Source organism: Zonotrichia leucophrys, unplaced genomic scaffold, assembly GCF_028769735.1.
Source record: "Zonotrichia leucophrys gambelii isolate GWCS_2022_RI unplaced genomic scaffold, RI_Zleu_2.0 Scaffold_215_85110, whole genome shotgun sequence".
In the NCBI taxonomy this organism is placed as follows: domain Eukaryota; kingdom Metazoa; phylum Chordata; class Aves; order Passeriformes; family Passerellidae; genus Zonotrichia; species Zonotrichia leucophrys.
The window spans coordinates 12,327-82,513 of NW_026992420.1; the positions used below are offsets into that span (position 1 = coordinate 12,327).

Consider the following 70,187-nt stretch of genomic DNA (forward strand, 5'->3'; position numbering starts at 1 on the left):
GCAGGCTGGGGGCAAACAGCATGGCTGGGGCTCTGCAAGGGCCCTGGGGCAGATGGGAAGGAGCAGCAGAGCAGGGGCTGATCCATCCCCAGTGCGCTGCACAGCCCAGGGCAGTGTCCCAGAGCGTCCTCATGGAGCTGCCAACAACATCCCCCCTCTGCAGCCCTGGCCTCTCCCCCAGCTCACACAGGTGTCTCATCCTTGCAGGCACAGGCATGGCAGCACTGGCTCAGCAGCCCCTGTTTGCATTGCACAGAGCAGGGGGAGCACCCCCATGCTGTTGGTGTGGGGACATGAACCTGAGGGAGCACAAATGCCATCAGCCCCTGGGGCCAGCAAGGGCTGGGGGACACCAGGGAAACCACTCAGCTTTGTCCTGGCCTCTGCAGTCGGCCAGAAAGTTTGTTCCCATGGGCTGGGAGTTTCCTGTCCCACTGCAGACGCTGTTGCTCAGAGCCAGGGCTGCCTGGCAGCCACCCCCAAACTGCCCTCAGCATTTCCTGGGCTTCACCTTTGCTTTCTTTATTCTTCCTTTGTAAAAATTTCTTCCTATTGCCCACCCCTGTTCTCTCCCCTGCAAACAGCCCATCCCTGTTTGCCCTTTCCTCTCTGGCCCCACTCCCCATTGCAGTTCTTGATTTGGCCCCATGGGAAAGTCCCTTGGGCAGCAGGATCATCCTACAAGTGCTGCAGGAATTGTCTGCAGGCTCCTGCAGTGCCTGGTGCTTCTCCCTTGCCAGAGGCACCCCAGGCCAGGGGGGCACATCTGGGCTGCTGTGTCTGGCTCTGGGGCTCCCTGTTCTGGGCAGTGAGGAGGAGCTGCAGAGGCTCTGCAGGACTGACAGGATGGGCTTTGGGGCTGGCAGGGGAAGCTGGGGGACCTGGGCTGCTGGAGCTCCTGAAGAGGAGGCCCAGGGCACATCCTGTGACTGCTCCAAGGGTGGTTTCAGAGAATCCCAGAATCAGCAAGGTTGGAGAAGACCTTGGAGATCATCAAGCCCAACCTGTGGCCTGACACTGCCTTTTCTCCCCAGAGCCTTCTCTTCTCCAGGATGATCAGCCTCAGCTTCCTCAGCCACTCCTCACAGCACTTGTGCTCCAGACCCATCCCCAGCCTTGTTGCCCTTCTCTGGACATGCTCCAGCCCCTCCATATCCTGCCTAAATTGCGGGGCCCAGAACTGGACACAGCACTTGAGGTGCTGCCCAAGCAGTGCCGAGCACAGGGGAAGAAGCAGTGCCCTGTTCCTGCTGGCCACACCACTCCTGATCCAGGCCAGGGGCCATTCGTCTGGCCTGGGGGGTCTCTCTGGTGGTGCCTAGTGGTCGTGGACCCCAATGTTCCAGTGGGCCTAGCTGAGCTGGCAGGACTCTGAGGCTGCAGAACTTCCAGTTCCCATTCTCAAACAATGGGCATTGGGTGGTTTCCATAGGCCTGGGGTTTTGGAGAAAAAGCTCCATGTGTGAGCTTACCTGGTGTACACAATTTCTCATCTGGTAGCATGAGGTCACAGAGTGGGCTGTGACATCACAGAGTGGGTTATGTGCGGTCATTGAGAGCTATGACATAATAGACTGCCTCTGTGACATCACAGAGCCAACTGTGACATCACAGTGCAGATGTCAGATATCACACAGCAAACTATGACATCACAGATTTGGCTGTGACATCCGAGACCGGCTTTGTGACATTAGAGAATGGGCTGTGACCTCATAGAGCAGGCTATGACATCCCAGCAGGGCTGCGTCAGGTCACTGGGTTGGTCACTCTGCCCCAGTTCCCCCTCACAGTTTCTCCCAACAAGGCCAATGCTGTTCATGCCCAGCAGGGTCCCTGTCGCCCAGGATCCCCCCAGCCCACCTGGAGCCACAGCCTCCACCAAAGGATGTTCCACAGGATCCACCCCAGATCCTGACAGGGGACAAGGGACCAGGGCTGTGTGACCAGGACATCAAGGACGGGGAGTATCCAGATCACTGTGGCCTGGTTTGGGTTCCCCAGGGCAGGAAAGATGTCTGGCAGCTGGAGCAGGGTCTGGGAAGGGCCTCCAAGGTGGGGCTGGAGCCCTTGGGCTGTGAGCAGAGGCTGAGGGAGCTGGGCTGGTCCAGCCTGGAGCAGGGAAGGCTGAGGGGCTCCTCATCCCAGCCTGGCAGTGCCAGCGAGGAGGGGATAGAGAACACAGAGTCAGGCTCTTCACCGGGGGGGCCTGGGGGGAGACAAAAGTCAATGGCAGAAGGGGAAAGAGGGGAGATCAGCCAGGACAGGGGGAGATTAAATGAGTCAGGCTGCTTTCAGCATTTCCTCAACACCAAGAGCAGCCTGAACTCCCTTCTCCATCCACCACTGACAGCTTTGCAAATCAGGAATTGTTTGAGCTGTTTTACCCACACTCCAGGATGAGCATCCTGATACAAGGACTTAATTGTGTTTATATCTATCAAAGAATCACATTTGTCTGAAATTAATTTTAGTATGGAAATCACCTGTGGATGGTGGATTCATCAGACCCTGATGGGACATTGCACATGGCTCAGGGAAGAGCGTGATTGTTATTAAATTGTGTCCTGTTCAACTATGGCCTGTTGGCCATGAAGAGAAACTTTCTGTGCCTCTGAGTCTCACAAGTTCATGAACCCAAAAGACACAAACCTAATGACTTGTGGCTCCCACTCCACTTGCACCTCCCTCCATACCAAGAGCAGAGCTCTCTTGTCCCAGAAAGTCCCTGGAATAGCAGGGATGAAGGAAACAGGAAAGGCTGTGGGGATCAGGGGCAGGGCACGACCAGGGATTTGGGGTGGTTGTGAGCCCAGGTCAGGACCTGACCCTTGGCCTTGGTGAACCTCATCCCATTGTCCTGGGCGCATGGCTCCAGCCTGACCAGATCCCTCTGCAGATCTTCCTCTCCTCCAGCACAGCCACACTTGGACTCACCTGGGAACTGACTAAAGGTGCCCTCGATGGCCTCATCCAGATCAGCAATAAAGAGATTTCACTGACCTGGCCCCAATCATGAGCCCTGGGGACACCCCTGGATGTGACTCCATTCCTCAACTGCTCTGAGTGCCAGGGGTTGGACGAAGGAAATGGTGGGGAGGGGATAGGAACAAAGTGTGATTGATTGTCAGCCATGGAGGGTCTTGATTTTCATATCTGTTCAAAATGCATTAGGAGATACTGAGGGTCAATATAAATCGGACATTGCTGATATCAATATATAAACAGGAAAAAAAAACTAAACAGAACAAAACAGTTCTCTCTGCATTTTTTCCAATACACTATATTCACTATGAATACACTTCTGAAATCTGTATAATTAACCACAGAAGAATTGGAAACTTCAATTATTCCCATGAGTTTGCCTTGTTCAGGCATTTTGAGCATATGTTTATGAGCTTTTCTAACAATTCCTGAAGTGAAGAGCTCAAGAACGAAGACGCCTCTGAAGTAATAAAATTCATCAGCAACCACTAAGTGGCTGAGGATCCATCCCCATCAGAGCAGCAATGAACAGAAATGGGCACAGCTTGGTGGCTGCCCCAGCTCTGGGATGGGCCCTGGGCCTGGAGCAGGAGCAGCTCTTGAGGGCCACAAGGCTGCGGCTCTTGTGCTGCCCTGGGCAGATGGGATGGCAGCAGGGGCTGCAGAGCTCTCAGCACTTCAGCCAGAAGGGAGCAGGGCAGCCAGGGAGCCTCCTTTGGCCTTGGCCAAGCCCCTGCCCCCATGGCTGGGGCTGAGTCCTGTGGCAGCTGCAGATGCTGCTGTGCCCTTGCCAGGGGCTGAGGCCGTGGGGCAGTGCCCAGAGCAGCCTGGCCTGAGCAGAGCTGTGGGGCCAGAGCCAGCTGGACTGGGCTGGGGAGAGGCCCTTGGTGCTGCCCAGAGCTCAGGGCAGCTGGCAGAGCTTGCAGGGAGCTGGGCTGGGCTCAGAGAGCCTGGCCCAGAAACCATCAGTGTCCATCTCAGCCTGGCTGAGCGTGCAGGGGCAGGACTCAGGCCAGGCCTCGGGGGCAGGGCCAGCGCCTATGCAAGGCATTGCAAACAGGCAAGTGGCCCAGAGAGGAGGCTGCTCTGTGCCCTTGGTGGCATGGACAGAGCAGGGAGGGGGCCCAGGACATTTGTCAGCGCCAGCCTCTGTGCCCAGCCCTTGGCAGCCCTGGCTGCTGAGCCCAGCTTTGGCCTGGGCTGAGCTTGGCTGTGGCCCAGCTCCATCCTCCTGCAGCGCTCAGGGCCTGTTCCCGGCCATGGCCAGCCCTGACTGCCTCTCTGCTGGCCCAGAGGCTGACAGAGCCCGGGGCAGGGCTGTCTGTGCAGCCCCACAGGTGCCACAGGCTCTGCAGGAGCTGGCAGAGGCTGCCCAGCAGGGAGGCCATGGGGCACAGAGCCCCAAGGCTGCTGTGGGCACCACGGCACAGGGGCCGTTCCCAGCCACAATGCTCCTGGCCTGGGCTGGGCCTGCACAGGGGGTGGGCCACCATGGCTGGTTCAGCACAGGGCCACAAAGGGGCCACGTAGCTGCTGCCAAGGCTGACAGCAAGGCCAGGCACACAGAAGCAATTGCTGAGCATGGCCTGCGCTGGCCAGGCCTGACTGTGCCAAAGGCAGAGCTCAGCTGCCCTTGGGGGCTGCAGGAACAGTCCAGAGCCCAAAGAGCCTCCATGGCTGTGCTGGAGACCAAGGCTGCAGGAGGGAAATGCAGGGTTGCTGCAGGATGGGGAGGGCATTGAATTCCAGCACACACCTCAGCTCTCTGATGATCCCGGCACCATGCTGGGGCCTGTTTCAAACTGAAGCAGAGCAGATGTTGATGAGACAGGAGCCCTGCAGGACTGGCAGGGACCTGCAGCTCTAAAGGTGCTCTGCTCTCCCTCAGGTGCTCTCGAAGAGATCCAATCCCAGCTGGGCACCTCAGGGCACAAGTGGCACTGCCTGTTCACGGGCACACAACTGATGTCTGTCTGGAAAGTGGCACAGGTGTTAATACCTGTTAGTTTCACAGAATCACAGAATTTCCAGGTTGGAAGAGACCTTTAAGATCATCGACTCCAACCCATGTTCTAACACCTCAACTAGATCATGGCACCAAGTGCCACATCCAATCTTCCCTTAAACACATCGAGGGATGGTGACTCCATCACCTCCCTGAGTAGATGATTCCAGTATTTGACCACTCTTTCTGTGAAAAACTTCCTCCCTAATTCTAGCCTATATCTCCCTTGGCGCAGCTTGAGACTGTGTCCTCTTGTTCTGTCTGTTCTTGCCTAGAGAAAGAGACCGACCCCCAGCTCACCACAGCCATCCTTCAGGAAGTTGAAGAGAGTGATAAGGTCACCCCTGAGTCTCCTTTTCTCCAGGCTGAACAACCCCAGCTCCCTCAGTCGTTCTTCATACGGCTTGTGCTCCAAGCCCCTCACCAGCCTCGTTGCTCTCCTTTGGACACGCTCAAGCATCTCAACGTCCCTCCTAAACTGAGGGGCCCAGAACTGGACGCAATACTCAAGATGTGGCCTCACCAGTGCCATGTACAGGGGAAGGATGACCTCCCTGCTCCTGCTGGCCACACTGTTCCTGATACTGGCCAGGATGCCTTTGGCCTTCCTGGCCACCTGGGCACTCTGCTGGCTCATGTTCAGCCGACTGTCAACCAGCAACCCCAGGTCCCTTCCCACCTGAGCACTGTCCAGCCACACGGTCCCCAGCCTATAATGTTGCAGGGCATTATTGTGGCCAAAGTGCAGGACTTGGCACTTGGACTTATTGAACCTCATCCCATTAGATTCTGCCCATCCATCCAACCATTCCAAGTCCCTCTACAAAGCCCTCCGTCCCTCTAACAGATCGACACACGCTTCCAGCTTAGTATCATCTGCAAATTTGCTAATGAAAGACTCTAATTTCATGACATACAAACAAATCTTTATTATCTGGGTCATTTGAGTACTTTTAAGAATTGGCAGAGTTTTCCCACGAGGAACAGGAATTTCCTCGAGGTGTACTGATGGCAGGAGGAAAAATACTGATCTTCCCTTCTCCGGGTGTCACCAATATTCTGTTTATTACTTCGTCTCCCTTTTCCTTCAGGTGTTTTCAGCTCTTCTGTTGAAATGGCCATGTCTAAGGACATCTCTTCTTTTACAGCAGGTGGATCTATGTACTTCTACTGCTCTCTGATTTCATCCTCTAGATGCTCTCTTGTCAGTCAAGTGTCTCTCAACAGACTGGCTTCATGCTTTGAGCTGGAAGAAATTGCCCAGTATTTCTGAAGTTCAAACAAATATATAAGAAATATCATCTTAATTGTGTTTTTATCTATCACAGAATTACCTTATGCCTTGTTTAAAACTGTTGCTGTACAGAAATCCCTTGGGGATGGGGGACATGTCAGAGGCTGCAGGGACATCACAGAGAGCTGTGATGGTTATTAAACTGTTCAAATGTCCAACTTGTGTTTGTTGGCAAGAAACCTTTCTGTGCCTCTGAGTGTCACCAGTCCCTGAGCCCAAAGGACGCAAACCTGATGAGTTGTGGTTCCCACTGCAGGGGCTGCACTTGGACCTTGGCTCTGCGCAGGAGAGCTCTTCATCCCCTTTTTCTCTTTTCCTCCCACTGGGCATGGAGGGATCTCCTGACTTCAGCCTGTGACTCGTGTGTGCAAAGAGCAAATCTGGGCAGAATCGGGGCAGGAAGGGTTTGGGGGACCTTGGGATCTGTGCTGGGCTCAGAAGGTGTTTTCCATTGCTCTGAGACTGTCTGCTGTGGAAAGTGGATTTAATATCCAGCAGAAGAATGACTTTTGCCTTTGATGGTGCTGAGCCTTCCCTTGGCTTTGTTGGCTGACAAGAAATGAACATCCCTCTGTGTCTCGGGCAGCTCCTTCTCCAAGGAAAGCAGGTGGGACTTGGAGCCAAGGAGCTGAAAGCTGCAGGTGCAGCCTGGGCTGGAGGGAGCTCAGATTTGCACAAGGCTGCTCTGAGTGCCAGGGCTTGGATGGGGAAAATGGTGGGGTGGGGGTAGGGACAGAGTCTGACTGATTGTCAGCTATGAAGGGTCTTGATTTTCATGTCTATTCCAACTGCATGAGGAGGTACATGGATTCAGTGTCAATTGGAGATTGCTGTTTACAGAGAAAACAAGAAAAACCTAAACAGGACCTAAAAAATCTTTTCTCACTGTCTTTTAAATAGATCATATTCAGTTGAATGCACTTCTGAAATCTCTCTTATTAATAACACAAGATTTAGAAACTGAAGTCAAATTATCCCCAGAGGCTTCGCTTGTTAAGCTGTTCTGAATGTTAATGAGCCCTGGGGACACTGAATTCCTGCACTGAAGAGCTGAAGGCTGAACAAGCCTCTGGAGCCGTACTTAGATTCAGTGTCAATTGGAGATTGCACACATCAATGAATTAACAGGAAAAAAAATAAGGAGGACCTAAAAAAATGTTTTGTGACTGTCTTTTTAAATATATTGCATTCACTTTAGATGTACTACTGAGATCTGTCCAATTAACCACAAGAGATTTGAAAATTAAAATCAAATTATTCCCAGAGGCTTGGCTTGTTAAGGTGTTCTGAATGTTAATGAGCCCTGGGGACACTGAATTCCTGCACTGAAGAGCTGAAGGCTGAACAAGCCTCTGGAGCAGGAAAATTCAGCAGCAGCCTCCAAGGTGCTGAGGATGTCAGCAGCCACCACTGAGGCCATCCCTGCCCAGAGACCGTGGGGGAATGGGCAGACAAGGAGAGCATCCCTGGGGCTGGGGCAGCACAAATCAGAGGCACCAGCGGCTCCAGCTGGGAAATGGAGTGTGGAATGTGGCTGGGAAAGCCCTGCCTGGGCTGGGCCAAGCAGGCCAGACAAGCCCTGATTCCCATCCCCAAAACAATTCTCTCAAACAAGGTGCCCTTATGCCTCAGGCTCTCCCTGGCACAGCTCCCAGCACGGTGCTCTGCCCTTGTGCCCGAGCCCATCCCTGTGCTGGGGCTGGCCTGGGGCTTCTCCTGCAGCGGGACCTGCCCTGCTGATGGCACAGGAAAGGCAGTTCCTGCTGGAGCAAGAGGCTCTGCCTGCAATGGGCTCCAACAACTCCAACAAGGCCCTGTTTGCAAAGTCCCCAGTGGGAAATGAAGGAGGGGATCACGCTGCTTTTGGGGTGAATCATGCTGAAACCAGCCTGACTCCTCCATCCCAAATTTCAGTTTCCTCAGAGGGAATTGAAGGGGTGGCAGAGGTGGAAAAATCCCCAGAGAAAGGAACAACCAAGTGACACCACTGAGAGGTTCTGCAGAGCTGCTGAGCTGGCCCAGCCTGGGCACATCTGACTGACAGGGCAGCACCTCAGACTGGAAAAGCCCCATCCCAAATATTAATGGCAGCATCTCCTGACATTTCCCTTCTTGGGGGAGGTGGGGATTCCTCCCTGCAGTGGGGACACCCCTCAAGGTCACTGCTCCTGGCTGAGCCAAAGGGACTTGCCCATAGTCAATGGGGCAAGAGGAGTGACATCAATTTCTGATTAATTACAGGTTTTGCTTTAATGCAGTTCCTTTGAAATAATTTCTTAGTGCTCTATATCATATATTATACATCTCTTAAATAATGGTTAAATATTTCTGATTTAGACAATTTTCTCTAATAATGACCATAATAGATAATACATATTTACATAAATATATCTGGTTTGCCATCCCTAATCCTGTGGGACAAATTCTACAAAGGTTTATTTCCCACTTTATAATTCTTTACACACAAAGTCTTGAAAAGTCTGCAGCTGGGATTGGAAACAGATGCTCCAATGTGGCTCTCCCAGAAGGAGTTTAGAAAGCCTGGACATCCTTGGGGGTATTTGGGAATCTGTGGGGGCTATTGGGGCTCCTTTCTGCACCTCGTGACCCAACAGGAACTTCTGTAATAAACTTTGACTGAAGCTTCCATTGTGCCCATGACAGGAACCCCTGTGAGTGTCTGGGACATCCCGGCTCTTTGGCAGCCTGGGGACTCCTGGGATGTCACGAAGGAGCCCCCGTGAGTGCCTGTGACAGATCGGTGCCTTTGCAGCCCAAGGTCCCCTGGGATGTCACCGCGGAATGGCTGTGACTGCCTCTGACCACAGGGCTCTTTACCATCCCCAGAGAGCCCTGGGAGGTCTCCATGGGGCCCCTGTCTCTGCCTGTGACATTCCAGCTCTGGAACAGGCTAGAGACTCTTGGAAAGTTCCCATGGAACCCCTCTGAGGGCCTGTGACAAATCTGATCCTTAGCAGGCAACCCTCACCAGCCTCCTGTTGTTCTGTTCAGTCTCCACAGCAACCATTACCAGGACCCTGTTGCTATGGTCAGTTTCCATGGCAGCCATCAGCAGCCCACTGTTGCTATGGTTGGTTCCCATAGCAACCATCACCAGGCCCCTGTTGCTATGCTCAGTCCCTTGGCAGCTCCCTGGAGACCCCATGCCAGGGGTGGTTGCCATGGACACCAGCTCAGGCCTGCAGCCAGACCCAGTTGCCATGGCAACCATTGGCAGTCCCATCCCCAGGCTCATGGGATCCCAGAACCACAGAATTGGCTGAGCTGGGAGGGACCCATCAGGATCCTCCAGTCCAACTGCTGGCCCTGCACAGGACACCCCAACAATGCCAGCCTGGGCCTGGCAGCGCTGTCCAAACTCTGCAGGAGCTCAGAGAGCCCTGGAGCTGGGACCCTTCCCTGGGGAGCCTGGGCAGGGCCCCAGCAGCCTCAGGGCAAAAACCTTTTCCTGACATCCAACCTGAGCCTGCCCTGACTCAGCTGCAGCCGTTCCCTCCACTCCTGTCCCTGGGCACCAGAGGGAAGAGGTTCCCACAGCCCCAGCCAGGGACCCGCTCCCAAGGCTGTTGCCATGGCCACCAGGGCTGGGACCAGCTGGGATGCTCGGTTTCCATGGGCCAGGGTTCAGGAATGGGATTCCCCAATTTTCTGCTCCCACTAAAACCGCGCTGCCCTCACTGCCCTCCTGCCTCCCATGGAAAGCACAAAAGGCAAAGATCCTGGGCTGGGATATCAACAATTTATTGGGAACAGCAATGAGATAAGGAACAAACAGAAACAAAAATAATATTGATAACAGAAGGGATAAGAAAAACTGTTTACAGGGAAAACTAATACATCAACAACAGGCTCTTCCTGGCCATGCATTTCCCCTGCCTGGAAAGGACACCCTTCTCCTCAGAGGGAGAGAGTGAGAGTCCGTTTCCTGCCCCTGGCAATGACCTGAGGTGAGGGTAAATGTAATGACACGGCCATGGCCAGACCCTCATGTTCTTCCAACCCACATCATGTCTTTGGCAGGGGCAGGAAAAGGGACAGGTATCTTCCCAGATGGATCACAGGGAAAATGGATCACCAGGGCTGTTCCCAATGTGGGCCTTCCAATGGGGGATGAAGCTGGAGTGGTGCATGAAGCTGTTCCTGCGTTTGTGGCATTTGCAGGGCTTCCCTTACTGGTGCCTCCGTTGGGGTCTGGTCAAGGCAGAGCTCTGGGTGAAGCTCTTCCCACACTGGGGACACTCGAAGGGCCTCTCCCCAGTGTGGATGCGCTGGTGGGTGATGAGGTGGGACTTTTGCTTGAAGCCCTTCCCACAGTCAGGGCAGCGGAAGAGCCTCTCCTCTGTGTGAATCCGCTCATGCAGACGGAGATTGGAGCTGGTCTGAAACCTCTTCCCACATGTGGGACACTGGTAGGGCCTCTCCCCAGTGTGGATGCGTTGGTGGGTGATGAGGGCGGAGCTGCAGCTGAAGCCCTTCCCACAATCCCCACACTCGTAGGGCCTCTCCCCAGTGTGGATGCGTTGGTGCCTGATGAGTTCTGACCTGTAGCTGAAGCCCTTCCCACATTCCCCACATTCGTAAGGCCATTCCCCAGTGTGGATCATGTGGTGGCAGATCAGGGTGCTGCTCTGTCTGAAGCTCTTCCCCCACTCCAAGCCCTTGTGGGGTTTCTCCCCATCATGAAGCTGCTCATGGGCCACCAGCTCGGAACTCTGGCTGAAGCTCTGTCCACCTTCCTGGCTCAGGGTGGGTCTTTCTTCTTCAGAGCACCCTGGGCTGGGTTTGCAGCCCCTCCTCATGTGGGATGTCTGAGGTTTTTCTTCCCTGTTGGATTCCTGTGCACTAGAATCACTCAAAACGGCCTCTTTCACAAGGTTCTGCCATGCAGATTTTTCCTCCCTGGTCTCCATCCTCAGTTCCTTCCCTGGGGAAGCAAGGACAAGGAAAGGATGGGATTTGCCTCCGTGCCAGAGGGAAGGGGAAGGAGATCCCCCCAGTGCATCCCCGGTAGGACGGGGTTGGCAGCAGGGTTGTCCTGCAGCCAGGGGCCGTGCTGGGCTGGGAGATGGAGCAGGAGAGCCGAGGAAATAGGAATTGACTTCCTCCTCACCTGTCTGGTTGTCCCAGGGATCCTTCCTCTTCCTCGCAGCATCCTCCTCCATCCAGTCAAGATCTGGGAATGGGAAATCCTGTTCTGGGAAGAAAACAAAGGGTGCGCACATTGTCTTTTGTACTGGTTTGAAGGCAAACATGGGGGAGATTCTACGTCAGAATACAATTTAATAAGAAAGTGAAGACCAAGGCAACGATATAGAAACCCTGCCTTAAACTGACAGAGTCAGGATATAACCTGACACCCTGTTGGTCAGGGTGGTGGGTGCAGTCCTGTTGGAGTGATCAACGTGATTCTGTTAGAGCAGTGATCCTGCAGAAGGGTCTGGTCTTCCTCTGAAGGTCCAGTGGTGGTTATGGAGCTCTTGTCCTCTGGCAATCCAGTAGGCAAGCTGCTCCTGGTTGCAGCAAGGCTCAGCTTATATCCAGGCAGGAATGTTTGGATCCTCCCCCTGGGCGGAGCATCCCACAATGGGATGATGGAATTTTATCAGTCCTGCAGTGACACTCAATGGCCCATTCACAGAAGATATCTCCCCTGGAGGGCATTATCAGGGCTGAGTCATGGAAGACATAAAGAACCCTGCCCCACCTGTTTATAGCAGTTGATGAAGATGGGGATTGAAAACATGCATTTGGTTACACCTTGCATGGCAACCTGAAACAGTGGGGTAATCCCTGCTCAGAGGGTGAACACCACCCCCCTTACCCAAACTGGCTCAGGTGTAAAACCCCTACCCTGGGAAGGCCACACACACAGGGGACAATGTCACACTTGCCCTGCTCCAGGCTAGGTCTCTGGCCCTTGTCACTCATCTTTTCTCTTTCTTTCCATCTCTCTACCTCACATTTACTGGTCAATTAAATCCATTTTGGATTTGGTATCGTTAGCACCTTAATTGGGGCAGAGGAATCTCTCTAACAATTTACATAACCAGACTGTGACATTATTTTTGCACAGTGTGTTTAGGCGCTGTTCTCTGACCCCAATGCCTTTGACAACAGCATGGCTCCCTCCACTGACAAAGTTGTGGTTCTTTCTGGAAGAAATCTTAGAAACTTGGACACAGTCCCTCCTTCCTACTGGGGAGCTTATGGAGGGTATAAAAGTTTTATTTCTTTATGGGAAAAATGATGAGGAAAATGGCTTTTATGGGTGGCCAGCGTAAAGAAAATAATTTGCTGTCTTTCCTTATAAAGTTGTTAAAATCACAGGAGGAAATGGAGCAAATGTTACCAGTAAGACTGACAAGGTTCATTCACCCCATGGTGAGGAACGCAAGGCGGCTAGAATTCCCACAAGAAGCCCTCCTCAAGTAGATAAATTTCCGAATATGTCCTGAATTCCAGAGCCTGGGGGCTTTACCAAATGTGACAATCATTTTTCTCTTTATCCCTGTCACCTTTGAGACTGCTACACAGAGCTTTCCATTCCTTTTAATAATCTGTATTGGGCCAGATTTCCACTTTCCTTTGATCGGAAGCTGCCAGCAGCTGAGCTGGAGCTGTGCAGGAAGCAATGAATATTGGAATTGCCACATCACTGCTTGGATTGTCAGTTTATTAATGTTTGGGATTTGTTTGCGCTTTCATCACAAGTTACTTGTGGGAAGACCATATATTCTTCAAAGTGATTTTGCAGAGTCAAGTTTGATTTCTGCCGAGTTTATTTTGTCCAGTGCCCAGATGATGCTCAAGGGGTCTCTGTGCCTCTCGCACTGGGGGATGCTTGGGAGGGGTTTGGGGGTGTTTTTCCTGTCCCTGTCACCCCAGGCCGTTCTGCAGGGGTTGTCCCTGTCCCTGTCACCCCAGGCTGTTCCCCAGTGGTTCTCCATCATTCTCACCCCAGGGAATGCCTGGGGGGTCTCCCTGTTGCAGACATTTCTTCATAGAAATCCTTTCTTTGGGATTTCTCCTTCTTCTGGGAAGCAAAGGGCCCCAGAAGAAGAATGTAAACAATTGTTATCAGCTGTTGTGAAATGTAGCAGGTGTCCCTGTGATTGGCTCATCTTCCTTGTGTACCATTAAAGGCCAATCACAGGAGCAGCTCAGGGACAGATTCCCTGGGCAAAGAACTTTGTTATTCATTCTTTCTATTCTATTCTGAGCATAGCTGCTCTCTGCAACCTCTCTTCTTATTCTTTTTAGTATAGTTATAATGTATTATATATCTTATATGAATAAATCAGCCTTCTGATCAAGAAACAAGATTCTCGTCCTTCTCTCACCACAGTGACCGTCTAAAGTCGCTGTAATATCTGGTGACCCCTCGTGTCAGGGCAAAAATTAATTTGATAAAGACCAGAGGAGCAAAATTGCTGCACTGGGTAAAATCCTGTATGTGTAGCAAGTGATGGTTGCTTTGAAGTGACCACAGAAGTGGATTCAAGCCAGGAGCTGAAGAACTGAAGATCCTGATTTGGACAGAGTTCACAGCCAAGGCTGACCACAAAGAGAACCTTCTTCTGGAACACCTTCAGGAAGATGTTCGCAGAGCTGGCCAGAGCAAGCTGGACATTTTCACAAGGTACTTTTGTCTTTTCCCTTCCTGATGAACCAGCCCTTCGTAGTTTGTGGCGGTTGGTATGGCAGACACATGCCTTGGAAGAAGAGGTTCAGTTCTCCCCTTCAGAGGAGAAACTTATTGCCCTCTGGCAAAAATGGTGTAGAGAAGATGGGATTTTTCTGTCAGCAACAGATCTCTATGAGTTCTTTCGATGGGCAAAGCTTTTTGAGTTCTTTACTCATGTCCTGTATGCCTTGGATGTTTTTGTCTAGGAGTGCATGAACTCCATTTTTCAGTTTGTCTGGGGCCAGGAACGTGTTTTGCCTTTTATCTACCCAGCATTTCTAAAGCTCTTCCCAGTTTTGAAACGGAGAGCAGCTATTTTTCAATGGATTTCTAACTGTTATGGACAGGCTCCGTTTCCACCGTCCCCGGTGGGAGAAGACCCGGCGGGGGATGAGTGGGGCTTCCAGCCCTCTGTCCTCAGCGGGAGAAGACCGGCGGGGATGAGTGGGGGCTGCCCGGCCCCCCCTGCTTCGCGGCGGGGGGGGCGAAACTGCGCCGAGCGAAGAAGTTTTTTTTACTCTTTCTCCGGAGCCTGCGCAGACGGAACCTTCTCCCCCCCCTCCTTCTCTCTCTCCGGGGGGATGGGAATGGGCGGTCCCGCTCGAACCAGTGCCGTTGGTGCCGCCCCTGCCAGCGCTGCGTCCGCCTTCAAGACCCGCCTCACCGGCGCGGCCGCCACTCCAGGCGATCCCGTCTCCGCCTCTCCAGGCGGTCCCGCCCACGGCTTCACAGGCCTCCCCGCCCCTGCCAGCGCCTGCGTCTGAGAATGCAGAAGAGGCACTTCCTGTGGCTGCTGAGTTGCTAAGCGACGACGACGCGTCTCCAGCTTCCGGCTCAGCGGAGGAGAAGATCTCTCCGGCCCCTCCGGCCCCTCTGCCGCTTCCATCGGCCTCCTAGCCGCCTCAAGCCGAGACGGTCCCTGTTCAGGATGGTGCTGGAGACGGCGCCGAACCTGCGGGACCCTCGGAAAAGCCCGCGGCCGCTCCTACATCCAGCGAGATTCCCTCCCCGGTTCCGGCTTCCCCCCCGCTGCCTGCACAGGCTGCCCCGGCAGTCCTGCCGTTGTCGGAGGCTGTGTCCTCCGTGTCGGCGTCAGAGACTGCCCTGGAACCGGCGGCTTGTTCGAGCTCGGACCATCCCGGACCGGTTGCTGTAGCAGCAGCCCCGGCGGCTGGCCTCCCCTTCCGTGGAGCGGGGAGTGCTCGCCAGCTGACTGTTGGGGCGATGTGTTTGCCTGCTTTCAAGATCAGCATTCTCGGCGGGCTGGGGGGTGTTTTTTCGGGGATTGTCCCATGGAGGCTGCCATCTCTGCCGCCTCTCTTGCGCCCTAGTGGCGGGGGGCAGGTGCATCCCGAGAGCTCTACCTCTGATCTCCAGCCCGGAGGGGGTGGGGATGATGCCATGGGGCGGATGAGACACAAACCCAATGCATTGCAGGGGAAGAGGGCACAGATGGAGGAGACCATAGCTGGTTTGCTGTGGGAAACAAACATCTCCAGACCCCGGATGGGATCTCTGGGGAAGGCTTCTATTTCCCTGCTGCTGGCATGCCTCAGTGGTTTTGGGGAAAGGAAGCGTGTCCCCACTCGTGCTGCCATTGTACTGGCAGCAGGGTGCAGGCCTGTGGGAATGCAGGGCCTGGCTCATGGGTTTGGCCTGGGCCGTTGGGCTCAGGAAGTTTTTGGGCCAGGGCCAGCATTTGGCCTCTTGGTGTTTCTGGGGGTTGAGGTTTCTCCTACCGGTCCTGGTCCCCCTTTGTGGGCCAGTTTTGGGGTTCCTGGTCCATCATGGGCCAGGGTCCCCAGGGCCTTTCCTTCTCTGGCACTGCTCTGCTCTGCTGCTGCTCTTTTCATTTTCGATTAAAAAAAAAAAAAAAAAAAAAAAAAAAGATTGAAAACAGTGGGCAGCAGCTCTGAAGCACTGAAGCATTGAAGGGCCAGAAAAGGACATTCTAAAGTTGTTCAAATTGTTTGAAATTGTTTGAAATAGTTGTAAGATTGTCAATATGTTTTTGATAACTGTTGATGGGACTTTTGCAGCAAGTCTGTTTTCAGGACCGAAAAGGACTCTCAGATATCCAAGAGAAACAACTTCAGCTCTTGGACTGTTCCTGAAACCCAGCTGCTTGGACTTGAATTCTCTTTGCATTGTTTTTTGCATTTTTTTAGATTGTAGGATTGTTTTAGTGATTTATTAGTATTGTATATTTTACAGTTGAAGAAATCTCCTGTTCATTTCACATCAGCATTTTTCTTTTAATTTATACAATTTAGAAGGGTGAGATGTCGCAGACATTTCTTCATAGAAATCCTTTCTTTGGGATTTCTCCTTCTTCTGGGAAGCAAAGGGCCCCAGAAGAAGAATGTAAACAATTGTTATCAGCTGTTGTGAAATGTAGCAGGTGTCCCTGTGATTGGCTCATCTTCCTTGTGTACCATTAAAGGCCAATCACAGGAGCAGCTCAGGGACAGATTCCCTGGGCAAAGAACTTTGTTATTCATTCTTTCTATTCTATTCTGAGCATAGCTGCTCTCTGCAACCTCTCTTCTTATTCTTTTTAGTATAGTTATAATGTATTATATATCTTATATGAATAAATCAGCCTTCTGATCAAGAAACAAGATTCTCGTCCTTCTCTCACCACAGTGACCGTCTAAGGTCGCTGTAATATCTCCCTCCCTTTCACCCCTGTGCCAGGGGGTGCTCGGGGCAGTCTCTGTCCCTCTCAGCCCAGGGGATGCTCAGGGGTCTCTGTCCCCTTGCCCTAGGGGATGCTCGGGGGGTCTCCATCCTCTGGCCTCAGGCAATGCCTGTGCAGGGCTGAGGACCAGGGGCTCTGTGTCCCTCTCACCGCTGAGGCTGCTCGGGGCTGGGGGGGCTCTCCCACTTTCTCACCCCTGGGGAGGCCGGAGGGGTCTCTGTCCCTCTCAGCCCTGCTGTGACCCCACCCAAACATCATCGGGGTCAGAGGGACAGAGACACCCCCAAACCCCCAGAAGAGGGAACCTGAACCTGGGATTTGGTTTGGGGCTGATGATTTAGGAAGGGGCTGGAATTGGGGCTGGGGTTGGAGTTGGGGCTGAGATTGGATTTGGCCTGGGATTGGGGTTAAGGCTAGACATGGGATTAACATTAGGGCTGGGGTTGGGATAGATGAGTTTGGGACTGGGATGAGATAGAATACAGAACTGTGAGTGTATTTAAACATGGAGTGAAATTGAGACCAGGATTGGGGTCAGGTTTGGGATTGAGCTCACCCAGAGCGGGACAGGGGGGATGTCACGGTGGAAAGGTTTGGGGAAAATCCTGGTTTGGGAAAAAACAAAATGTGAATGCCTTGGGTTGGGGACTCCTCCCATCCACGTCCATTCCTAGAAGTCACCTGATGTCCAAAAATCAAGAGTGAATAAAAAAAAGCCACCCGGAGTTTCCCATTTCCAGTCTCATCCCTCTTGGGTTATGGTTGGTCCCCCATCTCAGAGCTGGTGGGGATTCCATCGGTCCAGGGGATCCCTCCTCTCCAGGGTTCTGCTTAGGGATTCTGGGAGGTTCTGGGGTCCCAAGGTCCTCCTCCCCAGCCTCCCCTCAATCCAGCCACTTGGGGTTCCCCCTTCTTTCCACCACCCTGTCCTGGTTTAGGGCAAATTTGGTTGAAACATTCCAAAAGGAGTTTCCTCTAGAATGCCGATTCAGCAGCCCCACCCTCAGCCAGTCCAGGAAAATATTTCCTTGGAGGAAAGTCTAAAAAAACTTTATTTTACAGGCAAAGCATTCACCAGCACAAAAAATTGAACAATATTAAGCAATAAAACTTCCTGCTGCTCCAAAATAGATGACAAACTCCAAAAGTCCCTCCTTGGGTTGTAGCTCGGCCCACTCAGTGTCTTATCAGTGTCTTATCAGTGTCTTATCAGTGTTATCAGTCACTTATCAGTCTATTATCAGTCTCTTATCAGTCCGTCCAGCGCTGGAAATGCCTCGGCCCAGGTCCATCGCAGTGGGCCTCAGGTGGGAGCTGCCGGTGGTGTTCTGGTTGTTCAGTCCAGAGCAGGTTTAAACAGCTCCAAAGAAAAAGAAAAATCAAAGTCCAGGGAACTTCTCTGCCTCAGAGACCTAAAAACTGACTAAAAGCAAAGGAGAGCTCTGTCCTGCTGTCTGTCCATCCAGCAGCTGGAATGTAGAGGAGTGATTGCAGTTTCTGAAAACAAACTGCAGCTTCTTTCTCCTCCCCTTCTCTCTCAGAACCAGCCTTAGAGGTGCAGAACTCATTCTGGGCTAAACAGACCCATGGGGGTACGAGCATCATGAAGTCACCCCAGGACACGCCCCTGTCAGGGTCAGGGGGTCCCGTCCCCGCCTCATCTCCGGGCTGCCGGGGGTCCCCCAGCTCCGGTATCGCCCCTTCCCCTCTCCCCGCCCCGGGGGTCCCCCGTTCCACAGCCCCGGTTCTCACGGGGATCCCCAAAACCAATGTCCTGCTCCTTCGGTACCGGGCCATCCCCACGTGGAGCCCCCGGGACCCTCCCGAGGGGCGATCGCGGCTCCTCTCCCCCCGAAAAAGCTCCTCTTAGGGAGCCCGGAGATATCCGGGGCTCGAGTCCGGGATCTGCCGGCTCCGAACACTCTCCAAAACATCCTACTGGAGACGCCTGGCTGTAGCCGGGGCGAGCTCGGCCTCCGCCCTCACCTACGGCTCGGGGCTGGGGGCGATGCTCCCGGGGCAGGGGGTGCTGCAGGCTCGGCGTGCGGGCGCTGCGAGTGCCGCGATTCTCCCGCTCCCGCTCCTGCTGCGCCTCTCCCTCCTCTTCCTCCTGCATTTCCTCCGCTGCCAGCCCGGACCCCCCTTTCCCACCGCTCTGCCCCGCGGCTCCGCAGCACCGGCTGCTGGGTGGGGGAGCCCCCGATCGGCCCCAGGGCTGGGCAGGGGCTCGGGGACCCCCCCGGGGCGGATCCGTCCCCCCGGCCCGAGCCCTAAATTCCGCTCCGGGGCCGCCGGGCTCTGCGGGTCCGCCTGGCAACCGGTGAGTCATAGGCGGGAAAGGCTCTGGTTGGCTGGAAATTGGTTAGCGCCTCTTCTGATTGGCTGGAATTGTGAAAGGCGCTGCGCCCTGCCGGTGTCCCTGGGAGCTGCGGAGTCCAGGCGGGAGCCTTTTCCAGTTTCTTTCTGTTCTGTGAGACCTCTTCCCGATTTCTTTCTCTCCCTTTCTCCTCCCCATTTCTTGTTCCGTTCAGTTCACGTTCAATAATCGTCGGTTGCTTTCCCACGCTCTCATTCGCTCCTTCACTGGGACAGAGACGTCTCTCCCTCGCGGGGTCGTAATCCATGGACAGGGTCCCTTCCCACCCCAGTCCTTCCAGGACTCGCTTCTATTTCCTCCCTTCCTCTGCTTCCAGAGGGGAAGGTGCTGGAAAATGTCCATCCACGCCACCTTTGCTGTGCGCTCGGGGAGCCCACAGAGCTGCTGGATCTTTTCCCCTTGGGAGAGAAGCTCTTTGGGAGGCACGGCAGGAGCAGCACCCTGGGAGCCTCGGGAATGCCCCTCTGGGATCCACGGCACACACTGCCAGGTCTGGAATTCCAGTTCTCGGCTATGAAAAGATGTTCCTGCCCTTGAGGGCAAAGCTGTCAAGAAGGAGCCAAAAGCCAAGTGGAGCAAGATCCTACAGTGGCATTTCACTGCGAGCCTTCATAACTTCCCCCATGGTTGTTGTAGCTCCTGAATTGGGAATTAAATCCGGGCACGGTCTTTGGTGTGAGCTGCCCTGGGTCAAGGGAGACACTGAGAGAGATACAGAGCAGGCAAAGAGAGACAGGCGAGAAAGGAGGGCACAAACACAATCAGCTGAGAAGGTGGCACTCTGAAAACAGACCAGAACTGACTGAAAAGGAATATAACAGAAAGGAATAATTTTGCACCTTTTATTTACTATCAAAATACAATTTCTTCCCCTTCTCACAAACCTCTTGCCAGCGTCATTCAGCAGGGCTGTCAGAAAGTCGTTCATTCTGGGTGGATGTTCCAGGCTGCAGCCACAAGGAAAGAGGGAATGGGGATTTTCCTGCTCCTGGGGAGTTTGACATCCTCAGCTGAGGAGAGGAAGAGGCACCAGAAGAAAAGGGACGCTGGACTTCACCCTTCCACAGGAATAATGGGGCGGGGGAATCTCTCATCCTGTCTGCTGCTGCTCCCACAGGGATGTGAGGGCTGATCCCAGAGCCCCAGTGGTCACAGTCAGGGCTGCCCTCAGGGAATGCTCGCCTGGTATTGAGGGGCAGCGTGCGAGCACCTGAATTTTGGGGCACCCAGCTGCTCCCCATGTTTGGAGGTGCCTGAGGAGGGCTGGGACAATGCCAGGGACATCCTGCAGTGACATCCCCCCTGTCCTGCCCTGGGTGAGCTCAGTCCCAAACCTGACCCTGATCCTGGTCTCAGTCTCACTCCATGTTTAGACACACTCACAGTTCTGTATTTAATCACATCCCAGTGCCAGACTTGTCTGGCCCTAGACCCAATCCCAACCCCAGCCCTAAAGCCAATCCCATGTCTAGCCTGAACCCCAATCCCAGCTCTAATCCAAATCTCAGCCCAAAATCCAACCCCAGCCCTAATTCCAGCCCCTTCCTAAATCATCAGCCCCAAACCAAATCCCAGGTTCAGCCCTTCTGGGGGTTTGGGGGTGTCTCTGTCCCTCTGACCCCGATGATAATTGGGTGGGGTCACAGCAGGGCTGAGAGGGACAGAGACCCCCCCGGCCTCCCCAGGGGTGAGAAGGTCGGAGAGCCCCCCAGCCCTGAGCAGCCTCAGCGGTGAGAGGGACACAGAGCCCCTGGTCCCCAGCCCTGCACAGGCATTGCCTGAGGCCAGAGGGATGGAGACCCCCTGAGCATCCCCCAGGGTGAGGGGACAGAGACCCCCGAGGATCGCCTTGGCTGAGAGGGACAGAGACTGCCCTGAGCACCCCCTGGCACAGGGTTGAGAGGGAGGGAAACCCTCCAGGCATTTCCTGGGGTGAGAATGATGGAGACCCCCTGGGGAATGGCCTGGGGTGACAGGGACAGGGACAATCCCCTAGGGAATTCCCTGGGGTGAAAGGGACAACCCTTCCAAGCCCCACCCAAGCATCCCTCAGGGCGAGAGGCACAGAGACCCCTTCAGCATCTCCTGGACACTGGACAAAATAAACTTGGTAGAAATAAAATTTTGCATAAAATACTTTGATGAATATTTGATTTCCCACTAGTCACATGTGATGAAAACAGAAAGAAATCCCAACATGAATAAATGGACAATTCAAGCAGTGATGTGGCAATTCCAATATTCATTGCTTCCTGCACATCTCCAGCTCAGCTGCTGGCAGGTTCCGATAAAAGGAAAGTGGAAATTTGGCCCAATACAGATTATTAAAAGGAATGGAAATCTCTGTGTTGCAGTCACAAAGGTGACAGGGATAAAGAGAAAAATGATTGTCACATTTGGTAAAGCCCCCAACCTGGGAATTCAGGACTTATTCGGAAATTTATCAACTTGAGCTGGGCTTCTTCTGGGACTTTTAGCCACCTTGTGTTCCTCACCGTGGGGTGACTGAACCTTGTCAGTCTCAATGGTAACATTTGCTCCCTTTCCTCCAGTGATTTTAACAACTTTATAAGGAAAGACAGCAAATTATTTTCTTTACACTGGCCACTCATAAAAGCCATTTTCCTCATCATTTCTCCCATAAAGAGAAAAAACTTTTATAAGCTCCATAAGCTCCCCAGGAGGAAGGAGGGACAGTGTCCAAGTTTCCAAGAGTTCTTCCAGAGAGAACCACAACTTTGTCAGTGGAGGGAGCCATGCTGTTGTCAAAGGCACTTGGGGTCAGAGAACAGCGCCTAAACACACTGTGCAAAAATAATGTCACAGTCTGGTTATGCAAATTGTAAGAGAGATTCCTCTGCCCCAATTAAGGGGCTAATGATACCAAATGCAAAATGGATTTTATTGAACAGTAAATGTGAGGTAGAGAGATGGAAAGAAAGAGAAAAGATGAGTGACAAGGGCCAGAGACCTAGCCTGGAGCAGGGCAAGTGTGACATTGTCCCTGTGTGTGTGGCCTTCCCAGGGTAGGGGTTTTACACCTGAGCCAGTTTGGGTAAGGGGGGGTGGTGTTCACCCCCCTGAGCAGGGATTACCCCACTGTTTCAGGTTGCCATGCAAGATGTAACCAAATGCATGTTTTCAATCCCCATCTTCATCAACTGCTATAAACAGGTGGGGCAGTGTTCTTTACCTCTTGCATGACTCAGCCCTGATAACGCCCTCCAGGGGAGATATCTTCTGCTAATGGGCCATTGAGTGTTTTTGCAGGACTGATAAAATTCCATCATCCCATTGTGGGATGCTCCGCCCAGGGGGAGGATCTAAGCATTCCTACCTGGATATAAGCTGAGCCTTGCTACAACCAGGAGCAGCTTGCCTACTGGATTGCCAGAGGACAAGAGCTGCAGAATCACCACTGGACCTCCAGACGAAGACCAGACCCTTCTACAGGATCACTGCTTTGAGAGAATCACGTTCACCTCTCCAACAGGACTGCAGCCACCATTTAATGGGACTGCTGCCACAACCCTGACCAACAGGGTGTCAGGTTATATCCTGACTCTGTCAGTTTAAGGCAGTGTTTCTATATCGTTGCCATGTTCTTCATTTTCTTTTAAATTGTAATTCTGGTTTAGACCCTCCCCATGTTTGCCTTCAAACCAGTACAAATCTCATGGTGCCCATCCCTTGTTATTCTCTCAAAACAGGATTTCCCATCCCCAAACCATTGCCAGATGGAAAAGGAGGCTGCGAGGAACAGGAAGGATCCCCGGGACACCCAGGCAGGTGAGGAGGAAGTCAGAGCCCCTTTACCCCTCCCTCCTGCTCCATCTCCCAGCCCAGCACAGCCCCAGCTGCAGGACAACCCTGCTGCCAACCCCGTCCTACCGGGGATGCACTGGGGGGATCTCCTTCCCCTTCCCTCTGGCACGGAGGCAAATCCCATCCTCTCCTTGTCTTTCCTCCCCCAGACAAGAAGCTGAGGATTGGGACCAGGGATGACAAATCCCCACAGCAGAACATCAAGGAAGAGGCTGTTATGAGTGACTCCAGGGCACAGGAATCCAACGGGGAGGAAACTCCCCAGAGATTCCACAGGAAGAGGGGCTCCAAACCCAGTCTGGGGTGCTCTGAGGAGGAAAGACCCACCCTGAGCCAGGAAGGTGGACAGAGCTTCAGGCAGAGCTCAGAGTTGGTGGTCCATGAGCAGCTTCATGACGGGGAGAAGCCCCACAAGTGCTTGCAATGTGGGAAGAGTTTCAGACAGAGCAGCACCCTGATTCGCCACCAACGCATCCACACCGGGGAATGGCCCTACGAGTGTGGGGAATGTGGGCAGGGCTTCAGTTACAGGTCAGAACTCATCAGGCACCAACGCATCCACACTGGGGAGAGGCCCTACGAGTGTCCCCAGTGTCAGAAGAGGTTTCGGACCAGCTCCAATCTCCTCCAGCACCAGCAGTTTCACACAGAGGAGAGGCCCTTCCGCTGCCCTGAGTGTGGGAAGGGCTTCAAGCAAAACTCCCACCTCATCACCCACCAACGCATCCACACTGGGGAGAGGCCCTACGAGAGTCCCCAGTGTGGGAAGAGCTTCACCAGCAGCTCTAACTTGACCAGTCACCAACGGAGGGGCCACTATGGGAAGCCCTGTGAGTGTCCCAGCTGCAGGAGGAGCTTCATGCACTGCTCCAGCTTCATCCCCAGTGGAATTCTAATGTTGGTTAGAGCGCAGGTGATCCATGTTCCCCATGATCCATGCTGGGAAGGCAACTGCCCCAATACCTTCCCCTGTCAATGACATGGTGTAGAACTGAAGAACATGAGGGTCTGGCCATGGCTCTGTCATTACATTCACTCCCACCTCCGGTCATTGCCAGGGGCAGGAAATGGACTCTCTCTCTCCCTGAGGAGAAGGGTGAAATTTCCAGGAAGGGGAAATTGTGGCCAGGAAGACCCAGTGACTTTTGTTGAGTTTTCCCTGTAAACAGTCCCTTCTGTTATCCAAATTGTTTCTGTTCCATTTTTTCTTTTTCTCGTTGCTGTTCCCAATAAATTGTTCTTATCCCAGCCCGGGATCTTTGCCTTTTGTGCTTTCCACAAGAGGTGGGAGGGCAGCGAGGACATCACAGTTTTAACGGGAGCAGGAAATTGGGGAATCCCATTCCTGAACCCTGGCCTGTGGAAACCAAGCATCCCAGCTGGTCCCAGCCTTGGTGGCCATGGCAACAGCCTTGGGAGCGGGTCCCTGGCTGGGGCTGTGGGAACCTCTTCCCTCTGGTGCCCAGGGACAGGAGTGGAGGGAACGGCTGCAGCTGAGTCGGGGCAGGCTCAGGTTGGATGTCAGGAAAAGGTTTTTGCCCTGAGGCTGCTGGGGCCCTGCCCAGGCTCCCCAGGGAAGGGTCCCAGCTCCAGGGCTCTCTGAGCTGCAGCAGCGTTTGGACAGCGCTGCCAGGCCCAGGCTGGCATTGTTGGGGTGTCCTGTGCAGGGCCAGCAGTTGGACTGGAGGATCCTGATGGGTCCCTCCCAGCTCAGCCAATTCTGTGGTTCTGGGATCCCATGAGCCTGGGGATGGAGCTGCCAATGGTTGTCATGGCAACGGGTTGTGGCTGCAGGCCTGAGCGGGTGTCCATGGCAACCACCCCTGGCATGGGGTCTCCATGGAGCTGCCAAGGGACTGAGCATAGCAGCAGGGGGCTGGTGATGGTTGCCATGGAAACTGAGCACAGCAACAGGGTCCTGGTGATGGTTGCCTGCTAAGGATCAGATTTGTCACAGGCCCTCAGAGGGGTTCCATGGGGACTCTCCAAGACTCTCCAGGCTGTTCCAGAGTCGGAATGTCACAGGCATAGACAGGGGCTCCATGGAGACCTCCCAGGGCTTTCTGGCGATGCTAAATAGCCCTGTGGTCAGAGGCAGTCACAGCCATTCCATGGTGACATCCCAGGGGACCTTGGGCTGCAAAGGCACCGATCTGTCACAGGCACGCACAGGGGCTCCACAGTGACGTCCCAGGAGTCCTCAGGCTGGCAAAGAGCCGGGATGTCCCAGACACTCACAGGGGTTCCTGTCATGGGCACAGTGGGACCTTCAGGCAAAGTTATTGGAGAAGCTCCTGTTGGGTCACAAGGTGCAGAAAGGACCCCCAGTAGCCCCCACAGATTCCCAAATGTCACCGTTGAGTCAGAGATGACACAGACTCAGATCAGAAGGTTAAGGACTAAAAGCCACCTGATTTTTCAGTCCTCTTCTTTTATGTCTTGGTTTGCTACAGGTGGACCTCATTGGTCATTTAATCAACACATTTCAAATGATTGGCCAATAAAAACAACACCCTTCAGTAATCAACTTTTTGGAAAAGAGCCAGCTTATTACTAACATTGTTAGGGCACCCGTTATTGATGTTTGGTTTATGTTGGGCCTTTCTGGGGGCTCCCTAGATGGGGGAAACCCTCCTTTAGCAGTTCTATGCCAGGTTAAAGGAGGTGAATGGGACTTTTTCAGTCTTCAGCTTCTTGTTTATTGCTATCCTATCTAACGTTTTGCATGCTGTTCACACCAGGCCCGCATGCTGGGAAAACACCACAAAATGGCTCCGAAATTTATGGTTTCAAGGTCTTTTAAAGTTGTCTCATCCAATTAACTCCTAAAACATATGTCATTTCTACTTATCTACCAATAACTCATTCCTTGACTGTCCACATAACCTCTGCACTGGGCTTTCCTGGACCAATCACCCTGTGCCACCAACACAGCAGAAAATGGATTAGATGAAGAAGACAGGGACTACACCCAAATTCCTCCATCTTACTTCCTCTCTACACCATACTAAAAATCCCAAAACCTAAATTTCTCACCCAAGGTACGTAGTATCGTACTCTCCATTACCTACTTCACACATTGGTAAATTCTAATATATCTCAAAGTCTTGGAAGTCCTCTCCGTGGGGGAAGGTTAAAGGCAGTGTTTCTCTGGGGGTCAGGACCCCTCAGAGCAGACACAGAAATATTCCCTGTACCCTGGATTCCCACATGTTTAACCTAAAAACCTTTAACCCTTGACATGTGAAGTTATTCCAAAATGTTCCAGGTAAGTAGGATTAGAAGGAGAAGAAATTGAGAACAACAGAAAGACAGAAGGTCTATAGAAAGGCACACGCATAGGTACCAACTGCTGGGGTTCCAGTATCACCAAAAGAGGAACCCCAGGAGGAGGCAGGATCCAGACCCTGGGCTGGCCTCTGGCTTTTAACCCCCTGGGCCTTCATGGCCCCGCCCCTGGGGAGGGACTGCAAGTTGCTTGTCCAGTAGCTTGTCCAGGGTAGCACCAGCTGCTAGTGTGTGATTGATTGATTGACAGCTGGGCTAATCAGAGCTGGGTTAACATTGCCCCCGCTATGTGATTGACAGCTCTGCCAGGCCAGGGCTGGGGGCGGGGCTCTGTCCCACCACAAACCAAGGCCTGACCCGGCCCTGGCCCCACATGGTCATTCTGAGCATCCCAAGGTGTCTCGGGACATCCATCTCATCCAGCCTATCTCATCCAGCCTCTGACAGCAACCACGGTGACACTATGGAACCTCATGGAACTATGGGTCAGTTGTGACAATGGAGATCCAAGAAAACTTTGGTGAGACTGTGGAATCCAGGAATCATGGAATCAAGGAGACCATTGTGCAAATCATGGGGCCTATAGAAGCAAGGATCAGTGATCAAACTGTGGTTTGATTGTGATTGATTTAAAATAGAAACAAGGAGCCATTGTTTCACAGCGGGTCTGTGTGGGGCCAATGGATCCTTGTGACTCTGTTGGGGCTCATGAAACCAAGAAGCCATTGTGACATTGCCAGACCTCATGGAATCAAGGAGACAATTGTGGCAGTGTGGGGACCGATGAAGTCAACGGAGCATGGAACAGGTCTGCCTGGTTTGGCCTCCTGGGGGCTGTCTGACAGGTCCCGCTGAATTTGACATGTCAAGGGCCACTTCCCATCTGACTGTGAAGCACTGGGGCTCCGTGCTTTTATTCCTATGGGAAAAAACTGTCTTTCTTGGCTCTTTCTAGGCTCCCATGGCTGAAATTAGGATTCCACCTCTAAAATTTCCTCTATCCAAGGGTTTCTCCTAAACAAAATCTGCCAATACAGTCAATTTTGGCTATTCTCAGCCTCTGGTGACTGCCTCTCATCTGCCCCAGGTCTCGGTTTTTTCCTTCCTATGGAGACCACTTTGACACTGTGGGGTGTTGTGGAGCCAAAGGGCAGTGTTACACTATAGGAACTTGTGGAACCAAGGGGCCTTTGTGACACTGTGGAGTCTTGAGAAACCATGGAGACCACTGTGACACTTTCAGGTCTTCTGAAATGCAGAGGACATTGTGACACTGCAGAGTACCATGGATCCAAGGGGCCTGGTACACTGTGGAGCCTCATGGAACCAAGGACATCATTGTGGCTCTGTTGAGCTGCGTGGTCCCAAGGGGCCTGTGTGAAGCAGCAGGGCTTTGTGGCACCAAGAGGCCATTTCTGCATTTCCGGGCCTTGTAGAGCCAAAGGGCCATTGTGATCCTGCGAGCTGCTGTGGATCCATAGAGAGCATTGTAGCATTGCAAGGCCCCATGGAATCATGGAGACCATTGTGGCTCTGTGGGGTGACGAAGAACCAAAGGGCCATTGTGACCTTGCAGGGCCTCATGGAGGGAAGGGGTCATTGTGACACTATAGGAAGTTGTCGAAACAAGGGAATTATTGTTGCACTACTGGGCCTCAATGGAATCCAGGGACCATGATGACACAGAGGGGCTTCATGGAACCCAAAGACCATTATGGCACTGTGGGGCCTTGTGGAACCATGGAGACCATTAAGTTCCTTAAGGACTTGTGTAACCAAGGGGCCATTATGACACCTGAGGGTGTCATGGAAGCAAGGAGCCATTGTGACACTGCCCGGCCCTGTGGAACCAAGGGAACATGAAATAGGTGTGGCTGCCTTGGTATCCCAGGGGTCACCTGAAAGGCCTGGCTGACCTTGGAATGTGGAAGGCTGCTTCCATCTGCCCCTGAAGCCCTGGGGCTCTGGGCTTTCCTTTTTATAGAAAAGAACTGTCCATCTATTCCAGGTATCCAGGCTAAATTTGGATTCCACCTCCAAATTTCTGTGTATCCAAGGATTGCTGCAGACAAAAGCTGCCAGGAGAGACAGGTCTGGCTGGTCTTTGATTCCTGAGTGCCAGAACTCACCTATTTTACAAACACTGGAAAGGGCTCTGTGTTTCTCTTTGTATGGAAAAAATCATGCTTCTCCAGGCATAAAATTCTGAAATTAGGATTCCACATTCATAATGTTGAATATCCAAGGCTTGCTCCAAACAAACTTGCCAGGACAGACAAGTCAGGCTTGCCTTGGCCTCTGGTGGTTGCTGTTCATCAGCTCCTGAAACATGGGGCCTCTGTGGTTTCCTTCCTATGGAGACCAGTGTGACATTTGGGAGCCTTGGGAAAAGAAGGTGCCATTGTGACACTGCAGAGCACCATGGATCCAAGGGACCATTGTGACACTGTGGGGCCTCATGGAACCAAGGACATCATTGTGGCTCTGTTGGGCCACAAGATCCCAAGGGGCCAGTGCAAAGCAGCGGTGCGGTAGTTAGCTCAGCTGTAACTCATAGTCAGCCAGATTTTACCCTAAAAGAATTTGGCATGAATTTTAAGCCCTAGGAATCATTTGCTTAACATAGGGTGAGTTTGAGAGTTCCCCCATAAGCCTTTAGTGTAACTGTGCTAACTTGACCAAGTGTCTACTCCCATATTGGTTACTTGTTTCCCCTATATGGTTATTGTTCTAGTTTTCTACTCCCAAGTGTATATGTTGTTGCTTCCCCTTTGACTCAGGTCTTTGGATCCTGCCCCTCATACTGTTCTCAACTTCTCCATGTTTATTGTTTTTCACCGTGTTATTAAAGTTCCTTTTAAACAACCCCATTGATCCTGCTCCTTTTGATTTTTGCCACCATCACCCTCAAGTCAGGGAACCAGAGAGGTTTGTCACAGCCACCTTCATTGTGACATTTGGCACCCAATCAGGGACCATGACATTCAGGGCTCCCTGTGTCAGTCACATCAGCTGGGGTTAGCTAATGGATAGGCAAGCGCTCCCTGGGATTTTGGATTGTGCTGGGCCTGGTGGATCCATTGTTGCTTCAAGGGACCTTGCCCAAGATCAGCAGGGACAACAACGGTGTCACCTGCAGAGGATTGCAGGTGGGTTTGGGGAAATGCAAGACATTTATTGCCCATTTTGCCACTCTGTTTTACAGTATGCACCCACGTCCCATAATTGATTTGGGGTGTTATAGCGGCTCTTCCCCATAAGGCAGAGAAAGAGAAAAGTCAGCAGCCAGATGATCAAAGTAGAAAGGAGCATATATGGATGCTTTAAGTTAATTCTCACTGATCATGACAAAGTATTTTCAAAAAAGAATTGAAATCAATCACGAGGTGGATCATTAAACATTTACCAGATGCCTCTGCTAATGAAATCCATACCACTGAATTTTGGGACTCATACCACTGAATTTTGGGAGTTAAACTGTACAACTTTTGATCAAAAGGGGCCCCATTGCACCCCACATGCTCCCCATTTTCCCCACCATCCTCACCAGCAAGCAGTGTGTTGAAAACTCAATAGGTTGGTCACTCCTACCTCAGGACCTCCCCGCAAACCTGCCTTTCTCAGACCTTCCACGACGGTCCAAGATGGCGACTGCCACGCGGTATTGGAGCATCATGTCCTGGAGAATCAAGATGGAAGGAGCCTGAATGTGGCTTGGGAGACTGACCATCCTCCCTCCATCTTGGCTCCTCCACTTCCTGCTACCACAATCTTCTCTTCCGCCCTGAACGAACCTCCAGACTCCACCCCCCCAACGGTGGGTCATGCCCCCACTGTCAATCATTCCACCTCCATCCTGGGCCATGCCTCCAGAACTTCACCCTGGAAGTCCGCAATCCTAAATCAAGGCCCTTCCTCCTCAAAACCTGACAAAATGGCAGTGCCCTTTGTCTTACCCTCCAGCAACAATATAACCTCATGATCAAAGATACTAAGTCCAACTGTCACACTATTTCTAATCCAATTGTTTCTGCTCCAATTTATTCTTCCTCCCCAGAAGATAGTTTGGATTCTCCAGGGCCATCTCGCCCCTCAACCCTAGAAGATCCTTAGGAAAGGATCCGGAAAGAAGCAGTTAAAGAAGGAGACAGGCAATTAGTCTTGAAATTCCTCATTGCCCTGGTATGTTATGAAGGAAGGGGGCAGAATCCCAGGTATCAGCCATTGGTTTACGGGGAAATCAAGGATCTTTGTAGGGCAGCTAAAGACCATAGGAGGGGCTTACCTTGTTTAAATGGTCTGATCAGGGCCATGTTTACAGTTCATGTCTTAAACCCCTATGATTATAAATATATTTTGACATGTTGTTGTCACCTACAGAATATACCCGGTGGGAAGAGAGATGGAAGTGTTTACTGTGCCAATAGCAATGAATATGCTAATAATGAGGCAAGGGCGGAATTGACAATCAAGCATCTAGCTGGAGAAGGACAACACAGCCTACCAAATGATCAAGCAGCAGGTATCTCCAGAGAAGTATTGGATGATATCACTAAGATGGCTTTGAAAGCTTTAATCCAGGTATCGGATGGTAGCACCCTCAATTTGGACAACCGTGGGTGGCTGCAGCCAAAGCTTTAGGACCATTAGACCATCTTGAATGCCTGTTAAGTAAGCAAACCAATGCTACCTCCCTCACATTGAGTGGCCTGCTGTCAGACATAGAGACCATCAGACATGCTACCTTGCAGAACAGTGATAGAGGTTTTACTCTGGGCACATGGGCATGGCTGTGTAGATTCGGAGGGATGTGTTGCATGAACCTCTGCAGCCACAGTGAGTCAATCCAGCAAGAGCATTCAGGTACTGAAGGAAGGGCTCAAGAATCTTGAAGTGCAAAAAAAAGACTGTTTCAATAAAATCTTCCAAGCCAACGGACTAAAGGTTTGGATGATGTCTAGCTAAAACAGGACTATTAATTCTCTTAGTGGTTGTTATTCTGTTGTTACTTGTCCTGTGTTTGTTTGGATGCTTTTAGAAAGTCTTACATAATACTTTCAGTTCCATCTTTGTTGTAAAACAGAAAGGAGCAAGATACTCAACACAGGCTCCTCATGGACTCCGTGGAGGAGAGAATTGGAGGCCAGGATGGCCTCCAAAAACCTCTCAGAGACTCAGTGTGGGAAGGAAAATCTTAAAAAGTATCTAGAAGTATTCAAAAATACATAAAGTACCTTAAAAACCTTCAGAATATCAAAACATTATTGAGCCCTACTGAGTGTCAGCACAAAGCTCTCCAGGGACTCATTACATCAGATAATTATGGCCATGATTGCACAAACCTCTCACAGAGTCTGTATCAAAAGGGAAACACCAAGTACCTTAAAAGAACTGAAGTACCTTGAAGTATTATGAGCCCCACTGAGTGTTGTTACTGACAAAGCCTCTCCAGGGACTAATTACAGCAGATAATTGGAGGCCATGATAGCACAAACCTCTCAGAGACTCCAAGACAAAAGCCAAACCCAAAGTCCTTTGAAAAACCTGCAGTCCCTGCAGGGAGCATTAAGGAGCCCCCAGGGCCATTGCTGAGCAAGGCTCCCCAGGGACTCCTTCCTGCAGATCCTAGAGGCCACTGGGATGTGGGCTAGGGGGGAGATGCTGAGGGCAGGACAAGGGGCTGACAGTGCCCAGCCTGGCTGGGGCTGTGCCAGGAGGCCCCAGGGCCTCAGGACAAGGTGTCTCCTCCCAGCCCTTGGTGGCACAGACGCTGCTGTGCCCCTGGGCACCAAGACTTGGCTTCTCCTTGTCCCCACCTGTCATCACTGCCTCCAGTTCTCTGCTCTGCCTGGGGCCTGGGGACACTTTCTCAGTTATGTCCCTCAGTGAGACCCATTAAAAGTCCAAGAAACTTTGGAGTTGGATTCTGACTTGGAGTTCTGGAGAGGTTTCTTCAGCTCCCTCTCAGGGGCTGATGTTCAGGGCTTGAGCACAAAGCCCCAGAGATTCATTAAAGTCCTTGTGCTGTGTCTGTGCTGCTGAGCTGGGCTGGGCTCCTGGCACAGAGGCAGTTCCTGGTAACCAAGCAAAGCTTCAAAAGCACATTTCTCTTGATGAGCAGCTCTTCTGCCAGCCCAGCAGGGCTGGGGGACTGCCTGCAGCCACCCCGGGCACAGCACAGAGGCACAGAGAGCTTCAATCAGTCAGGGCTGGGAAGGTGCTGAGAAGTGCCTGGGGCAGAATCACTGCCAGCCCTTGGCACAGGAACCTCTGGCTGCAGGACAATGCAGCTGCAGCTCCTGGAGTGATCTCCTGAAGCTGGAACATCCCAGTGCCTACAGGCCCTGTGAGTACATTCCCCGATTGTCTCTTGTGCAGAGCAGCCAGGGGTGCCCAGGGCTGTCCTGCAGAGCAGGGTCCTGCAGCCCAGGGTGCTGTGCTGGGGCAGGGACTCTGCTGCCTGCCAGGGACAGCTCTCAGCCAGCCCTGGCAGCTGCTCCTGGCTCTGGGGGAAAGGATCTAGGTGGGAGGAGACAGCTGGTAAGGCTTGGAAGTGTTCTCCTTGTGTCGTGAGAATGCTGCATTGCTCAGGACTGCTTCCAGCATGGCATTTAACTGCAGAACTTTTCCTAGTAGATTATACAGGGAGCACAGCAAGGCAGGGGCTGCATTGAAGGGAAAATCCTGCTCTTTTAATCCACTGCTCTGAGTTGCCTGGATGGGATTTGCACATAGATATTCGTCTCTCAGTTCAGGTCGAGAAAAAAAAATTCTCAGATCTTACTAAACTAGAAAGTGACAGAAATCAGCACAGGGCAGCATCAGTGTCACTTTTCCAGCCTCCTCAGGGTTGCTATGAGGTTGCCATCAGAGCCTGCAGAGCCAGAGCTGCCCCTGCGCAGTGCCTGAGCTGGGAGGGGTCTGCAGGGCAGAGCTGAGCCCCCAGGGCTGGGCTGGGCTCTGGCAGCACTGGCAGGGCCCAGCTCGGGCCAGAGGGAAGCAGCTGCTGGAAGGGACAGCTCCAGACAGCAGAGCCCTGGGCAGGCAGTGGGGGGAAAGTGCCCCTAGGCCGTGGTGGGATATGTAAAGTCCTCTCCAAACCCAACTATTCCATGATTACTTTTTTCACAGGTCCTCTTGCCAATACACAGCAAATGTCCAACAGCAGCTCCATCAGGCACTTCCTCCTGCTAGCATTGGCAGACACGCGGCAGCTGCAGCTCCTGCACTTCTGCCTCTTGCTGGGCATCTCCCTGGCTGCCCTCCTGGGCAACGGCCTCATCATCAGCGCCGTAGCCTGCGGCCACCACCTGCACACGCCCATGTTCTTCTTCCTGCTCAACCTGGCCCTCAGCGACCTGGGCTCCATCTGCACCACTGTCCCCAAAGCCATGCACAATTCCCTCTGGGACACCAGGAAAATCTCCTACAAAGGATGTGCTGCTCAGCTATTTCTGAATTTCTTCTTCATCGCAGCAGAGTATTTCCTCCTGACCATCATGTGCTACGACCGCTACGTGTCCATCTGCAAACCCCTGCACTACGGGACCCTCCTGGGCAGCAGAGCTTGTGCCCACATGGCAGCAGCTGCCTGGGCCAGTGCTTTTCTCTATTCAGTTCTGCACACAGCTAATACACTTTCCCTTCCCCTTTGCAAGGGCAATGCCCTGGGCCAGTTCTTCTGTGAAATCCCACAGATCCTCAAGCTCACCTGTGCCAAATCCTACCTCAGGGAATTTGGGCTCCTTGCTGTCAGTGCCTGTTTATCATTTGGTTGTTTTGTGTTCATTGTTTTCTCCTATGTGCAGATCTTCAGGGCAGTGCTGAGGATCCCCTCTGAGCAGGGACGGCACAAAGCCTTTTTCACCTGCCTCCCTCACCTGGCCGTGCTCTCCCTGTTCCTCAGCACTGCAGTGTTTGCCTACCTGAAACCCGCTTCGATCTCTTCCCCATCCCTGGATCTGGCACTGTCAGTTCTGTACTCAGTGGTGCCTCCTGCCCTGAACCTGCTCATCTACAGCCTGAGGAACCAGGAGCTCAAGGCTGCAGTGTGGAGTCTTATGACTGGACAGTTTCAGAAACATTAAACTGCTGACCAAATTCTTCAACTTCTTCTTACTCTTGTAATAAAATTTATCTTTAATACTTCTTGTTACATTATGGAGGTTCTTTTTCCTTCATTTACTTTAATAATTTTGTCTGATACTGTTAGGCTGGATGTGACCTACACACACATCATTAGGTTCAAAGAAGAAAAAGTTTTTATTTTGCATGTTCCCCAGCTTACATACTTTATAAAAAACGTGATCTTAAATCATTAATTATATCACAATAACTTATTATATTAATTATTGCAAAGTTATTAGCATCAATATAATTGGCAGAAATTTTACAGAAAATTATTAAGGTCTGCATATACATTTACTTATGCACATAGTCTAGCTTTTAAAAATTTTCATGTATCTTTACTAATCTGTTCCCATGCTGACCACCTTGTCTTCTTCCTTGCTATGGATAAACTCTAAAATAATCAATTGTTACTTCTTCTATTAACTCTGCTTTGCTTGCAAGCTAGCTGTAAAGCCCTTCCTATTGTCCACAGAGAAAGGTCATTGTTTGTGCCATTCCTCATTTTGTTTCCCTCCACCTACCCTGTGACCACAAACTGTGTCAATGAGGGGCTGTGCTGTCCATGGCTTCAAAGTAACTAAAGATCTCCCAGCAGAGTTTTCTGCAGAGATGCCCTTTGGTTGCCTTCTCTGGAGCTGCAGCAGCAATGTCTGTGTGCAGAGCTGGGGGCAGATCAGTGCTGGCCCAGCAGCTGTGCCCAGCAGCAGCAGCACTTGGTGTTGCCAGTGCTGCTGCCGTGGCCCTGCCCCGCTGCCCTGGTGGCCCTGGTGTTGCTGCAGGGCCTGAGTGCTCTCGGGGCCGGGCACAGTCCTGGGGGTGGCAGTGCCAGGGCTGCAGCAGGGACAGGCCATGGGCACTGCTGGGGCAGCGCTGATGCCTCAGGCCAGGGCCTGGGGGCTCCAGGCTCCTTGCCCAGGCTCTCTCAAGAACACTCCCAGGCCAATGCTCAGCACAGAAAAGCCCCGTGAGCAGCCCCAGGCTGGCCGTGGGCAGGCTGGGGGCAAACAGCATGGCTGGGGCTCTGCAAGGGCCATGGGGCAGACGGGAAGGAGCAGCAGAGCAGGGGCTGATCCATCCCCAGTGCGCTGCACAGCCCAGGGCAGTGTCCCAGAGCGTCCTCATGGAGCTGCCAACAACATCCCCCCTCTGCAGCCCTGGCCTCTCCCCCAGCTCACACAGGTGTCTCATCCTTGCAGGCACAGGCATGGCAGCACTGGCTCAGCAGCCCCTGTTTGCATTGCACAGAGCAGGGGGAGCACCCCCATGCTGTTGGTGTGGGGACATGAACCTGAGGGAGCACAAATACCATCAGCCCCTGGGGCCAGCAAGGGCTGGGGGACACCAGGGAAACCACTCAGCTTTGTCCTGGCCTCTGCAGTCAGCCAGAAAGTTTGTTCCCATGGGCTGGGAGTTTCCTGTCCCACTGCAGACGCTGCTGCTCAGAGCCAAGGCCACCTGGCAGCCACCACCAAACTGCCCTCAGCATTTCCTTGGCTTCACCTTTGCTTTCTTTACTCTTCTCTTGTCCAAATTTCTTCCTCTTGCCCACCCCTGTTCCCTGCCCTGCAAACAGCCCATCCCTGTTTGCCCTTTCCTCTCTGGCCCCACTCCCCTTTGCAGTTCCTGACTTGGCCCCATGGGAACATCCCTTTGGGAGCAGGATCATCCTACAAGTGCTGCAGGAATTATCTGCAGGCTCCTGCAGTGCCTGGTGCTGCTCCCTTGCCAGAGTCACCCCAGGCCAGGGGGGCACATCTGGGCTGCTGTGTCTGCCTCTGGGGCTCCCTGTTCTGGGCAGTGAGGAGGAGCTGCAGAGGCTCTGCAGGATGGGCTTTGGGGCTGGCAGGAGAAGCTGAGGGACCTGGGCTGCTGGAGCTCCTGAAGAGGAGACCCAAGGCTCCTCCTGCAACTGCTCCAAGGGTGGTTCCAGAGAAATCCAGAATCGGCAAGGGTGGAACAGGCCATTGAGATCGTCAAGTCCAACCTGTAGCCTGACACTGCCTTGTCTCCCCTGAGCCTTCTCCAGGATAAACAACCCCAGCTCCCTCAGCTGCTCCTCAAAGCTTTTGTGCTCCTTCCCCAGCCTTGTTGCCCTTCTCTGGACACGCTCCAGCCCATCCGTGTCCTTCCTAAATTGGGGGCCCAGAACTGCAAACAGCACTCGAGGTGTGGCCTCACCAGTGCTGAACACAGGGGAAGAATCACTGCTCTGCTCCTGCTGGCCGCACCATTCCTGATCCAGGCCAGGAGCCATTGGCCTTCTTGCCCACCTGGGCACACTTCTGGCTCATGTCCAGCCTGCTGCCCATCAGTCCCTGCAGGTCCCTTTCTGCCTGGCTGCTCTCCAGCCCCTCTGTCCCCAGCCTGGAGCACTGCAGGGGTTGTTGTGGTCAAAGTGCAGGAGCCGGCACTTGGACATGTTAAACCTCACCTTGTTGGATTTGGGCCCTGGATCCATCCTGTCCAGGGCCCTGTGCAGAGACCTCCTACCCTCCAGCAGATCCACAATCCCAGACAACTTGGTATCACCACGGTTCCATGAGGCCCCAGACTGTCTCAATGGTCTCCATGATTCCATGAGGCCTCCCAGTGTCACAATGTCCCTTTGGTTCCATGGGACCCCTTGGTGTCACAAAGTCCCTTGGATCCTTGGGCCCTGCAGTGTCACAGTGGCGCCATGGTCCCCCTAGGCCCTGCAGTGTCAAAATGTATCCTTGGTTCCATGAGGTCTGGCAGTGTGGCAATGCTCTCCTTGGTTCCACCATGTCACAATGGCCTCTTGATCCCAATGGCCACCACGGTGTCAAACATGTTTCCTTCATTCCAGGAGTCCCTGAGGAGCAGCACTGGCCCCTTGGTTTCATGGGGCCCTGCAGTGTCACAATGGCCCCATCATGACACCAGGTCCTGCTCTGTCACAATGCTCTGCATGGTTCCACAAGGCCCTGCAGGGTCACAGTGGCCTCTTGGTTCCCTGAGGCCTCAGAGTGCCACCATGAATTCCTTGGTACTGCAGTGTCATAATGGAGCCCTGGTGACAAAAGATCCTGCAGTGTCACCAGGGGCCCTTGGTTCCTCGGAGTACAACAGTGTCACAATTGTTCCCTCATTTCCCAGAGTCCTTGCAATGGAGCAATGGCCCCTTGATTCCATTGTCTCCTGGATCTCACAACTGCTCCATGGCTGGTTCCAGAGAATCACAGAATGAGCAAGGTTGGGCATTGAATTCCAGCACACACCTCAGCTCTCTGATGATCCCGGCACCATGCTGGGCCCTGTTTCAGACTGGAGCAGAGCAGATGTTGATGGGACAGAAGCCCTGCAGGGCTGTCAGGGACCTGCAGCTTGCAAGGTGCTCTGCTCTCCCTCAGGTGCTCTCGGAGAGATCCAATCCCAGCTGGGCACCTCAGGGCACAAGTGGCACTGCCTGTTCATGGGCACACAGCTGATGTCTGCCTGGATAGGGGCACAGGTTTTATTACCTCTTAGTTTCATAATATACAAGCAAATCTTTATTATCTGGGTCATTTGAGTACTTTTAAGAAATGGCAACATTTTCCCACAATGAACAGGATTTACCTGGAGTTGTACTGAAGGCAGGAAGAAAAATACTGATCTTGCCTTCTACTTGTGTCACCAATATTCTTTTTATTATTTCCTCTCCCTCCTCCTTCAAGTGTTTGCAGCTCTCTTGTTTAAATGGCCATGTCGAAGGACATCTCTTCATTTAGAGGAACTGGATCCATGTTTTTCCTACTGCTCTCAAATTTCCTCCTCCAGGTGCTCTCTGGTCATTCAAGTGCCTCTCAACTAACTGGTTTCATCCTTTCAGCTGCAGGAAGTTGCCCAATCTTTCTGAAGTTAAAATTAATATATAATTAATCAATATTTTAATTGTGTTTATATCACAGAATTACCTTTTCTTATGTTCTTGTCCAAAACTGTTCCTGTCTGGAAATTCTTGGCGACGGGGGACATGTTAGATGGCACTGGGAAATCTCAGAGAGCTGAGGGAAGAGCTGTGATGGTTATTAAACTGTTCAAATGTTCAACTTGTGTTTGTTGGCAAGAAATCTTTCTGTGCCTCTGAGTGTCACCAGGCCCTGACCCCAAAGGACGCAAACCTGTTGAGTTGTGGTTCCCACTGCAGGGGCTGCACTTGGACCTTGGCTCTGCACAGGAGAGCTCTTCGTCACCTTTCTCTCTTTTCCTCCCTCTGGGCATGGAGGGAGCTCCTGACTTCAGCCTGTGACTCGTGTGTGCAAAGAGCAAATCTGGGCAGAATTGGGGCAGGAAGGGTTTGGGGGACCTTGGGATCTGTGCTGGACACTGAAGATGTTTTCCATTGCTCTGAGACTGTCTCCTGTGGAAAGTGGATTTAATATCCAGCAGAGGAATGGCTTTTGCATTTGATAGAGTTGTGCCTTCCCTTGGCTTTGTTGGCTGACAAGAAATGAACATCCCTCTGTGTCTCGGGCAGCTCCTTCTCCAAGGAAAGTAGGTGGGAGTTGGAGCCAAGGAGCTGAAAGCTGCAGGTGCAGCCTGGGCTGGAGGGAGCTCAGATTTGCACAAGGCTGCTCTGAGTGCCAGGCTTTGGATGAGGGAAATGGTGGGGTGGGGGTAGGGACAGATCTGATTGATTGTCAGCCATGAAGGGTCTTGATTTTCATATCTATTCAAACTGCATGAGGAGGTAAGGAGGTACTTGGATTCAGTGTCAATTGGAGATTGCACATATCAAAAAATTAACAGGAAAACAAAGTAAACAGTAAAATCTCTTCTCACTGTCTTTTTAAATATAATGTATTCACTTTGAATACATTACTGACATCTACTAAACCACAAAGGATTTGAAAATTATAATCAAATTATCCCCTGAGGCTTGGCTTGTTCAGTTGTTCTGAATGTTAATGAGCCCTGGGACACTGAATTCCTGCACTGAAGAGCTGAAGGCTGAACAAGCCTCTGGAGCAGGAAAATTCAGCAGCAGCCTCCAAGGTGCTGAGGATGCCAGCAGCCCCCACTGAGGCCATCCCTGCCCAGAGACCGTGGGGGAATGGGCAGACAAGGAGAGCGTTCCTGGGGCTGGGGCAGCACAACTCAGAGGCACCAGTGGCTCCAGCTGGGCAATGGAGTGTGGAATGTGGCTGGGAAAGCCCTGTCTGGGCTGGGCCAAGCAGGACACACAAGCCCTGATCCCCATCCCCCAGATGACTCTCTCAAGGAGACATTTAAAAGAAATTACAATTGTTTGTGTACTCTGAGTTGGATGTACTGGAGAAATACTGACAAGAGATCTTCAAGATGTTAAACAACCAAACAGCCTTTACTGGCATCTTTAGAAAAAAAGAGAAACTTGGCAAAATGTTTAATACAACATTCAATCAATCAAAAACACTTCTCAAAGCATTACCTTGGTCCACTCAACTTCACAACTCTAAACTTGTTCATTTTTAAGTTAATCAAAATTTGCAAGAGGAGAGAATTAGAAGAAGACACAGAAAGGGAGAAAGAAGAAAAAGATTTTGAGAGGCACACAGACAGCTACCAACTCCTGGATTCCACCTGTGTTCAGATGGAAATTCCAAAAGTAGGTAGGATCAAGATGTGTGCTTGCCTTGTGGTCAGCCTTCAATACCCCTTGGTCTCCCAGGGCCTTTCCCCCAGGTGGGACTTGGGCTCATTTGGTCCCTCAGGAGCTGGGCTGGGGCTGCAGAGGGGGCTGTGGAGCACTGCCTGTGCTGTGCCAGGGACTGGCAGGCACTGCTGGGCTGGGATAGAGGCTCTGGGGGGATTGGGGTTACAGGGCAGGGCAAGGCTGGACCTGTCCCTTCCTCCCCCCTACACAAAATGTTTTGAGCCAACAATCTCCCCCAGTCTGTCACGGTAAGGCAATGTTAGAGATGAAATCCCAATTCTGGCTATGGGCATCTGGCCGAGAAGGACAGTTCTTTTCCATAGGAAGGAAAGCATAGAGCTCCAGTGTTTGAAGAGCCTCACTAGGCTTAGGCCAGCCAGACTTGTCAGGAATGGGAGATTTTTTTCTCGGAGCAGTCTTTGGACATAAGTAATTTTGGAGGTGTGAGCCCAGTCTTGGCCATGAGTGCCTGGAGAAGCAGGACAGTTCTTTCCCATAGGAAGGAAAGCACACAGCCTTCCCCAATGTTTTGGGGACAGATGAGAGGTGACCCTTTTGAAACCATTGCCAGCCAGACTTGTTCCGGCAATATTCCTATGGGAACAATCCCTGATATAAGGAAATTTGAAGGTGGAATCCCAATGCTGGCCATGGCTACCTGGAAGACAAGGACAGTACTTTTCCATAGGAAGGAAAGCACAGAGCCCCAGTGTTTCAGCATCAGTTGGGAAGAGACCCTCAACATGCCAAGGTCAGCTGGACCAGTCAGGCAGTCCATGGGAGGCCAAACTACCCAGACCTCTTCTGTGTCCTTTTGGTTTTTTGGGGCCCCACAGTGTCACAATGGCCCCTTGATTACAAGAAGACCTGCAGTGTCAAAATGGACCCTTAGTTCAATGGGATCCCAGATTTTCACAATGGTCCCTTAGTTCCATGAGGCCTTGCAGTGTCACAGTGGTCTCTGTGGTTCCCCAGGCCCCACAATCTCATGTGACTCCTCTGTTCCATGAGCCCTGCAATGTCGAAATGGACCTTTGCACCCTGGGGGTTCGCGGTGTCACAATGGTCTCCTTTGGCTCCACAGTGTCACAATGGATGACTGAGGCCCCCTCTGTGTCACCCTGGACCTTTGGCTCCATGCAGCCCTGCAGTGTCACAAAAGCCTCTTGGTTTCACGAGGCCCCACAGTATCACAATGGTCCTCTTGGTTCTCTGGGGATCCCCAGGGTCACAATGGTCTCACTGGTTCCACGAGGCCTCACAGTGTCACAATGCTTTGCTTATTCCATGGTACCTCATATCATCACAATGGTCTCCATGATCCCATGAGTCCCATCAGTGTAACAATGATCTTCTTGGCTCCATGGTGCCCCACAGTGTCTCACGGGCCCCCACGGTTCCATGAGGCTCACAGTGTCACAATGGACCTTTGGTCTGATGGGGCCTCTCAGTGTCACAAAGATCCCTACATTCCATGGAGGCACACAGTGTCACTACAGTCCCCTTGGTTCCATGAGGCCCAGCAATGTCACAGTGCTCTCCATGATTCCATGAGGCCCCACAGTGTCACAATGGTCCGTTGGTGTCATAGGGACCCATAGTGTCACAGTGGTCGTTTGGTCTCACAGGGCCCCACAGTGTCACAATGATCCCTTGGTTCCATGGGCCCTGTGCTGCTGCATTCCTCCCTCCCCTTCTCAGGCCGCCCTGCCAGCTGAGAAATGCTCCTTGGGCCTCGGCCTTGGCCAACAGCCCCTGGGTTTAGCTCCTCTGCAGCTCATCACAAACACTGTCTGCTCCAGGCACTGCTGCTGCCCAACCAGCTCCTGGTTCCTTTAGCAGCAGCCCTGGGAACTGTTTTTGTTCCCTCAGTGGCACAACATCCCTGTTCTCACACTGCCAAAGAAAGCTGTTGGTGCCAAGTGCGGCCAGGATGAACCATTGCTGGGACTGCAGCCCCTCTATTGGGGCCCTGCACACAGCGCTCCAAAAGGAGCCCTTGGAGCTCTCCTGGGCCAGCGACTCCCTCTGAGTGGGGCCTCTCCCAGCCGGGAACTCTCCCGTTTGCTGCACTCGGGGATCCTGAACAACGACGGAGCCTGGGCCGATCCCCCCACTCCTCCAGGCTCAACCCTTTGCCCTTTGCTGGGGAGATGCCAAAGGATCCACAGTGAGCATTTCCTGCCCTCAGGGGAATTGCTCACAGGTGCCTTGCACTGACTCTTGGTGTCTGTGTGCACACAGGAGTGCCTGTGCTGGGGAAATGTGGCAGAAATGCTGCTCTCTGAGGGGTTTGAGTGCCTTGGATAGCTGATTCAGTCAGGCCTGTAGGGAAGGTTAAACTACAAGGCCTAAGTGAAGTTAAATGCTGATGAGAGTTTTTCTTTTGCTAAGCGGTTACCTTTAAAATAAGTTATATGTTAAGTTCAATATTGTTTAGTTTTATTCCTCTGTTAAATTGTAAAGTCATAGGTTTAAGTTAGGTTACATGCTGTTACGCTCTGCTCTTATGCTAAATTGTGAGGTTGAAGGTATCAGTTAAGGTTAAGGTATCAGTTAAGTTCTGTTAATTTTGAGCTCTGTTAAGCTTTTGGGCCATATTCCTTTTATCCTTGCCCTCGCTGTCCTTGTGTCACACACACACACACAGGGACAGTTCTGGGTTAATTTCTGGTTTGATTGCCTGGATTCTGTTTGGTTTTCTTGTTGCTTTGTTTCCCTGGTGTGCCTGAGGTTTCCAGTCAGGAGCAGAGTGACTCTTGCCAAGGAACTTTGTGCCGCTGTCCCTTAATATTAAATCTGGTTTTTGCTGATCCCTTGCTGGGGATTTTTCCAGCGCTCTCAGCCCTTGTTCGTAACAGGGTGAAGGAGCCCTGGCCCAGGCTCTGGCCCTGGGGGACACGGGGACGCTGCCGGGGGGTCCCTGTCCCCCTGTGCCACCCCCAGGGCCCCGGCCCCCGTCCCCGTGTTAGGCTCTGGGTTCGATCTCATGGAACATCCTCTGGGGGAGGCTGCGGGGCCGGGGGCGGGGGGACCCGGGGGGACAGGGGAGGGACCCCGCTGTGCACGAGCAGGGTTGGACTGCTCTGGGGGTAGCTGTGAGGGGGGCTGGGGCAGAGTGACCTCCCCAGTGACCTCACACAGTTCCCGTGATGTCACACAGCCCCCGTGATGTCACACTGCCCCTGTGATGCCATACAGCCACTGTGATGTCACACGGCTCCCTGTGATGTCACACAGCCCCTGTGGTGTCACACTGTCTGTGTGATGTCACAATGCCCCTATGATGTCACAAAGCCCACTGTGATGTCATACATCACCTGTGATTTCACACTGCCCCTGTGATGTCACACAGCCTCTTGTGATGTCACACTGCCCATGTGATTTCACACAGTGTATGTGACGTCACACATCCTCCTGTGATGTCACAGAACCAACTCTATGTCACCTTGTGATGTCATACAGCAGTGCTGTGATATCACAGAACACTGATGTCACAAAGTCATCCTTTTATGTAAGTAACAATCTGTTCTGTGATGTCACAGCCTGCTCCATGGTGTCACACAGCCACCAGGTGATGTCACAACCCACTCTTTGATGCCACAGAGCCACCCTCTATGATGGCAGACTCTGCTCTATGGCCTCACACCCTTCTCTGTGATCTCACAGCCAGCTCTGTGATGTCATCACCCCCTCAGTGATGTTACAGAACCCTCAAGAACTCAGTTCTATTGAGACACTGAAGTTTCTTGTACTTTGAAGAGATCCCTGTCAGGGACACAAATGAGAAAGTGTCCCCAGGTTCCTGCTAGAACAGAACCCTGCAGGCAGTGATGACAGGTGGGGACAAGCAGGGCAAAGGTGTCTCTGGTGCTGAGCAAACCTGGATGTGTTTGAGGAATGCAAAGGGCCAAGGCCTGAGCCCCAGCCCCTGACCAGGCAGATCCTGTCCCTCCCTCCTTGCTCAGGGCTCTTGCTGGGATGGGCACTGGCATGTGGGGATGTGCAGTGCCAAGGGCAGGAGCATGGGGCGGCCCCTGCCAGGCTGCTGAGCAGGGACAAGGAGGCAATGAGGCCCCAGGCCTGCAAGGGTCACTTGTCCCCTCGTGGCCTCAGGCCCAGGCCCAGCAGCCATGGCCAAAGTGCTGCCCAAGTTGGCTCTGGCAGGGCTGTCTTGCAGCTGCTGCCCATCCCTGTGCCCTGTGCAGCCCACGCTGTCCCACGGTGTCCCTGCCCTACGCCTCTGTCCCTGCAGGCTGTCGGCATCCCCCGGCTGCCCCACCTGCTGGGCCCTTCCTTTGCTGACAGCTCTGCCTGGCCGCTGCATGGTGTTTAGATTGATTGATCAATTAGGTCAAAGCTGTATCAGACTGTCTGTAAGGGGATGAGTCTCTTAATAAGTACAGTATGATATGATATGATATGATATGATATGATATGATATGATATGATGTGATATAGTAGAATAAAGCGATGGATCAGCCTTCTGCAATCATGGAGTCAATGCTAATTATTACCTGGCTGGGAGCTGCAACAACTGGCAAACAATGCAGTACTGATAAACAGAGGTACAGCCAGGTGAGGGAGGCAGGTGGAAAAGGCTGTGTGCTGTCCCGGCTCTGAGGGGAACCTCAGCACAGCCTGAAGGTCTGCACATAGGAGAAAACAATGGACACAGAACAGCCAAATGATAAACAGGCACTAACAGCAAGAAGCCCAAGTTCTCTGAGGTTGGAAATTTGAGGATCTGGGGGACTTCTCAGAAGAACTGTTCCAGGGCACTGCCATGGCACAGAGCCAGGGAAAATGTATTGGCCGTGTGCATGAGAGCATGGAGAAAGCCACAGGCCCAGGCAGCTTCTGCCATGTGGGCACAAGCTCTGCTGTCCAGGAGGGTCCTGTAGTGCAGGGGTTTGCAGATGGACATGTAGCGGTTGGAGCACATGAGGGTCAGAATTGAAAGCTCTGCTCTGATAAAGAACAAAAGGAAAAAGAGCTGTGCAGCCTCTGTCCTGTGCCCGGGGTGGCTGCAGGCAGTGCCCCAGCCCTGCTGGGCTGGCAGAAAAGCTGCTCATCAAGAGAAATGTGCTTTTGAGGCTCTTCTTGGTTACCAGGAGTTGCCTCTGTGCCAGGAGCCCAGGCCAGCTCAGCAGCACAGACACAGCACAAGGGCTTTAATGAGCCTCTGGGGCTTTGTGCTCAGGCCTTGAACATCAGCCCCTGAGAGGGAGCTGAAGAAACCTCTCCAGAACTCCAAGTCAGAATCCAACTCCAAAGTTTCTTGCACTTTTAATGGGTCCCAGTGAGGGACATGACTGAGACCGCGTCGCAGGCCCCAGGCAGAGCAGAGAACTGGAGGCAGTGATGACAGGTGGGGACAAGAGAAGCCAAGTCCTGGTGCCCTGGGCCACAGCAGGGTCTGTGCCACCAAGGGCTGTGAGAAGACACCTTGTCCTGAGGCCCTGGGGCCTCCTGGCACAGCCCCAGCCAGGCTGGGCACTGTCAGCCCCTTGTCCTGCCCTCAGCATCCCCCCCTAGCCCACATCCCAGTGGCCTCAAGGATCTGCTGGAAGGAGGCCCCGGGGAGCCTTGCTCAGCAATGGCCCTGGGGGCTCCTTAATGCTCCCTGCAGGGACTGCAGGGTTTTGAAAGGACTTTGGGTTTGGCTTTTGCCTTGGAGTCTCTGAGAGGTTTGTACAATCATGTCTTCCAATTATCTGCTGTAATTAGTCCCTTGAGATTCTTTGTCAGTAACAACACTCAGTGGGGCTCATTAATGCTTCAAGGTGCTTCAGTTATTTTAAGGTACTTGGTGTTTCTCTTTTGATACAGACTCTATGAGTAAGATTGTACAGTCACAGCCTCCAATTATCTGCTTTAACGAGTCCCTGGAAAGCTTTGTACTGACACTCAGTGGGGCTCATTAATACTTTGAGACACTCAAGGTGTTGAAGGTACTTTGGATTTTCCTTTCCACACTGAGTGTTTGAGAGGTTTTTGTGACATCCTTGCCACTAATTCTCTCCTCAAAGGAGTCCATGAGGAGCCTGTGTTGGGGATGGACCTCAGCTGGACCCAGTCATGCTTTGAAACACTTTGGGGTTTTCTTCTGACTTGGACTCCTGGCAAGGTTTGTGCAATCTCCTCCCAGGCCCAGGAGGAGGCTCAGCTCCAAATGCACCACAGAGCTCATTAGGATCAAGCAAGTCCTGACAAACAATGGCTCTGCCTTGATTTCCTTCCGGTGTAATGTAGTCCTTCAGGAAGTTTTCCTTTTACATTTATGGAGAAGTATTTCAAAAAGTTTCTAAGAAATATGCATTCCTATCTTAAAGAGTGTTTCTGTTCTTATTATACAAGATACGATTGCAGCATTCTGAGATTGATATTGATGTAGGGCTGCTCCTAAGGAGGTCTGGCCAGGTCAGTGAAGTTGTACCTAGGAGCTAACCCAGTGTGGACAACCTTGCCCCAAATTCCCCAACCCCATGAGAGAAATGATTTTTACTTTCAAAAATGTAAATGGTTTATTGAGACATCATGAAAATACAACAAAAACTGAATAAAGAAAAGGATACAATGCTGGGAGCAAAGTATTCAGTTAGTGTGCTTATCTACAAAAGGATGTTCTGTCTTTTATACCTCTAGCCCCTCCCAAAGCCTTGTCAATCGACTCCTTCTTCTCTGTCCAGTGGTGGAGATCACTGTCTTACACCTTGATTGGAGGTCAGGTGCTGCCATAGTAACAAGCCAACCCTCCCAAATGCCCCAAATACTGAGGCCATCCTGTGATAACAATGCAAGGGGGAGGGGAAGGATAACTATACATCTACAAAACTTCTCTTAACATATATATTTAATATTCACCCCTTAACTCTGAGAATCAACCATAGAATTACACATCTATAATAAGCCCCCATTTTCTTTTTCTGTAAGTCATTTTGCACGAACAGTTGAGTAAAAAAATTTCTGTCTCTCTTGAATGAGTCATACCAGCATCTGTTGATGTGGGCAAGGACAGTGGGAACAGGAGAAAAAAATCTGATGTTTTCCTTAGACACACTTATTTGGAATGGACAAAAGGGCATCCCAGAGGTCCAGTACGACTTTGACTCCCATCTACCATGCCTATGTGGCTGCTACCCATAGTCAATGTATCTTAGAAGTGAGTACAGAGGCCAACTCAGTCCTGCCCTCCAGTCCTTGTTGAATTAAAAGACAACTGAGAAATGATAGAGGTCCAGTATGGCCTTTTGTCCCTACCTTACCATGCCTATGGGGTTGCTACCCACAGCAGGGCTATGGAGGCTTCTTGGTAGCAAAGGGGCCAACTAGGTCTTGCCATCCTTCCTTTGTCTTATTTTCTTAAAGAAGTTGTCCCAGTACCTTTTACAGTCTCTTGTGTACTTCTCCTCAAGAGATGCTGGTAATGCTAACCCATTAATACAGGAAGAGTTCTCAAGGTGGTTGGTGGAATCTTGACTCTACTTTTTGGGCATCTTGGGGTTTTCCTGGTTGTCTTTCAGTCTCTGCTTGAGAGTCAATCTTGTTTCACCCAGCCTGGATGTTACAGTCCACTCTTTGGGTTCTTCTACTGGGCCTTTGACTCTGTTGGCATGAGTCCATCCCCACTCTGCAGTTTGTACGGCCAATTCGGTGGTGAGCAGTACCTGAAAGGGACCTTCCCACTGAGGGGTTAGAGACTCATCTCTCCATGACTTAATCATCACCCAATTCCCGGGATTAATATCATGGATTCTGAAATCCAGGGTGGTAGTTTGAGGAATTGCCCCTTTATGTCGTATCCTTTCTAAGGTTTGTGCTATAGACAAAACTTATTTCTTGGCATTGGCTTCCCCTCCCTCATAGGTGGAAGCCTTCTGGGGTGAGGTCAGGAAGGGTAACCCAAACATTATTTCATAGGGTGACACCCCCATATCTGACTGGGCTTGGGTTCTAATTCTTCATAAGGCCAAATGGAGACATTTTGTGCATGACATTTGGGTTTCAATCATTAGCTTAACTAGAGCTCTTTTAAGAGTTTGATTCATTCTCTCAACCTGACCGGAACTCTGTGGATGCCTTGGTGTCCTGGTTTAGGGCAAATTTGTTAAAGAATCTGCAAAGGAGGGCCCCTCCAGAAAGCAAACCCACACGGCCCCTCCCCCCAACTGGTTTGGGAAGAATTCCTCAGAGAGACGTGGAAAGAACCTGTTTATTTGACTGGCACAGCACCCCCCAGCACACAAAATTAACAATACCAGATGATACCGCTCTGAGAAAGATGACAAAATCAGAAAGCCTCTTTTGGGGGTGGTTGCTCTGTTCTCAGTCCCTCCAGCGCTGGGCCAGCTGCTGCAGCCGAACCTTTGGTGTTCCCAGGTCCCAGTCTGGAGCAGGTTCGAGATGGTCACAGAAACAGGAGAGGAGAAACAGTCCAGGAAGGAATGTGGACTGTTTAGCTAGAACTAGCTAATAAGCAGAGGCCAAAGCAGAGCAGAAGCAAGAGCAGAAAGAGAGCAAGCAAAGCAGCAAACCGAAAGCAAGAAGTGAAAACAGCCCTATGTACTGCCTGTACTGCCTGATAAGAGAAACCCAAACAAAACTTCCACTCTTCAAAGCCAGTCTTAAAGGCACAGAACAGATGAATGGGGATACAAGCATCATAACATCACCCCAGGACACTTGGATTGTGAAATTCTTATTTTACTCCCAGGGCTTGAATAACTTTCTGCAATATCTTTGATGTAAAATGAGTTCCCCAGTCGGGATCAATCTTGTTTACCATCCCATATCAGGGAATGATTGATTCTAGAAGTGTTTTACTTACAACATTGGCATTGGCTTTCACGGTGGGTACCATTTCTACTCAATGAGTCAAGTGATCTACTATCACTGGCAAAAACTTCCACCGTTGTATGTGGGGAAGCTCAGTAAAGTCTACTTGGATGTTTTGGAAGGGCCCTAATGCTAGTTGTCACCCTCTTCTGGGGGTTTTCCTCATGATTTTCTTATTCACTTGTTGACATACCACACTCCATTCAGTTACTTGCTTAGCTATTCTGAAAATTCCTATGCAGTCCTAATCCCATAGAAATTTATCACTTAGCATTTGTGTACCCGAATGTGTTGTTCCATGTATGCCTTCTAGCATTTTCCTGGCCAGGAATTTATTCAACCCTTGCCTCCCATCTGCTAATCTCCACTTCTTTTTTTATCTTTCTTGGCTTCTCTTTTAAGTTCTTCCTCTTCTGTCCCACTGAATATGGGGACTTTTTGCATTTTTCTCATGGGTGTTAATACTATTATTACTTTTTTGTCTCTGATTCAATTGCATTTTTAGCCTCTAGATCAGCCTGTTTCCTCACTCCATCTGAGTTGCCCCTTTTTTATGTCCTTTAACATACACACTGCTACTTCCTCTGGTAATTGTAAGGTTTCTAACCCTTTAAAAGAATTTTTTGTGAATCAGTCCGTTTCCCTTTAAATTGAATAGCCCCCTCTCTTCCCAAATATTTCCAAAGGCATGCACTATTCCAAAAGCATATTTTCAATATGTATCTATTGTTCCATTTTTCTGTGGTAATGTTTCCAGAGCTTGTTTTAAGACATTCAACTCACACCTTGGGCTGACCAGTTGGAAGGTAACTTTCTCTTTTCTATGGCTACCAACCCTTCATCCACTATAGCGTACCCAATACCCTTTGCCCCTTTATTACCCCTGAAGATCCATTGATGTACAATCATTTTCCACCTTGGAGTGGTTGATCTGTTAGGTCCTCTCTTACTTTAGTTTGATAGTTTATAACCTCTAGGCAATTATGTATTAGATCCTCGTCTGGTTCTCCATAGAAAAACTGGGCAGGGTTGAGTTGGTTACACACAATTACCTCTAAATCATTATCTATTAAGATGGCTTCATAATTTAACATACAGGAATCAGTGAACCATTTCTCAGCCTTTTGGCTTAGGATACTTCTAACTGAGTGTGGGGTATGTATTTTCAATTTTCCCCTGAGGGTTAATATCTTGGTTTAAAAAGACAGTTGTGCGCTAAGGAAGGCAGAAGCCTCCCTTAAAATGGAAAATGCAAACCCCCTTCCCTCCAAATTTTTATAATTTTGAAATTGCATGGGGGCTCTCAGGCAAAGATATTGGATCAGGATGAATAGTTCTTTATTAGGGAAGAAAATTAAACAAATAAACAGTGCAGTAATACAAAACAGTACTGATAGAGTCAGAATATGACCTGACACCATGTTGGTCAGGGTGTTGGTAGCAGTCCAAGTGAAATGGTGGCTGAAGTCCTCCTGAAGTGGTAGATGTGGTTCTGTTGAAGCAGTGATCCTGTAGAAGGATGTAGCCTCCCTCTGAAGATCCAGTGATGGTGTAGATGGGCCTGGTCTTCCTCTGGGAATCCAATGGAAAAGCCTGCTGATCCTGTGGGAATCCAGTGGGAAAGGCTGTTCTGGTGTCCCAAAATCTCAGACTATATCCAGTTAGGTACACTTGGCTCCTCCCTCTGGGCAGAGCATCTCACAATGGGATGCTGTAATTTTGATCAGTCATGCAGTGACACTCAATGGCTCATTAACAGCAGATGCCATCCCAGAGGGAAGATTGGTTTGTGGAAGAGATAAAGAAAACTGCCCAATTAACAGAAGATAACTACCTCACCTCCAACAGATGGGAACAGAACACACACATTGCCTTGCAATCCAGGACATTATCCACCCCTTATTCTATTTCCATCTGCATCGCAATAAAACCTTCCACACAGTTCTCACTTAAGACTAGGTTTCCCTGTGGTACACAACAGCTTTCTCCATCTTTCTGCATTAACCACCAAGTGTAACCAGGTCTTTGAGCAAAAACAATCCCACAGATGGGGTTGTCTTTGCCTGAGGTGGGATAAATCCAAACAGTCTTTCCTAAAATACCTTTCATCTGTAGAACAGGGATTTTGTCTCCATACGCTGTGTGCAGGGGTTCAGACTGGGCAGCACCAGCTCGATTGATGGACCCTCAGGTGTTGAACATCCAGGTGGCTTTTGCTAAGTTCACTTCCCAATTTCTAAAAGTTCCCCCCCCAAGTGCCTTCAGAGTAGTCTTAAGCAGTCCATTGCACTGTTCAACTTTCCTGGCAGCTGGTGCATGATGGGGATATGATGGATCCATTCAATACTGGTTCCCTGGCCCAGGTGTTAATAAGACCATTCTTGAAATGAGTCCCATTGTCTGACTCAATTCCCTGAGGGGTGCCATGCTCCACAGGATTTGCTTTTCCAGACCCAGGATGGTGTTCCAGGCAGTGGCGTGAGGCAAAGGGTTGGTCTCCAACCATCCAGTGGTGGCCTCCACCATGGTCAGCACACAGTGTTTGCCCTGGTGTGTCTGGGGCAGTGGGATGGAGTCAATCTGCCAGGCCTCCCCATACTTGTACTTGGACCACCGCCCACCATACCAAGTAAAGCCATCGGGCTTTACCCGCTGGGCCTGCTTGGTCTCAGCACATGTCTCACAGTCGTGGATAACCTGAGAAATACTGTCCATGGTTAAATCCACCCCTTGGTCTTGTGCCCACTTATAGGTGGCATCCCTGCCCTGATGCCCTGAGACATCATGGACCCATCCAAGCTAGGAAAAACTCTCCCTTCTGCTGCCAATCTCAGTCTATCTTTGACACATCTATTTTTGCTACCTGATCTACCTGTTCATTGTTTTGGTGTTCCTCATTAGCCCAATTCTTGGGGACATGAGCATCTACATGGTGGACCTTCACAGGTAGTCTCCCTACCCTGGAAGCAATGTCTTTCCACTCATCAGCAGCCCAAATTGGTTTTCCTCTACGCTGCCAGTTAGCCTTTTTCCACCTTTCCAGCCATCCCCACAGAGCATTGGCCACCATCCATGAATCAGTGTAGAGGTAGAGCTTTGGCCACCTCTCTCTTTCTACAATGTCCAGGGCCAGTTGAACAGCTTTGAGTTCAGCAAATTGGCTTGATCCACCTTCTCCTTCGGTAGCTTGTGCAACCTGTCATGTGGGGTCCATATGGCTGCTTTCCACTTCCGGTTCATCCCTACAATTGGACAGGAACCATCAGTGAAAAGACCGTAGCGTGTTTCCTCTGGGAAAGCTTGGTTATATGGAGGAGCTTCTTCAGTCCATGTTGCTTGTCTTGTTCTTCATCTGTGACACCAAAATTTTCACCTTCAGACCAATTTGTAATTACCTCCAAAATCCCTGGGCCATTCAGTTTACCTATACGGGCAGTGTCTCTGTCCCTCTGGGAGCCTCTCAGGAACCCTCAGCCAGTCCCGAGTTGGCAGACACCGGGGACCAACCCCGACACGGCCGACAGCGGGGAGACACTCTCCCAAGCCCCGAGGGTATGGAGGGCACGTGGTTGTCTTTGCAGCAGGAGAGACCCCAGAGACATGGGTACAAGATAAAGGGCTGACTCTTAGCAGGGGTTAATCCCAGGTTTTATTCTAGGAGTACCAAAGGAGCCCCTACACCTCAGGGGGCTCCTGCTGAGAGCCCTGGGAGATGTGCCAAGGTTACATTTAAAGGGAGGTGGAAACCAAAAGTAGATAACATTTTACTAACCAATAAGTGACACTAAGGGATGGGTACTGGGGGACAGACATTTAGGACAGCGTATGGGGCAAGGTTTGGGGGCTGACCCCTGGCCTCTGGCTCATCACTCAACATCCTGGACCAAAGCTTTTAGATGGAGGGGATGGGATGCTGAGTGATTGACAGAGAGCCAGGGTGGAGATTTGGGGATGATCTCAGCAAGGGAAAGGGATCACACAGGTAAAGGGAGGGGGGTACCATCTGGGATGAACCATTTGGGAAAAATACGGGGATTCAAAAACAAAACTATTATAAAATATTATAAAGTACAAAAACACACTACGACACACCACCCAGATCTGGTGCTTGCTGCACAAGCGCCCAGATCCGGAAATTTTCCAGGGCTGACACAGCCCAAGTCCAGCAATTTGCTGGCACAGAAAGCCAAAATCCGCAATGTCCTGATGCCAATACAGGTACTCAGACCTGGTGTTTGGTGCCACTGCCAGTGCTCAGATCTGGATATTTCCCGGTTCTAGCAGAGCCAAGTCCAGAAATTTTCTGGCAAAGAAAGCCATAATTTGGCAATTCCCTGCTACCGTCATTAGCAATGCCAAGATCTGGTGTTTGCTGGCACCACCAGTGCCCACATGCGGGAATTTCCCGGTGCCGGCACAGCCCAAGTCTAGTAATTTTCTGGCAAAGAAAGCCAAAACCTTGCAAATACCTGGTGCTGGCCCCACACAGATCTGGTGCTTGCTTGCACTGCCAGTGCTCAGATCCAGCAGTTTCCCAGTGGCAGCACAGCCCAAGTCCAGCAGTTTGCTGGCACAGAAAGACAAAACCCGGCAATTTTCTAGTGATAGCACCGACACCACCCAGATCTGTGGTTAGCTGGCACCGCCAGTGCCCACATCTGGCAATTTCCCTGTGCCAGCACAACCCAAATGCAGCAATTGTCTGGCAAAGAAAGCCAAAGCCCGGCACTGCCCAGATCTGCTGTGTAGGGGTTGGTTTAAAAAAAGAGGGAGACCTCGGCTTAAGGCCATGGGAAAACTCTCTTTAGTTGGGGTCAGCAGGAGTTCCCGCCCATAATCCTCTTGTTCAGTTATGCAGATTGTTGCTAGAAAGTTCTGAGCTCTCTTTGCTACCATTGGTTACTTTATATTGCAAAAATTGTAATATTCTTAATCGTTCCTTCCTCTTGGATCCTTCCCTCAGATCCCACCTTAACCCCTCCCCACATTACATTACATTATATAAATGTATAAATACCCTGCTATACCCTGGACCCAGGCTTCTTTCTGCTTCTCTCTCTGTACTGTGCACGCCGTCCTGTTTGTTGTGTTTGCCTTCATTAAAGTTCTGTTTCCAGAGCACCAGATGAAAGCTGTCTGTAAAGTGGCCAGAGCTGGTTCTCAGGGAAACCACTGCTCAACGGTCCAGACGAGGACCAGAAGGTTTCACTGGTGTTTGCTGGCACTGCCAGTGCCCAGATCTGGAAATGTCCCTGTTCTGGAAAACCCAAGTGCAGCAATTTACTGGCAAAGGAAGCTGAAACCTGGAAATTTCCCCTTGCCAGCACTCCCCAGTCTAGAATTTGCTGGCAGCAGGACCCCAGGAAAGAAGGAAAGAAGGAAGGAAGGAAGGAAAAGAGGACGGGGTCCAGATCCAGTCCTTCCTGGAGCCTGGAGCTTGTAGAGAGCTGTTTGCTGGCACTGCCAGTGTCCAGATCTGGAAATTTCCCTATTCTGACACAGCCCAAGTGCAGAAATTTGGCACGGAAATCCCAAAACCGGCAACTTCATGCTACTGGGTCTGGCACTGCCCACACCTTGTGTTTGCTACACAGGAACCCAGATTTGGAAATTTCCTTATGCCAGCAGCGCCCAAATCCGGCAGATTTCTGTTGCTGCCAACGACATCATCCAGATCTGGTGTTTGCTGGCAGCACCAGCGCCCAGATCTGAAAACTTCCTGGTGCTGGCACAGCCCAAGTCCAGTGATTTGCTGGCACAGAAAGACAAAATTTGGAATTTTGCAGGTTCTGGCTCCAGCACCATCCAGATCTGGTGGTTGCTGGGACCGCCAGTGCACAGATTTGGAAATTTCCCGATGCCTTCACAGCCCAGGTCTAGCTAGGTTTAGCTAGCTTAGGAAGAGAAGTTCCTTGGACTGTGACTTTCCTTTTTCTTGGAACTGTTTAAACCTGCTCTGGACTGAAAACCCAGAAAAACACCGACAGCTCACACCTGTGGCCCCCCAAGGTCTGGGACGCTGCATTCCAGCACCAGAGGGACAGAAGAGATCGAGTGAGCCAACTACAACCCACGAAAAGGACTTCCTGAATTTGCCATCTCTTCAGCACTGTCAGAGGTTTTATTTAATATTATTAATTTTTCATGCTTGTGAATACTTTACTTGTTAAATAAACTGGGGTTTTTTCACTTTTCTCAAGGGAAGTATTTTCCTGAACTAGTACGGGGAGGGGCCATTTGAACTTGCTTTCTAGACGGACCCCTTTTGGAGATTTCCTCCCAAAATTTGCCCTAAACCAGCAAAAACAGTCACAATGAAAATTGCACCAGTGGCATAATTTCCTGGTGGCAAATCTTGTGACAGAAGCTTGACCTTGTTCTCCATGAGAGATTCTTGGGAAGAGCAGACAGGAGAAGATTCCTGGAAAACTGAAACAGCTTTCCAGAAGTGAAATGAAAATGAAAGAAACAATCCAAGATGTTTTCCTCTATTTATTTCTATGCTCCCCTTTTCCATGTTGCACTGCTTCTCCATCCCAGTAATTCCAGATGCACCTCACCTCTAGGATCGATGACTTGGTGATTTTTAGACACTCTAAAATACCATGAGCCACACACAGTTTTCCTTCCCCTGTTTTTACAGGAAAGCAACCCTGGATATGTAAGTGCAGTGCTGGGCTCAGGTAGGAATCCTACCCCAAGGGAAGGTGGCCTGAAGGTGTTTGACCCTCAGCAAGGACAATGCACAGCAGCGAGTGAGGGGATTGCTGTGCCAGTGCGCAGGAGTCAGGGCTCTGCATCTGGGCTCAGCACTGCAAAGTTCCCGTGTTTGGGCAGATGGAGGGGCTGTCCCCGGGGCGCGCGGGGCTCGAACGTGGGGCTCGTGGGGCCAGCGGGGAACGGACACGGGGACGAACGGCCCCGGTGCTTCAGTTGCAGCGGCGGCAGCGGCAGCGGCGGCAGCAGCGGCGGCAGCGGCAGCAGTAGCGGCGGCAGCACCAAAACAGATACTTTTGAACAGTCTTTCTCCTTTTCTTTCTCTTTCTCTCTTTCTTTCTCTTTCTCTCGCTTTCCCGCTGTCGGGCACCCTTCCCTCGGGGTCCCTTGCCTGGTGTCCCTCTCCTCTCCCCGCCTCCCTCTCCCCTGCCGGGCCGGGCCATGCCCCCGGCCCGCCCCCGGCCCCGGGCGGGGCTGCCCCGTGCCCGGCCCCGGCCGTCCCGCCGTGGTCTCGCCTTCGCCCGGCTCTGGCCGTACTGGCGGTGGCGCTGCTGGGCGGCCATCAGTGCCTGGTGCGGGGGCGGCATCGCCGCCCTTCGGCTCCGCCTGGCCCGAGCCCGGCCCCGGACCCGACGCAGGGTCCAGTCCCGACCCCGGCCCCGGCCCCGGCCCCGGCCCCGGCCCCGGCCCCGGCTCCTCCCGGGGCCCGCGGAGGACACACGCGGCGCGGCCGCTCCCGCCGCCTCCGCTGCGGATTCCCCGGCCCGAGCTCCGCCGCTCGGCAGCGCGGCCTCCGGCCCCGAGCCGCCGAGGCCCGGGGCGGGTGGGGATGCCGGGCCCGGGGCGGGTGAGGGGCGCTCGGGGGCCGTGGCTGGCCCCGGGCCGAGCGCTGACAGCCGCGTCCCGCCCGCACGGAAGGCGCAGGACGCCCTGCAGGAGCGGTACCGGCTGGGTTCGCTGCTGGGGCGCGGCGGCTTCGGCAGCGTCTTCGCGGCCACGCGGATCTCGGACGGCGCCCCGGTGAGCGGCGGGGCCGGCGGCGGGCGGAGGCGGAGGGGATGGAGGAGGAGGATGGGTCGGGGCACGGCGGGACGGGCGGCGAGCTGAGCCCGCTGCTCTCCCTCGCTCGCAGGTGGCCATCAAACGCGTGCCGCGGGATCGCATCCGGCACTGGGGCGAGCTGGTGAGTGAGCGGGGCCAGCGGCTACAGCCGGGCCGTGCCGGGCGGCGAGGAGCCGGGGCCCGGCAGGGTGGGAGCCGCCGTGAGCCCTGCGGGGAGAGCGGGCGTGGGGTGAGCGGGGCGTGCAGAGCATCCCGGGCTGGCTGAGGGCTTCCCCAGGCCTGGCACGGCCTCGGCCCCACTAAGAGCATCGTGCTCCTCACGCAGCCCGACGGCACCAGCGCACCCCTGGAGGTCGTGCTTCTGGCCAAGGTGTCCCGTGGCTGTGGCGGTGTCATTCAGCTCCTGGAGTGGCTGGAGCTCCCCGACGGCTTCCTGCTGGTGCTGGAGCGTCCGGAGCGGTGCCAGGAGCTCTCGGGTTTCCTGGCGGAGCGAGGGTTCCTGCCGGAGGAGGAGGCGCGGATGCTGTTCCGCCAGGTGCTGGAGGCCGTGCGGCACTGCACCAGCTGCGGGGTCCTGCACCGGGACATCAAGCCCGAGAACATCCTGCTCGACCTGGCTAGCAGGCAGCTGAAACTGATCGACTTTGGCTGTGGCGCCTTCCTCCAAGACACAGCCTACACCCAGTTTGCAGGTGAGCCCTCGCAGGGGGTGCTCCTGGGCATCTCGTGGTGCAGCCTGGGTGCAGCACTGGGGCCTCCCCCTATTGCAGCCGGGATGGGATTGATGCTAGAGCCGAGTTGATTTGGGTGGGGGTGTGAGGGGGGCCAGCTCCCAGCCCTGCTGACAGCCTTCAGCACCCACTGTGGCTTGGGCTGGGGCTGGAGCTGGGGCAGCTGGCCCGACACAAACCCGCATGGGGGTAGCAGAGAGGGAGGCCTGACCGCGTGCCCCGGATGGTTTGGTGTGCAGGCGAGGAAAGGCTGGACTGCTCCACTCCCTTTGTTTGCCTTGGCTTATTAAGATTTTTGGGGGCCATGCAGGTGGGGAGGAGTGTGGGTTTTCTCAACTACTGGGTGGAGTTTTCCTTTGTGTGTCATGGTTGGGCCTTCCTAGGGTTTCTTCTGCCCTCTTCCAGGACCAGTGGCTTCTTTTCCAGCCCCGAGTTTGTGCACAAGTCCCAGGTGCTGGCGAGAGGGCAGCGCTCACCCCGTGTGCCTCTGGGGCAGTCCACACATGCCCAGGGATGCTGGGGCCAGGCTCTGGGAGCAGCAGCATCCCCCTGCTGAGCTGTGTCTGTGTTCCACAGGAACCCTGTCCTACAGCCCACCAGAGTGGATCCAGCACCAACGCTACCACGGCGAGGCAGCCACGATCTGGTCCCTGGGCCTCCTGCTGTGCCACCTGGTCATGGGGAAGCACCCGTTCAGGAGGGGCCAGGAGATCATCCGGGGGCGGATCTTGTTCCCACGATGGCTCTCTCAAGGTGGATCCTCATCTCTGGGCACGGGGGCAATACCAGTGCTGGGAGACAGCAGCGGGCTCATGGGCAAACCACTCTGGCAGCTGCTGAGGAGGTGGCACATGTCCTGCTCTCCTGCTCTCCTCCAAACAGAGCATCCATGGGGAAGTTTAGGCCTCACTCTGGGCACACCCAGCATGACCTGGGCATGGGAACAGGGGGGCAGCTTCTCCAACTGACTGGTGATTTCTGGTTTCTCTCCCCAGCGTGCCAAGATGTCATTAAGAGGTGTTTGTCCATGCAACCCTCGGACAGGCCATCCTTAGAAGATCTTTTCTGTCATCCTTGGGTGAAGGATGTTTCCCTGCCCTAGAAGACTGAAGAGATCCACGTGCACAGTTGGATCCAGGGGCCTGGCAGGTACCAGCTCCATGCATCTCTTGGCAATCAGTGGCAAAGCAAACCAGGCTGGTTTTGTCCTGCCTGTAGCTCTGAGCAGGGGTCAGCAGAAGGGAACACGCAGCTCTTGGGCTGGAGCTGAGCTGCAGACCTGATGTGGCAAGCACTGGTGGCCACCATCCCCCTGGTTTTGTTTGTCCTGTTCATGGATGGCTGGGGCCCTGGGCAGAGCCCTGAGAGCCTGGTCTGGCCCCAGGGCAGGAGAAGGAGCCCCTGGAGAAGCTGTTCCAGGTGGGGCTGCTGCTGGAGACACCAAACACAACCTCAAGGATGACAATCTCTTCCCAGCCTGGCCAGCTGAAGATGATGGACTTGGATTCTGGTATCTTCTTCAAAGCCAGGCTCCAGGCCCAATTTGCAGGTGAGTCCACAGACAGGGGGATGCTCTCTGATCTGGGCATGGCACAGCCTGGCCGGGCACCAAAGGTTCCCCCTTTGCTGGGGCAGATGCAACTCATTCTTCAGTTGGCTGCCCAGCTGCATTTTGGCTCTGGGCAGCTGCTGAGGGCTGGATGTGCCGTGGCCGGCTGCAGGCTGGGCACACGTCCTGCCCTCCTGCTCTGTGCCAAAGGCAGCAGGGATGGGCAGCTCTGGGCACAGCTCTGGGCACAGCCAGCATGGCCTGGGCACCGCAGGCCTTGGCACAAGGGCACAGGAGCCCTCAGCTGACGGGCGGTTTCTGCTTTCTCTCCTTGCAGCCGGGCTCTGCGGGTGCTGAGGCTGCTCTGGGCTCTGCCAGGGCTCTGCTGGGCTCAGCCCTGGGCCCAGCTGGGCTGGCTCTGCCCTCACATTGCTCTGACAGCTCTGCATCAGACGAGCCTGTTGTGAGCACAGCGCCTGAGCTTTCTGCTTTGGCAGGTGAGTGAGACTGCTGCAGGCCCAGAGATTGCAGCTGGGGACACACATCCAATTGGCAAGGACCCAAACTCTCCACAGTTCCAGCTGAACGCCTGGATCTGTACAGGGTGTTTTGTCTGTCCCATTCTTCCTTCTTGATTGGCTGGAATTGTGCAATTGCACTTTCTTCCTCCTCCAGAAGTGCCATGAGTGGGCCAAAGCTGCCGAGTGGGCCGTGCTCCTGAGGCAGTGCAGTCTGGAGCTGGTGAATGGAGAATTGCCCTTCTGCACTTCCAAACCAGAGCAAAAAGCCGTAAGTGGAACTTTGTGTCTTTTAAGAAATCCCTGACAGTTTCAAAGGAATGTGCAGCTCATTCCCAGGCTGAGAAGGAAGGTCATCTTCTAAAGGATTTGGGGTTTGACAGAGTTTCCATTCCCAGTCCTGCTTGGAGCTGGAAGGGCACAAAGCAATTTCCTCTTGCTTCGAGCACAATTTCAAATACCAATGTTGGAAACAAAGCCCAAAATTTTTAAAAGGCTGCTGAGGTCAGTAAGATGGATCCATGCCATCAGCACATTTACAATGTAAATAACTGAGTTCTCTTTTTAAAAAGATCATTTACCTCTTAATGCAAAGAATGTAACTTGGCATTTATGCTTTGTTTTTTTCATTAACTGTATGTTATGTTTTTTCTCTAACACTTGGATTTTACTCTTATCTTTTACCATTTACCTATTTTTCCCTTTTTCCTTTTTTTTTTCTTTCAATTGAAAACATGTCCTATAAAAGGAGTGTCCTTTGCTCCTGGTTCCCGTGTGGAGCAGCTCCCTTCCTGCTGGCTGAGCTGCTCAGGCAGGGCCCGGCAGCTCCTGGCCCTGCAGGGCTGAGGCTTTTCCCCGTTGCTGGCCACAGACTGATGGAGCAGCACTGATGAACTCGGGCACACAGAGGGACCAGCAGCAGCTGCCTTTGGCCACCTGAGGCTCCAAGGCCCAAACTCTGAGCAGCCAGGGCTGGAAGAGACTGGCAGGATCTGATCCCTGACTCTGGGCCAGGGCTGCACAAATGACCCCCCAGCAGCAGCAGCAGCACATGGAGCTGACTTTGAGCACAGCCCCTGCCCCTCTTCCCTCCCGTGTGCAGCGGTGTCACAGCAGCCTGAGGCACCTGGGAGCCCCCAGTGCCAGCAGGGACTGGAGATGGCAGCCCTGGGCTCCTGGAGGCTGTGCAAGGAATGGAGCTGGGCACTTCCTGTCCCTGGGGAGCTTCCAGATGGAAAAGGCTGCTGTGCCCAGGCAACTCCAAGGGCATAGAAAGGAGGCTCTGGAGCGCTGGATCTGTGCCAGTGCCACAGTCCTGGGCAGCAGCCAGCGAGCCCTGGGGGAACAGAGGGCACAGCACGAGGGACAGAACCAGGCAAGGGCAGAGACTGGAGAGAGCCAGGCCTGGGAGCAGGAACAGCTGCTCCATTGCACTCTTGGAGAAAGCTCTTGGCTGGTTCAAAGCGCTGAAAGGCGTGAAGGGCAGAGAGGAGGCCACAGCAAAAAATGCTCCTGTTTGCACAGCCTCCCCTCTCCGTGTCCCAGAAGGAACTGCATGGACTGTGTTCTTCTCTCCAAGTCGTCTCATTCAGCATGAGCAGCTCAGCACCAGGAGCTGAAGGAGCTGAAACCTCAGGCCATAGGAGCTGGACAAGACGAGACTTTTTGACCAAAGTAATGCTGCCAACATGGACCTGACTGAATCCAGCAGATGGAATAATGGAATTATAGAATCCTTTCTACTGGAAAAGACCTCTAAGCTAAACCAGTCCAGCTGGTCACCCAGCAGTGTCAAGCCCAGCACTAAACCACGTCCCTGAAGTGCCAAGGCCTGGACACCAGCGGCGAGTGAGGCCAGAACAGCAGGCCCTGAGCCAAAGGTGGCCTCTGGATGAACCTTCCAAGCAAAGGTTATCTTTGTAACTGCTCATTAATGAAATATTAAGGTCGTTAGAGCTGTGATAGATGTATCCACTCATTAGTGAAACATGTATTGACCTTTGTGTATTTAGAAGCCAGACAAGGCCATGAAATCTGACATCTGGCCTTGTTTGGGGCTGAAGGATCAAAAGTCAGCTCCCTTGGTTCCTCCTTGAGCCCTGGCCAGGCTTTGGGAGGGACCCAAGAGGAGGATGAAAGCAGATGTTGCCACACTAGCAGTGCTGTCAGTTTGTTCATTCAGCACTGTCAGAGCTGGGCCCTCTCCCAGCGGGGTTGGAGCCTCACCTGGGGCTGGAGGCACCTGCAGGAATTCCCAGTGCCCAGGCGTGGCTCTGCAGCCTTTGGCTGTGACAGCTTCCCCAGCTGCTGTGTGGGTCTGGGGGATGGTAAAGGCTGAGGGTAAATGCTGCTGGATCTTTCTTAATCACTGCTGCAATCTGTGGTGGGGATGGTTGGGTGCATTGCTGAGCTGCTCCTGTTGTGATTCTTTGCTGCTCTGAACTGCAGGAAATGACACTGATTCCTTCAGTTGGAATCTGTGTCTTCGTTGCTGACCCTGCCCACTGGTAAAACAAAACTGGCACAGTCTGGCCAGATGCCAACAAAATGTCACTTGTTCAGTGTCAATGTGTGGAATCAGTCCCATCAGAAATTCCCAGCTGGGAAGCCCTTCCCTGGAGTTCCCTGGCTCTGGAGTGGGCTAAAGTCAGAGCCCTGTGGGAGCAGTGGGGCAGTCAAATAAAAGAAGCTGCACCCCTGGATGGCTTCAAATGCATCCAAAAATTGCACAAGGAAAAGGAAAAGACCTTGTGGGTTTGGGCAGACAAAAATGAATTTGTTGAGAGGAGATTGGAAACAGCACCTTCCGAAGGAACAATTATTGTTGGAATGCTCTCACATGGAGAGCATTCCAACATTTTAATCTTGAGCTCAGATGCATTTGTGCAAGTGAAATATTAATATAATAAATAACAATATATATATTTATAGGATAATAAGACCTTAATATATATTTATAAATTTATATAAATATATGTATGTCTATATCTATCTATATCTATATTTCTATATCACTATTTACATAGAAAATTGTAATAATGGGAAGTAGTGCTAACAATGCTCAAGGATGTAACACTAAATACCCTACAGAACAGGATTGGCCAGGACCCTAATGTCAGTGTTCAGCTTTGTGAGATTGTATACAATGGAAAAAGGAGGAAGAGATGAAATTGGCTATTTTTACAGGGTGTGCTGATATTGTGATCCAGAGTGCTTTGTCTGTTCCTGTGAAAAATACAGTGATTAAGCCTTTCATGTACCAGACTATGCACAAGCTGCAGGATCGGTTGAAAGGGTGAAAGGGGTTGTTATAAAAGCAGTTGAAAAAATGAAGACATGGGAAGTTGTCCCCATGGAGAACCCATCTCCCAGATGTGCTCCATGCCCTTCGCAATGGCCCACTGGGGAAATGGAACCCCCTGGCTGTGCACGGCTGCCCCCAATTTGCAAATCCAGCCATGGGCAGTGAGACTTGGGCTGCCTGGGAAATTGTTCTGGCTGTGATGGCCCCTGGCAGGGCCAGCCCAGAGGCTGCAGGGCTGGGCCTTCATGCACTGGAATTAATGTGGAGAAATTCAAAGCAAATGAGAGCTATCAGTACTGAAACAGGAATTCAGATTCCTCCAGGACACTTTGCTTTGGTAACTGCTCCCTTGGAGCTTGGCCTTGCAAAGTGTTCCTGTCAGGGCAGGAGGAATTGATGCAGAATATGCAGGAGAAATTACAGTAATTCTGTTAAACAATAGTGACCAGGATTGGATTTGTCAACCCCATGACAGGGTAGCACAATTTTCGATATTGCAGTTTTAAGATCGATTGTGAAAACAGGAGATCCACCTCCAGTCACCACCGTTTGTGGAGATAAAGGGTTTGGATCCAGCAGCCCTAATAATGGAGCCAGAATGTGGGTCTGGAGGCCAAAAGGCCCTCCCAAGGCAGCTGAAGGAGCAGCTCCTAGGAAAGACAACTCTGAGTCCTGAACCCTGGGCAGGAACAATGGGAATGTGTCCCTGCAGCCAAGGATTCTGTGAGCAAGTAGATCTGACAGAAGATTGTTTTACACATCCTGCCAGACCAGATCTCCCTGTTTGCCCCAAGGGCCCCTTTGGAACATGCTCTCATCCACAGGGCTCCATGTGAAGGCTGCTGTGACACTGAGGGACTTGCACAGGAATTCCATCCAGGAGCCTGGGTGCCCCTCAGGGACTGGGACCCGGCCCCTTCCAGCCAGAGGGGAAAGGGCCCCCCAAGCCTTGTTAGCCACAGACAGCGAGGGAAAGCTGAACAGCAAAGGGCCTCGGGGCATTATTCTGGAATTAAAAAGGTGCCAGCTCCATGGACAACAGAATTCTTGTTCCTAACTCGAATGAGATTGAGAAAAAAGGATGAAGAATGGTGTCACAAAAGTACTACTGATGTCTGTAAGGTGTACCTTGATAGTCAGCCAGAATCTTTGTCTGCCACAAACACCTCTAGTGTTTCACCAAGGAATTGGTCATCAAAATGTAATGATGGGTTATGATGGATTGCTGAGCTTCTTTTGTAATTCTTTGCTAATGATTATGTGCTTTGCTGAGCTTATCCTTTTGTAAATCTTTGCAGCTGTGCATGATATAAATGACACAATTCCTTAAGTTGGTGTCTGTGTCTTTGGTAGTGACCCTGCCCACTGGTGAAACAGGGCCCCCTCTTGCCTAAGTGTTCCCTGGGAAGGCAAAAGCCCTCTGTCCAAAATTCCCCCCTTCCTCCCTGTTCCCCCCCTTCACACCCTGAGCATGATGTGCTCTGGTCTGGGCTATGCCCGGGCTCAGTTGGGGTCCCCTGTCCTGGCTGTGTCCCCTGCCCAGCTCCCCCGCAGCCCCAGCCCCTTCCCAGCATGGCTGACGAGGGGCAGGACAGGCCTTGGCTGTGCTACAGCTCAGCAAGAACAAAACCATCTCTGCGTGCTCAGCCCTGTGCTCAGCACCCGGCCCAGCAGTGTCTCAGTGCCAGGGGCTGTGCCCTCAGTCCCTGCCAGGGGTTTCCATGGCAACTGCCAGGCCAGGTGACCCAGGTGTTCCCCCAGTGCCAGTTGCCATGGGAACAGTGCCCAGCCCTGCCCCTTTCCGTCTGGCTGACCTGGCCTTTGGCCCTGGCAGTGCCGTTGGCTGCTGGTTCCTGGTGCCTGAGCGGCCAGCGCGGCACAGGGCAGGTGGCCATGGCACAGCCCCCAGCAAGGGATCCCCTCTGGCTCTGGGCACTGACACCAGCTCTGAGCAAGGGGCAGCTTTCCATGGCCACCAACCACCACAAGGGCTCGGGGCATCGGTTGCCATGGCACCAAACCAAGGACCGGGTCCCTGTGGCCGTTGCCATGGCACCTGGTGTCACCAACGAGTGTCACTGCAATTGTACCTGGAACAGCTCTGGTACTGCTTTGTCCTGAGGGATGCCATGGCAGCTGAGGGCAGCAACAGCTGGTGCTCTGCAAGGGCCCCGGGGCAGACGGGAAGGAGCAGCAGAGCAGGGGCTGATCCATCCCCAGTGTGCTGCACAGCCCAGGGCAGCGTCCCAGAGCGTCCTCATGGAGCTGTCAACAACATCCCCCCTCTGCAGCCCTGGCCTCTCCCCCAGCTCACACAGGTGCCCCATACTTGCAGGCACAGACGCGGCAGCACTGGCTCAGCAGCCCCTGTTTGCATTGCACAGAGCAGGGGGAGCACCCCCATGCTGTTGCTGTGGGGACATGAACCTGAGGGGCACAAATGCCATCAGCCCCTGGGGCCAGCAAGGGCTGAGGGACACCAGGGAAACCACTCAGCTTTGTCCTGGCCTCTGCAGTCAGCCAGAAAGTTTGTTCCCATCAGCTGGGAGTTTCCTGTCCCACTGCAGATGCTGTTGCTCAGAGCCAGGGCTGCCTGGCAGCCACCCCCAAAATGCCCTGAGCATTTCCTTGGCTTCACCTTTGCTTTCTTTCCTCTTCCTGAAACAAATTTCTTCCTATTGCCCACCCCTGTCCCCTCCCCTGCAAACAGCCCATCCCTGTTTGCCCTTTCCTCTCTGGCCCCACTCCCCATTGCAGTTCCTGACTTAGCACCATGGGAACGTCCTTTGGGGAGCAGGACCATCCTACAAGTGCTGTAGGAATTGCCTGCAGGCTCCTGCAGTGCCTGGTGCTGCTCCCTTTCCAGAGGCACCCCAGGCCAGGGGGGCACATCTGGGCTGCTGTGTCTGGCTCTGGGGCTCCCTGTTCTGGGCAGTCAGGAGGATTTTAAAACTACTGTTATTATCAGGGGCTGTTTTTGTTCGGGTGTTTTTGCACTATTGTTTATGAGCATTTTTCATTCAATTCCTGAACTGAAGAGCTCAAGAAAGAACAGATCTCTGGAGTAATAAAATTCATCAGCAACGTCCAAGTAGCTGAGGATCCATCCCCATGGAAGCAGCAATTAACAGACACGGGCACAGCTTTGTGGCTGCCCCAGCTTTGGCATGGGCCCTGGGCCTGGAGCAGGAGCAGCTCTTGAGGGCCCCAAGGCTGCAGCTCTTGTGCTGCCCTGAGCAGATGGGATGGCAGCAGGGGCTGCAGAGCTCTCAGCATCTCATCCCAAGGGGAGCAGGGCAGCCAGGGAGCCTCCTTTGGCCTTGGCCAAGCTCCTTCCCCCATGGCTTGAACTGAGTCCTGTGGCAGCTGCAGCTGCTGCTGTGCCCTTGCCAGGGGCTGAGGCCGTGGGGCAGTGCCCAGAGCAGCCTGGCCTGAGCAGAGCTGTGGGGCCAGAGCCGGCTGGGCTGGGCTGGGGAGAGGCCCTTGGTGCTGCCCAGAGCTCAGGGCAGCTGGCAGAGCTTGCAGGGAGCTGGTCTGGGCTCAGAGAGCCTGGCCCAGAAACCATCAGTGTCCATCTCAGCCTGGCTGAGCGTGCAGGGGCAGGACTCAGGCCAGGCCTTGTGGGGCAGGGCCAGTGCCTGTGCAAGGCATTGCAAACAGGCAAGTGGCCCAGAGAGGAGGCTGCTCTGTGCCCTTGGTGGCACGGACAGAGCAGGAAGGGGACCCAGGACATTTGTCAGTGCCAGCCCCTGTCCCCGTGTGTTGGCAGCCGTGGCTGCTGAGCCCAGCTTTGGCCTGGGCTGAGTTTGGCTATGGCCCAGCTCCATCCTCCTGCAGGGCTCAGGGCCTGTTCCCAGCCATGGCCAGCCCTGGCTGCCTCTCTGCTGGCCCAGAGGCTGACAGAGCCTGGGGCAGGGCTGTCTGTGCAGCCCCACAGGTGCCACAGGCTCTGCAGGAGCTGGCAGAGGCTGCCCAGCAGGGAGGCCATGGGGCACAGAGCCCCAGGGCTGCTGTGGTCTCCACGGCACAGGGGCTGTTCCCAGCTGCAATGCTCCTGGCCTGGGCTGGGTCTGCACAGGGGCTGTGCCACCATGGCTGGGCCAGCACAGGGCCACAAAGGGGCCACGCAGCCGCTGCCGGGGCTGACAGCAAGGTCAGGCACACAGAAGCAATTGCTGAGCATGGCCTGTGCTGGCCAGGCCTGACTGTGCCAAAGGCAGAGCTCAGCTGCCCTTGGGAGCTGCTGGAACAGTCCAGAGCCCAAAGAGCCTCCACAGCTGTGCTGGAGACCAAGGCTGCAGGAGGGAAATGCAGGGCTGCAGTGGGATGAGAGACCATTGAATTCCAGCACACACCTCGGTTCCCATGGGTTTGTTGGCTGACAATAAATGAACATCCCATTGTGTCTCGGGCAGCTCCTTCTCCAAGGAAAGTAGGTGGGAGTTGGAGCAAAGGAGTTGAAAGCTGCAGGTGCAGCCTGAACTGGAGGGAGCTCAGATTTGCACAAGGCTGCTCTGAGTGCCAGGGCTTGGATGGCGGAAATGGTGGGGTGGAGTTAGGGACAGAGTCTGATTGATTGTCAGCCATGAAGCGTCTTGATTTTCCTATCTATTCAAACTGCATGAGGAGGTTCTTGAGTTCAGTGTCAGCTGGAGACTGCACATATCAATAAATTGACAGGGAAAAACCCCTAAACTTGTGCTAAGAAATCTTTTCTCACTGTCTTTTTAAATAGAATCTATTTAGTTTGAATGCACTACTGGAATTCATCTAATTAACCACAAAAGATTTGAAAATTAGAATCAAATTATTCCCAGGGGCTTGGCTTTTTAAGGTGTTCTGAATGTTAATGAGCCCTGGGACACTGAATTCCTGCACTGAAGAGCTGAAGGCTGAACAAGCCTCTGGAGCAGGAAAATTCAGCAGCAGCCTCCAAGGTGCTGAGGATGTCAGCAGCCCCCACTGAGGCCATCCCTGCCCAGAGACCGTGGGGGAATGGGCAGACAAGGAGAGCGTCCCTGGGGCTGGGGCAGCACAACTCAGAGGCACCAGCGGCTGCAGCTGGGAAATGGAGTGTGGAATGTGGCTGGGAAAGCCCTGCCTGGGTTGTGCCAAGCAGGACAGACAAACCCTGACTCCCATCCACTAAAAAACTCTTTCAAGGAGACATTTTAAAGGATTTACAATTGCTTGTGTACTGTGAGGTGGACTCCCTGGAGAAATATCAACTGGAGATTCTCAGGAGCTCAAAACAACAAAACAGCCTTAACTGGCAACTTTAGAAAATCAGAAAAACTTTGTCGAACACTTGTTGCGACATTGTAATGTGTTTAATTTTTTAGTTTATGATTTTTCTATTCTTGAGATTTCTTAATTAATATATTGATGAGTGTGGTGGGTTTTACTGTCAATTAATTATTTATGTATTATTTTGTTGTGAGATATTATTAGAAGAAAGGTAAAGTAGGCTTAAAATTTTAAAAGGATATAAAGAAAATTTTATTAAAAATAAATTAAAAAAGAAGAAAGTAGTAAGAATTAAACTCTTTAATATACTTTTATTTCTTTACAACTTTTTCTGACAATGTGAAGAAACTATATTTAAAATTTATAGTTATTTTACTGTTTCCAGAATAGTCTTTTTTTCAGATTACTTTGGGAGAGAAGTTTTTCTTGTTAAACTTCTGGAGTTTTTTTACAAGAGGAAAAAATAGGTTTTTTGTGGTTCTTAATTTTGCCATGAATACAATTGTCTGGGAAACTTAGATATTGTGAAGTTGTTTTTATTGCTACAAGCCTTTTTACAGGTTGTTGATGGGTCATGCTGACTTATAAGGTATTTTTTTAAAGATGAATTGTTTAAAGGTAAAAGTTTTTATTATTTACTTTTAAAATTATTTTTATCTTCTGGAATAGAGTTTTTTCTCTTGGAGGTATTGGATGATGGTTTTTTTCTTTTCCTTTTTAAACTTTTTATGAAATTACAGTAAGGTTAACATTTCTTTATTTTAGTTTGCAGGTATTTGTTTGATATTAATTTGATTTTTTTTATAATTTTATGTGCTATAAAAAAAGGGTTTTTTTATAGTTTATAGGAGGATTTAAGATTTAAGGATAAGGTATTTTTTCTTCTTTTTAATTTGGGATTGCATTTATTTTTTACTGACTTTGATGGGTTTTTTTTAATATGTTTGCATTTTGTTTTTTTCTTTTACTCAATGGAGGATTGATGTATTAAAAGGATTAACACCTGACCTGCCAGTAACTTGTAGTGGGAGTTGCTTTTGGGCTGTCTTAGAATTGGTTTTATGGTTGGGTTTTGGGTTTTTGTTTTGTTTAATTTTAGTTGTAGGGGTTTTTTTTTTTTTGGTTATAGGTTGTAGGCAGTTTTGGTTTGAGTTGTGTTCGGAGGGGGAGGACAATGACTTGATGATATGATTTTAATAGCTGTGGCTGGCTTTGTTCTGGTTGGGGTTTTGTACCTTTTTTTGTTTTCCTGTTTGGTAGTTGTTGGGGTTTGGTTTGGTTAGAATGGGGCCGATGGAGGGGGGCAGCCTGGGGAGAGGGGAAGGGGCTCGGCCCAGGGCAGGGTTGCTTGGTTTGGTTTGGTTTGGTTTGGTTTGGTTTGGTTTGGTTTGGTTTGGTTTGGTTTGGATGAAATAGGGGCTGGAGCTGGGGCCCGCTACTTATTTGTTGACTGAAAAAGAAAGAGGAGGTTCCTGGGTTTTTCATCTTTAACGTTTGTGTTTCACAGAGGCATGTTCCGTATCTTAGTAGTTTAACAGATTGTCAGCTACACAAAAAGTTTTATGTTACTTTTTAAAACTCTTCTCATGTCAAAATACAACAGACATTCAATCAACAAAAAACACTTCTCAAAGCATTGACATGGCCCATTCAACTTCACAAACTCTCAGCATGTTCAATGTAGTGTTAATAAAAATTTGCAGGAGCACAGAAACAGAAGAAGACACAGAAAGACAAAAAAGATACAGAGAGTCACACACACAGCTACCAACTCCTGGATTCCAGCACTGTTCAGATGGAAATTCCAAGAGGAGGAAGGGTCAGGATGTCGGCTTGTCTTGTGGTCAGCCTTCAATACCCCTTGGTCTTGCTGGGCTCTTCCCCCAGGTGGGACTTGGGCTCATTTGGTCCCTCAGGAGCTGGGCTGGGGCTGCAGAGGTGGCTGAGGAGCATTGCCTGTGCTGTGCCAGGGACTGGCGGCCACTGCTGGGCTGGGATAGAGGCTCTGGGGGGATTGGGGCTCCAGGGCAGGGCAGGGGGGCTGGGGTTCCAGGGCAGGGCAAGGCTGGACCTGCCCCTTCCTCCGCCACACACAAAATGTTTCAAGCCAAGAATCTCCTCCAGTCTGTCACAATAGGGAATGTTGGAAGATGGAAATCCCAATTCTGGCCATGGGTATCTGACCGAGTAGGACAGTTCTTTTCCATGGGAAGGAAAGCGCAGAACCCCAGTGTTTGGAGAGCCTCACTAGTCCAAGGCTAGCCTGACTTGTTAGG

General features: G+C 52.1%; 2 protein-coding genes across 2 annotated transcripts; one reads left to right on the top strand and one right to left on the bottom strand.

Annotated features, from left to right (window-relative positions):
• Positions 1-10,471: 10,471 nt before the first annotated feature.
• Positions 10,472-11,212, bottom strand: LOC135461185 (gastrula zinc finger protein XlCGF49.1-like). Its single transcript, XM_064738167.1, has one exon. The coding sequence runs from the start codon at positions 11,210-11,212 to the stop codon at positions 10,472-10,474; it is 741 nt and encodes a 246-aa protein (XP_064594237.1).
• Positions 11,213-22,801: 11,589 nt separating this feature from the next.
• Positions 22,802-58,395, top strand: LOC135461186 (uncharacterized). The gene is made up of 9 exons (XM_064738168.1): positions 22,802-22,853; positions 23,039-23,482; positions 33,654-33,776; positions 54,378-54,527; positions 55,805-56,520; positions 56,633-56,683; positions 56,888-57,254; positions 57,870-58,046; positions 58,289-58,395. Exons 1-9 carry the CDS (start codon positions 22,802-22,804, stop codon positions 58,393-58,395), a joined length of 2,187 nt encoding a protein of 728 aa, XP_064594238.1.
• Positions 58,396-70,187: the final 11,792 nt, after the last annotated feature.

Coding starts and splice junctions, on each gene's coding strand:
- LOC135461186 (XM_064738168.1), top strand. CDS start 22,802: ATGGAAAAGGAGGCTGCGAGGAACAGGAAGGATCCCCGGGACACCCAG. Junction 56,521..56,632: donor GGATCTCGGACGGCGCCCCG/GTGAGCGGCGGG, acceptor CCTCGCTCGCAG/GTGGCCATCAAACGCGTGCC. Junction 56,684..56,887: donor TCCGGCACTGGGGCGAGCTG/GTGAGTGAGCGG, acceptor CTCCTCACGCAG/CCCGACGGCACCAGCGCACC.
- LOC135461185 (XM_064738167.1), bottom strand. CDS start 11,212: ATGGAGACCAGGGAGGAAAAATCTGCATGGCAGAACCTTGTGAAAGAG.